We start from the raw sequence: 72,089 nt of genomic DNA on the forward strand, positions 1-72,089 counted from the left end.
TGCGCAACTCCATATCCCGATGATCGTCTGATCTGTCCACCGAAGATCTGACGGCCCCAATTCACCCCACTCCCACCTCGGCCTGTAGCCTCCGTTGAGCCATCTCCGCCGTCCGTTTCCTTGATCCAACGGTCATCCTTCCTTCTCATCCCAATTGACTGTTTTCCCATGCATTCCACGTCCTTGACCACTCTGTTGCATGAGGAAGGAGATAACGAGTTTGCCAGTACTAGTCACAGTCAGTTCACAACTACCATATTAAACAGAAGGCATGGCCAAGGGAGAAAAGGACAGACACGACCCTGTAACTGATTTTATCAGTTATGGACTCCACTGGTACGAGCACTCCAATGGCAAAAACGGACAGCGTAGCACCAAAGTAGTTTGGATTCATCCACTGAAGCAAGCAAGCATGATTAGAGACTCCGTCAGGTAGTTAAATGCGGTTGGTGGTGAATTATGACCCCTCCATACCTAAAATGGCCAAGTGCCCTTGTATTGAAATCTATAAATACCCAGAAACAAGATGTAATCAAGGTTGGCATTTGATGTAAAGTTCAACTTCTAGAGACTGTAGATATTTTGTCATTTGCAACGTCTCATCTTCATGTTTAGCTAATACAAGCTTCTTTTGCTGTTAACTGCTCTCTTTCCATTTTCCTCTATTCTAAGTTGTGCCTGATATGCTATGTTCTTGATCTCTTGATGTTTAGCACTTGATAGTTGTCATCCTATCTTTGTGTTAGAATCTTGTATGCATCATTGAATAGGTGGTCCAGGTTTCTTTCTATCTAATGCAGAAGAGTTGTCATCCTTTCTGTGCATTAGTAGATTAGATTTGCAGACTTCTTTACTAGTTGCAGCTAGCCTTCACATGGTCTTGTGCATCTGCTGGTGTGATTAGCATTCTCCATATTCATGTTATACCTCAACCTATGGGCATTTGGTGGTCTAAAACCTTGTAGTTTGGGGATGTTCACGCATGTCTAGAGTGAAACAAAGTAGAAGTGGTTATCTGGCTTGAACCAAACCATCAGTCCTTCCATTAAACCTACAAGAATAGTTGAATTTATATGTTACCAGGCATCTCCGAGCTACAACCTAGGAGAGTTTCTTGGAATCCTAACAATAACTATGTGGCTCAAGCAATATATAAGTATCATATGTGATTTCATCATAGGAAACCCATGATTGCAACATATCATGATGCATCATTTCAGCAACATAAGCATCATCACCATTGATAAGCATCATTACATACCAAGGACTTCTAAAGCAAACATAATGCCAAGGATGCATTATTAGAAGCATAGAAAATTCTCCCCATGAACCTATGCCAACTGTTCACTGTCAGATCTGATCATTTCATATATTAGTAAGAATCATGTTGTGATAGGGGCCACTGGGGTTAAATTTTGTAAAAGTTTTATTAATATTGTAAAGTCTTAGCATTTTGAGGAGCAGAGTGTGAAGGTCGATAGGAGTCACAGGGGCTTTAGGAAGGTCAAAGCCCCTTAGTTTGTTAAGAGTTAAGTTGTTTTGTGACCCGCCCATCGTTCGCGGACCATGGTATTGTAATGAAATATCATATAAAAAGGAGTCATAGAAGAGTCATAAGAAGATAGCGAAGAGCATAGATAGGAAATTTTTGGGTTTATTTTGTCTATTCTATACTTGGGTGAAGGGGAAGGCTCATATAGCTGTGTGCGTGGAGACCTTGGTATGTCTACAGCTGAGTGCACAGGCCCCTACAGTTGTGTGTGCGGGGTTGAAAGAGTCTGTAATAGAATATCTAGGCATAATAAAGATTGTTTTGAATAATTATCTATGTATCTTTTCTTATTTATGAATTTATTGATCAGTTGAATGCAATTAATCATGAAAATTACTTAATAGATGTGTGATAGAAGTAGATTTGTTTAATTACATAATGTTATGAATGTTTAGCGCAATTGGTGAAGGGTTTAAATATGTTAACTATTAGTAGCTATAGTTTCCTAGTTCTAAGGGTTAGGGTTCACAAAGGTTGAGAAAAATCCTTAAATCTAACATAAACACATCACATAGTCCTTTGGATGCAAAAACCTGGTTCTAGAATCCCCCAATACTGCCTCGGGTGAGGCTACAACCTACGCTACCCAAGTTGTTTCCAAAAGGGTCGGTAGTGTAGGGTTTGTTGGTTAGAGTAGCTAACTTTGAACCTAGGTCCAAGCCCCCTCACGCCAAAAAATCATCAAAGCATCATCATCAACCATTTATACATCAAGTCATCAACAACTTATGAGGGACAAAAGCACTTCTAAATACCATCAACAGACTATGATCATCAACCATCAAAATAGGAAAGACAATTGATAATTGACTGAACCATATCATACCCTTTTCCTAAGTATGTCCCATTGTTTCTTTATCAAACCAAAGTATACGCGACTGTGTAGTTTAGAACTCGCATATACACGCTACTTGTCTTCATAAGATCCATGTATAGAAATTGAAATGCTGAAATTTCATACTTTCAACTCCCCCTGAGTCTGTTTTAAATGTACCTGGTCCTAGAACTTGTGTTGAAACATCAGTTCCAAGAATAACATTACCATGATGGTTCTTCATGAGAGACTCCATTTCACTCTTATCTCTAGTCATGTGATAAGAACATCCACTATCTATGTACCATTCATATTCATCTTTGAATGAGAAGAGAGCAAGACCACACCTTATTTGATCTTCCTTTACTTGCTTATTGGTGGATCCATCTTTTTCAGATTTTCTGATTTCAATGTTCTTATTTGGTCTACAACGATCCATAGACTTGTTCATGAATTCATTTTCTACATGCCCAAACTTGTTACAAGCATAAAATCTTATATGTTTCATATTCCTTCTATAGCAATCAATGGCTTTGTGACTAAACATATTGCAAGAAAAACAATATCCCTTAAAGTACCTAGAAGCTGATGATATTTCTATGAGATGGTTATTAGCTTGAAACATTATACTTCTGCAACTAGCTGCAACATGTCCAAAATTATGACCTATAGAACATTCAACACTATTGATCAAAGGAAAAAATCAATTAACACTTCTATAGTTAGGAGTAAATTATTTCCTTTGAAGACTTTCTTTCCTTGGTTGTTGATGGGGTTGACTTCTTATCTCCTTGTTGAGCATTTTAGATTTTTCATTAGAATTCCTTGCCTCAACTTGTGAGCTAGATTCACCTTTAATAGTTTCATGAAAACCAAGACCAGATTTGATGGCAGGAGACCTTTGACTACTAATAATATTATCCAAAATCTTATTACTATCTTGAAATCACAAAATTTTATCCTTTTCTTCTAATTTACCCTTTAAAATACCTCAACCTGATATTGCTTTTCCTTTTCTAGATGCTTCTTCTTATGATTTCTTCAACCTTTCTTCCTTCCTCCACTTGTTTTTCTAATTTGAGAATCTCATTTTCTTGTTCTTAAAATGTTTGAAGTAGTTCTTCATTCTTCTTATTTGATTTTTCAAGATCTTCTTTTAGAGAGATGACATCAGCTTCAAGACCTTTACAATAACTGGTTCTTTCTTAAGTTTCTTGGTTGTTGTATACTTCCTCATGCAACCTTTACCATTGATCTTCATTTTTCTTGTACTACTTCCTCATTTTCTTTTCTTCCTCCAATTGAGTTTTTAACCTAGAAACCTCTTCTTTGTAGGTACATTCCCTTTTATCAAATAGATATTGTTGGTCTCTAATTTTATCTGCGAGCCTTTTAACTTCTACTTTTATTGTCATTAGATTTCTTTCACTTTTCCCATAAGAGCAAATTCAGTTGTTTCATTGTCATATTCATTATCTTCAATAATGCATGAACAAGGAAAGGTATCAACAGAGGACCAAAAATCAATACCTCATAATTCTTTTGTTTAATCATCTTCATTCTGAGGTGATTATAAATGTGAATATTTGCTTCCATTTAATAGCTAATCGTCTCTAACACCATCACTATCTCTTTGAGATGTCTTCTTCTTTTGAGTTGCTTTCTTCTTTTGCTTCTTTCCCATTGTCTCTATGGATGCCAAAGAACTTGCTCAAATACCAATTGTTGGGAAAAATACTAAGGGAGGGGGGGGGGGGGAAATTAGTATTTTCAAATCAATAATTTTTCATTTCATATTCTGAATCCTATACGTGACTTTACTGAAAGGAACCTATGTGTGTACGAGACTATTCTTAAGACAACTAGCGTACATCTAGTAAACTTATGTTTCAGTTAATTCATCATATGTTTGTCTTCAGCTAGTGCATCGATACTTTATTAAACATTAGATAGACATTAACCATGTGAAGTAAGAACAAAATAAACCATCAAACATAAAAAACACACATGAACACCAAGATTTAAGGTGGAAACCCAATGCGGGAAAAAACCACCTGTTATTGTTGTCTCTGACTTCTTTTTAATATAGAGAAAAAGTTTTTTACAATCTTGGACTAGTGAAAACTCATACTAGTATGTAGACACCTACCTGCAGAAGGCTACAACCTTCACTCATCCTCCAACTCCTACTGGAAGGGAACTCAAACCCCCTAATCTGATTGCCAGCCACTACTGGCAGGAAGCTTCGAATTCCTCACTAAAGGCTCCAACCCTCAGTAACATCCATGGACCATGTTTCATAAATTTTCACACTGGATCCAATATCAACACTTAAGCTCAACAATTAAACTATAACTCATCACTGTAATACAATCATCAATCTCTGACACAACTAAATCAACCAATCACTGAAACCCAATCAACTGACACTTAATCAAAACTCAACCAATCAATTGGAACAATCAGATCATTGTAACTAGTACACAGAACTAAACTCAGAATACTGCATCAACACACAGAATCAACTGCAACCCTAATCATTCAAATGCCAAAATGTATATGCTACTTCACTTAAGGCAACCTGTGTGTATATGCGTTTTTCTGTAGAGAAACCCACATATAGATCTTAATATAATGGAAAATGAAAACTTGTAATTTTGAATCAGACACAGAGTTGACCAAAGATATTCTAAAATATTTTGTTAGCTTACAAAGCCCTCATACAGTCAGCAGTATCAATAATCTTTTCAACCAATCAATATGTAAACAAATTTAACTTCATCATTAAATCATTTTTACTTCAGACATTATCACTCAACCCAGATCAACATGAAGACATCATTGACAAATAACAAAGAAACAACTGCACTGATCAGGTTGATCGGTCATTTATGAATAGAAAACCGCTTACTTTATATATGCGACTTTGAAAAAGAGAACCTCCATGTATATGCGCTTTTCCCGAGACCAACCAACATATAGATCTGGAAATTTTGACCTAAAATTACATAGCTCTTTAGAACTTTAGAAAGACCCAAATCATAATGTTCAGAGATAAAAACATGTGTAAATATTTAGATCTAGTTAACCCATGAGTAGATCATACAATGAAAATTCATTTCAGGTCTCGTTATCCTGATCCATCATTATATTCATCAGTGCATAATTATTTTAGATCTATGTGATAATTATGGCCCTTACAATGCAAATATACTTCAGATTGAAGTATTCATCAAAAACCCTTTCACTTGCACACCTAGCACTTTCATCTTCACCTCTTTATATAGTTTAGCCCTGATCCAATACCACGAGTCAAAACTACACTAGTGTCAATGGTAATCTTTGATGTGATCAATATCCATTGTCACGCTCATTACTATGGCCCAATACCATGGTAAAGACCCCTGGTATTTAGAATACCATGTTACAAAAACCATACGATACTTTTTTTCACTAAACTCGCATGTATAATGTTGGTGTCTGAGTATGAACATACTATTCAATCATGTTTCCTACATTAATTCACCAATCCGGGTGTGTACACTTTTCAAGATAACACGCAAGGTATATGTAGGAGTAAGGTTACAATCTTACATCAACCAAGAGTTCGCGACTAAGAAACTAAAGCATCATTGTAACAATAATAGAGATTAAATTGCAGAACTTAAAAGACATTCACAACAATCTATGGAAACCTGTAACAACAATAAGAAAATAAATACAACGACTAACAACATACATAAAAAGGAAAACACGTAGCACCTGATCAGAAAAGTGGGCCCAACTCCCTGATCAGGGCTGTGGTAGAAAGGATCGAAGGCTAGATAATCAGAATATCAATATTGAATTAATAAAAATTAAATTACAGAAGTTTCATGTTACATTCTCAAAGCAAAACCTTCAATATCTGATTTTCTCCCCTACATCCCCCTTTTTCTTTGATTTGTGTCTTTTAAATATGCAAACAGAAAAGGGGAATTTACAACAAGATTGATTACAAAAGAAAGATGAGATCTAAGAGATCTTTCCATCATGATTCAACTAGAACAAGTTGAATTTATTCATTTCAATTAGGGCAATTTGGAAAACGGCCACAACAGAAAATTTGTGAATATATCCTTTGAAAAACCTTGTTTTTCTCCCAATACAAACCAAAATTTTGAAAACTGCACATCAGGAATTTGATTTGGTCAGTTCTGAACAAAACCCATGTCTTGGATTTTTAATATTCTTCTTCGTTTACCCGAAATGTCCAATGAAAAATTGTCACGTTTTATTGCAGCGAAATTCTGATTTGGAATATTTGATTATGCGTTGAAGATCATATTTGCAATATGCAAGAGAAATTGGAGGCTAAAATCATGAGTGATGTTATAAAAAATTTAGCTATAAACCATTATTAATATCACTCATAATAATCATCAATTTATTAAAAATAAAAGTGAACAATTTTTTATTTTTTATTTTTAGTGTGGTTCATGAACACCCTGGTCAGTGAGTGGTTGCTACGTCCACAAAAAAATCTGGGCTAATCGCCCCTCGCCCTACTAGCAAGACCTAACCCCAAGGGCTTCGGGCAAAATTGACCCTATGACCTCCCGATGGCGAGGCACGGTTTTTGACCGACTAAGCTAACCCTTGGGGCTAAAGGAGAACAAATATTACTTATCCACAAGAGCATAATTAATTATGAAATGGAATTATTTAATAAATTATGGTAAATAATGTGATAAAAGAATAGTAGAAATGGATGAAATGGATGTTAAGAATTAATAATAATAATGACAAATTAGGGACCCAACATCTCCCCCAAACTAAACATGATGCATGTCCTCATGCAACCCAATGCCTTTGTATTAACCAAGAAGGGGAAATAGTGGTTGAAAAATATGAATGAATATGCTCAGTGGTTTGTTTATGGCATTCTCCTAAAATTTTAATAAATTAAAACTTATGTTATTTTACCTCAAGTTTTACCTCCTTAAAAATGTGGAATGGCATGTATGGATTGATATTTGTTGAATTTAATGTATGCTGAGTTGATGTTGAAAGTGATGTGGAAGGTGGAAGCCATGCAAGTTGAAAGAAAGTAATCAGAAAGTGTAGCAAGATTTCCTTCCCCCAAACTCATTAGTTTCCCTGCCATCAAGATTTATATAACACATCTCATGAATATCCTCAATCAATAATTCATCAGGATCAGAATCAGAATTAGGCCTCTTTATCCTACCCCAAAATAATAGTAGTTTTGTTAAGCTCGGATTAAATAGAGATTGATTGGGTAAAACAACTATCTTTGGTTAAAGATATGAAACTTGTAGAATAAAGGAATGATAGATTGGATGATACAAAATGTCAAATATCAAATATCCTAAAGGTTTCATTCCTAACATGTAAAGTAAATATTTATAACTCAATAATAGATATAAACCATAACCACCATTATTTAAGAACTGATTAAATATTACCCCATGAACCATGAGTTCTAACAAACCTTATATATGCAACAATGGCTTTATCAGCAGTTAGTTTTGAGAAAACAAGGTAACCAAGTAGATAATAGTATTGAATTAACTTCTATACCATAGGCATGGCCACTGCTGCCAGCAAGCATCCATAGCCTCGACAGGGATGTCTTTTTAACCCATTGAGATGCTAGTGTCCCATCTATTAGAAATAAGTACATAGTTACAAAAGCATTTCAATTTACTTAGATGTCTACTAAAGATTATTGTTCTGGCTTGGTAACCATATAATAACAATGCCATTCACAGGATCTAACAAAAGTGAACAAGTCAGCTCGTGATGAGACCTCTTGTCCTTCAGTTTTATGACTGAAGGCCATTACCCTGGCTTGGTGACTAGTAGTGGTAATGTCACTCTATTAGGACCTATGATCATGGTAGTTCGGCCCATGATAAGACCTCCTATCCTCCAGTTGATTATTTATGTTTAAAATTCAACTATGGTTATTGTTAATCAACAAAATATTACTTAATAGATGGGGTGGCAGACCAGCTCCTTAAGAGCTAAGGATGGCGTAAAACATTTTGTAGTAACTATTTTCAACTTGGGTAATTTTTCTTCTCAAAAACTAATAACCTTCAAATGACTATTGATAAATATATTTTTCTTTGTTAAGATTGGGGTTGAGGAATAGTTCATTAGATAGTGACGGAAAGATTTAAGTACAATTTTGTGGTCATCATCATAAATTTTACAAGATTAGGGACTCGAAAAATTAGGAAAGTTGAAAGTTGGCATGATGAAATCATCTTTGCATAATTATTCCTTAAATATAAGATTATGTTTATAGATAAACAAAGATAAATTGGCTACCCAATCATTATGTCAAAGAGGACCTAGACACTTAAAAGTATTTCCCATTCACCAAGTTAATGTCGTCATGCATGATTCAAGTTCCAATGTGTGTGGATAAGCGGGGGTTATAGATTGTTATCGATTATAGCAGTAATAATCATGAGATGTACGAGTTGTCACAAGATTTTAATAACAATGATGACATGACATCATTATGATACATTTTCTATTAAATGCAACACATCCCCCTCTCCCCCAAACTGAGGTATGACCGTCCTCGGTCATGGTTCGTCATGTCATAAGTGAAACATGAATCAAATACACGGAGTTGATCGGGAACATACTTGGCGACTTACCTAGGTAGAGTATCAGCATGGGTGGAGTAACAGCACCAGGTGTTTAGAAAAAATTTCACCACAAAGTAGCAGCACTAGACAAGTAACAACATCGGAGCAGTAACAGCACCGAAGGAGTAACAACATCCGACACTTAGAAAATTTTCGGTAGTAACAACAGTGGTGGAGTAACAACACCCAAAGAGTAACAACATCGGCAGAGTAACAACATCCAAGGAGTAACAACGTCCAACACTTAGGAAATTTGCAGGAGTAACAACAGTGACAGAGTAACAGCACCCAAGGAGTAACAACATTGGCGGAGTAACAGCAGCGGCAGAGTAACAACACCCAAGGAGTAATAGCATCCAAGGAGTAACAACATCCAAGGAGTAACAACATCCGATACTTAGAAAATTTTCGAGAGTAACAACATCGGTGGAGTAACAAAATCTGACACTTAGAAAATTTTTGGGAGTAAAAGCAGCAACAGAGTAACAACACACAAGGAGTAACAGCATCGGCAGAGTAATAGCATCCGATACGGTGCCAAAATGTTGGTGTTCGAGTATGAACAAATTATTCAATCCCATTTCCTACATTAATTCATCAATCTGTGTGCGTACACTTTTCAAGGTAACACGCAAGGTATATGCAGGAGCAAGGTTACAATCTTACATCAACCAAGGGTTCGCGACTAAGAAACTAAAGCATCGTTGTAACAATAATAGAGATTAAATTGCAGAACTTAAAAAGACATTCACAACAATCTATGGAAACCTGTAACAACAATAAGAAAATAAATACAATGAATAACAACATACATAAAAAGGAAAACATGCAACACCTGATCAGAAGAGCGGGCCCAACTCCTTGATCAAGGCTATGGTAGAAAGGATCGAAGGCTAGATAATCAGAATATCAATATTTCATTAATAAAAATGAAATTACAGAAGTCTCATGTTACATTCTCAAAGAAAAACCTTCAATATCTAATATGCCCCCCTACATCCCCCTTTCTATCTTATTTGTGTCTTTTAAATATGCAAACAGCAAAGGGGAATTTACAACAAAATTGAATACAAAAGAAAGATGAGATCTGAGAGATATTTCCATCGTGATTCAACTGGAACAAGTCGAATTTGGTCATTACAATTGGGGCAATTTGGAAAACGGCCACAACAGAAAATCTGCGAATATATCCTTCGAAAAACCTTTCTTTCCTCCCAATACAAACCAAATTTCTGAAAAATGCTCAGTAGGAAATTGATTTGTCCCGTTCTGAACAAAACCCATGTCTTTTATTTTTAATATTCTTCTTCATTTTCTCAAAATGTCCAATGAAAAACTGTCATGTTTTATTCTAGAAAAATTCTAAGTTGGAGTATTTGATTATGTGTTGAAGATCAGATTTGCAATCTGCAAGAGAACTTGGAGGCTAAAATCATGAGTGATGTTATAAAATTTTTATCTATAAACCATTATTAGCAATATCACTCATAATAATCATCAATTTATTAAAAATAAAGGAGAACAAATATTACTTATCCACAAGAGCATAATTAATTATGAAATGGAATTATATAATAAATTATGGTAAATAATGTGATAAAAGAACAACAGAAATGGATGAAATGGATGTTAAGAAGTGATAATAATAATGACAAATTAGGGACCCAACATATACGCGACTTGGACTTGACTAACCCGTGTATAGATTTTCAAATATTCACCTGTATCAAACTTTTGATTCTGATATGTAAACATTTGACCCATCATTTTGGTATTTTGTTCCATCATTTTGTCACCTTTGAATTAACCTATGGATTCATCTAGTTACCATATACTTGTTCTATTACAAGTGAGTTTCCTTCAAGGACAACACATGCATCATAATGCCAACATTAACTACATGGCTACTACTAGACGGGACATTTCATTTGTTGTTGGATTCCTCTCCAGGTTTATGCAAAATCATTGTCAAGGTCATTGGTCTGCTGCAAAAAGAGTTCTGGGTACTTGAAGGGAACTCAATACTTGGAATCAAGTATACACAAGTGTGTGACTTCAGCTTGATTAGATACTTTGATTCATATTTTGATGGAGATAAAGAAAATAGAGTATCTACTTCAAGTTTTGTTATGAGTCTTGGATCAGGATCTATCTCTTGGAGGTCACACAAACAATTAGTTCAAGCAGATTCCACGACAGAGGCTGAATATATGGCAGTTTCAAAAGAAACGAAAGAAATTGTGTGGCTCAAGAAAACTCTTAAATATTTGCAAGAGAATCAAGTGCATTCTACTCCTCTTTTAATTGACAATACTTTTGCAATAAAATTGGCCAAGAATCCAAAATTCCATGATCAAACCAAGCATATCAATACAAAGTATCATTTGATTCAACATCATGTTGAGGCTAAGACTAATCACCTACGCAATTGTTGCACGAATGAGAATATTGCAGAAATATTCACCAAAGTGCTTGGAAGAGAAAAGATTGAAATTTTCAGAATGATGCTTGGATTCACTAACATCCCCTCATATTAAGAAGGGGAATGTTAACACCTAATATTTGGGATTGGGAAAATTGTAAATATTGTAAATAAGAAAGTGAGAAGGTGAGTAGACAGTAGAATATGAATTCCAAGAGTCTCCATCTCAATGTATATATCAATAATTTCTCTTAATGGAAACGCATTCATTCGCGGAGTTAGCCAAGCCTGGCCTAACAATTATATAAGTAATTGCATTGCATTTGTGTGTTGCATCTTGTGTGAGCATTCTACTTATTAATTGTTTCATTTTGTTGTGTTTCATCCTGAATTATATTGCATTTAGTTAGGCTTTTATTTTCTGTATGGATTTTTATCATATATTGAAAACAAGGGTGACAATCAACACCCAATGCACATGCTTCCAAAAAAGTTGATTTGAGTGTGCAAGTAATAGGTCTATAATCCCAAATATTACAAGGGTTCTCATGAACTCCATATTTCAACATATGAACCGTGTACTCTATGATGAGCACATGTCCTCAAGTTGGATCCAAATGTCACCACAACATGGGTAAACACTAGTAGAAAACATTATTTCCTATTTTGGACAGCCAAGTAGCTAGCAACCCTAAACATTTTCTTATTAATGATGATATGCCGGTTCCTTCACCACATACACCAATCACACACCTCTCACCATCTAACATTCCTCTTTGATGAAGTTGGGATACCACTCACCATGTAAATTTATTATTTTGAAATTCAATTCTTTTACTTAATGTTTTGGGAATTTATTATGGATAAAGGGGTGATCTGAATGATTGACCAATATTGATTGTAAACTTTTTCTCTCACCATACCAGGGGGGTTAATTTTTAGCCATATTCTAGTGGGACCTCCTCTAAGGTCTCAAGTTTATAGGAGGGACACTACTTGGAAGACCTAGATTGAAATAGTGTGTCCATTCTCCTTTCCTATACTTAAAATTTTCCATGACACATTATCTAATATCATCTCCATCCTTCAAGTTAATTGTCATTGGTTCACTTGGATTTGGCACTCTCTTATCCACATACTTGAGTAAGGATGGAAGATATTTCCTTGGAGGTTGATGCAACAAAAAGAATGGAAAAACATAAGATGGCCACAAATAAAGAAAAACAAAATTCAAAAGTGCAAAAGATGGTTGAGACATAAGATAGTGTGTGGAAAAATCCTAGCATGAGCTCTATCATCCTCATTAGCTATCACCTGGTTCTTGAGTACCTGATGCTCCATCCCATAAAAAGGAACCCTTGCATGTCCCAACCTTGATTAGTGATAAATTCCCTCATATTAAGGGGTAAATTAAATGTTATATCATAAAGAGAAAGCTTTGATCCTTGAGACATGCACCTATATAAAAGGAATTATCATAAATAAGTGAAACCAGAACTATAGGGGTTGAAAAAGAAGGATGAGAAGGGTAAATCATGCATCCAAGATTACCCTCTCCATTACATCTATACAATAGATGTGGACTCCTATTAGTTGGCCACATAATTGTGGCACTTGGCCATGAAGTCTTTCCCCTCTATTGTCACTTATTTACACTAACACTTATTGATTGAATGGTTAACCTTAGAAATGTCAACTCCCCTTGGTTTCTAGAAGCACCTGATAGGGTTGATCACTTAGCCACCCCTAAAAAGGTAGGGAACACTTTTACAAGACTTGGCTTAGTTAGATATTTGAAGGTTATTACGGTTTAAATTATTAATATGCCATTAACAGTTAAGTATGGTCCACTTAAATTCATTTATGATCTTAGTCTCTAATGAATGGTTGTTTTGCTTCAATTTGAGTTGGTTTTCCAGGTTTTCTAAACCAACAGCAGACTTGAGCGCATTATTTAATTTAATAGGGGTCCTAGGAGGGGTTCCAAAGGGACTACTACTAGATCAAGTGGCAACAATGGGACAAGGACCCACTGTCACCTCAGTCAATGTCCCCTGCTCTTTACGGACTTTCACCAATGGGAGGAGTCCCAATATAGGGAAATCACTAGAATGATGAGGTCAATAATGATGCACAATGTGATTTCAAATTCCCATTCACAAGAGAGGATCAGATAATAGGTTGCTTATTTTAGAAGCAAAATAAGGGCTCTCCAAGATAGGATTGAGGGAAGGATGACCTCGAGTTTAGGAATATTAAAAAATTATGAATGCCTAAGATAAAAACTTATAAATCTGTCACTTGTGATTGATGTGTTTATACTAGGGTTCTAAATGAGGCAAGGATGACTCATTCAATGGAAAGATTCAATTGAAGTGTGAGCTTCGTGATAACTTAGGGTGACTTTCCACGAAAAAACCCTTGAAGGAAATACTATAAGAGACCAAGTGTTGAGATATAGATCGTGGTAAAGGTTCATCCAATGATTACCTATAGTTAAAATAAAATGTTTTGAATGATGAACCACAAAAGGAAAACCTTCAAGAAATCCCCAAGTCAAAGCAACTTCAAGGGTTCCCTCTTGGTGTGATAGCTAGGGCATCAATTTATTTGAAATTCCACAATTGGAATTCATTCAAAACTGGAGGATGCCTACAAGAGACATAAATGAAGAAACTTGTATGGACAGAATCCTAAAATTTCACACCAAGCCCTAAATCTCCTTATCCTTAGGGGACGAAGAAAAGAGGTGAAAGAATGATATTTCATTAAGTTAACCAGTGCCTAGTATATTGGGAGAATGGAGTCAAGAATGAGATTGATTTAGGGTTTTTTCTATCAAGAAGCCTAATTGTAGCTTTGCATGCCCTAATGAAGCAACTACCTAGCTACGACAAGGATTTATACTTTGAATTCTCAAATAATGGAGTTTTAGGGTAAGGTTTCCAAATACAACCCCTAGGAACATTCACTTTTTCTTGCCCAATGAATAACGCATGAAATATATCAAGACTAGTAAAGTGATTCAATATTTTCGCATAATTTAAAGCACAAGAAACATGATGACGCAGTATTCCATACATTAAACATATAATGAAAATTTTGCATAAAAAGGAAACTTACATGGTAGAAAAAGTATATCCATCCATCACATTTGCAAGAGAGAAGCTCCAAAATAGAATATCATCAACCGAAAAATAAAAATGCATTAAAGAATCTCCAATTCACCCTTCAATAGCTATAGTGAAATTCCAGAAGAAATAATGAACCAAATCCAAGTGATTATGAGTTACAAATTATGCCTCACTTGTATTTATATGAACCTCTAATAGTTCAATGGGTCTAATTAGCCTAAAAACCACTAAAAGTGTCTCTAATGTGCAAAATAACACCCCAATTGGTGACAAGCCCACCAAATAGATCCATAAAATGAAAAATAAGCCTCTCAAGAGGGTTTAAATTATAATACAATAGTTAGGAGGGTGGTTGGAAGGCCTAGCGAAGTCCAACATGTGTCTGCAAAATGGATGGAAGAGCTTCAAAAATAGTGATGAAGGGGGTGGCCAATTGATCTCCAAGAAAATGACATGTGGTGCTCCCAAGTGGTTGTGGGGACACAAAATCATCCTCATGGGTCTCCAAGTGGATCTAACAAGACTGTATCCCATTTGTGAGGGTTGGAATAATGATGCAAGCCTTCCTTTTGTCTCCCATGGTGAGACACATCCTCATCTCAGCCTTGGAGAGACTGTCAAGTGTGTGGCGCAAGTGTGTAGGCAGTTGGGCAAGGTGGTCTAGGTACATCATCATCGTCAAACAAATGGAACAAGAGTGAGCATTAAGTGGAGATGAAGGATCCCATTATGTGGCTATCTGCTCTCTGCTATAGTGGAGGCCCATGGCTCTCAATGCTCACCCTACAAATGCCAATATGACCCACTAGAGGGCTTGGACCCCATATAGGGAGACTAAACCCCAAGATGAAGACCCTTCTACAATCCTATATAAGATCCAGTGTGTCTCCTCACCTTCTAGTGCAAAAAATCATCCGTGCAATTGAGAAAATGAGCTTATAAATCATGGAACCAAGTGGACACTTCACAGTGGCATGCCCTTCCATAACGAAATTTAAAATTTACAATTGTATCCAAGTTCAAGAAAGAGGTTAATAAAGGACCTTATAAAGTGGTTTCAACCTCTAAGGGGAGTGACATGTCCATGGTACATCCACCAAATGGTAGGTGGCCTGTGATATAATGATGGAACAGAGTGGGGCATCAAGGGAAGGCTCAAATCCACATACCATAATACAAGTGTAGCCATGGTCAAGGAACCCCACACTTTAGTGTATGAATGTAGGAAAGAGAAATAATGGTACATGAGTTACCCCAGCCTTTGTTTTTACACCCTTCTTCATATGCATTTTACCTTTTTATTGATTTTTCTTTTCATAACTGCTTGAGGCTCTAGGGGATTGTTGGGTTGTGTTATATTCTTTCCATGACTAACCCACGTAGTTAACCAGGGGGTTAGAAGGGGGGTGGAGCCCCCCCCTTTGTTGCATAGTGGTGGGAGTCATAGGGGGTTTGAGGGGTGTAGGTAACCCCACTCTATGGGGTCCGGGGAAGCGCCCCAGAAAATTTTGGTTTGGACCCTATATTAGGTTGGGCAAACCTACCTATGGTTTTATGCATGTTTTTTGCACATGGTTTTGGATGTGACGGTTTTCGGTCCATGGTTTTGGACGCGATGGTTTTCGTTCCATGGTATTGGATGCTTCGGCATGTATAAATATGTATTGTAACATTGAAAGGAACATAGTGAAAAATCAAGTTGGTAGTCTCGATTTTGGGATCCAGGGGAAAATCTCTGTGTATATGTGTTTTATGTGTTATGCTCTCGCATTGTTTATTTTCTATGTTTTAGAATTCATATGCAGGTAATTTCTGTACGGGGTTTAAACCTACATTTGGTATCAAAGCTGTTTTGGCTTCAAGGGGACACCTTTGCTGCTGAGGGGTTTCACTCAGGCCTGTCGTAGACCTTGTTCAGTGGGAGATCTGCGAAATCAATTCTGGTGGTGAAAGAAGATGGTGAGTAGTGTAAAGATAGAGATCGAGAAATTTAATGGTCAAAGTTTTGAGTTATGAAAAATCAAGATGGAGGATCTTTTGGTGGATAAATATTAGTGGATCGCGGTAGATCTAGGTAATAAACCAACGAGAGTGTCCGATGAAGAATGGAAGAAGATGGATTGGAAGGCAAAGAGCACAATATGATTGTGTGTCTCAGATTCAGTATTGCTAAATGTATCAGGGGAATCTATGGCAAAGGTTTTGTGGGACAAGTTAAGGACTTTATACCAATCTAAGTCTCTGGTGAATAAACTATTCCTATGGAAAAAATTGTATAACCTGAGGATGAAAGATGGAGACTCAGTGATAGAGCATCTGAACGCATTTAATACTGTGGTAAGTCAGTTATCATCTGTTGATATTAAAATTTCATATGAAGATAAGTGCATCAGTTTGTTGTGTTCTCTACCAGATTCGTGGGATAGTTTGGTTATTGCAACAGGTAGCAATGCAATTGCCTTGCAGTTTGATGAAATAGTCTCATCCTTGCCGACGGAGGAAATGAGACAGAAAAATATGGAGAGCCAGAATGGTGATGCCTTGTTTGTACGAGGATGGTCCCAGAACAGAAACAAAAATAAGTCATCGAGTGGGAGATCTAAATCTAGAGGGAGATATAAATCTCTAGGAAAACCTGTAAAGGTGGTGTTCTGGAAATGTGGAAAGGAAGGGCACTACAAAAGGGACTGTAAATCTAAAGCTCCTGACAAAGGAAAGGGATCTGATGATGCTCCTTCTACAGACGCGAAAATCACCTCAGATGAAGGTGGGGATGTGTACTTGGCTTCTTCAAGTACACATGTAGATCATGAGGCATGGTTGATTGACTCAGGTGCATCTTTTCACTTCACTCCCCATAGAGAGTGGTTCTGTGAGTATGAGAAATATGATGGTAGTGATGTCTTCTTGGGGGATGACAAGAAGGCTAGAATTCTTGGTTGCGGAAAAGTAAAGTTGAAGTTACAAGGTGGAAGGGTTAGAACACTTCCAGGTTTTCTACATATTCCTGCATTAGCTAGAAATCTGATTTCTGTAAGCAAGCTGGATGATGCAGGTGTAAAAACAGTGTTCGAGAAGGATACCTACAAGATGGTTCAGGGGGCACTGGTATTGATGTGGGGAGTTCGAATTGGAACTCTGTACAAGCTGCAAGATAGCATTGTTGTTGATGGGTGCAATAGTTTTGTGGTTCCTGAAAGTGGAGCATAAAATCTAGTGGTCTCTGGAGAGAAGACCATGTTGTGGCATCAAAGGCTTGGACATATTGGAGAGAAGGGCCTTTGAATACTTCATGGTAAAGGTATGGTAGAAGGTATGAGTAATAGCTCTCTGGATTTTGATTTATGTGAAAATTGTGTATATGGGAAGAAATATCGGGTGAGTTTCCCCTCTGGCGGTAAGAGGGGGAAACAGATATTAGAGCTTGTGCACAGTGATGTGTTTGGACCTGTGAAGGTTCCATCACTGGGGAAGTCTGTGTACTATGTATAATTTATAGATGACTTCTCAATAAATACATGGATGTATTTCCTTAAGAAGAAATATGAAGTCTTTGACAGGTTTAAAAAAATTTAAGGCTCTGGTGCAAAACCAAAGAAAGAAGAAGATAAAGGTGCTGAGGACAAATAACGGTGGAGAGTTTTGCAGTAAGGAATTTGAAGAATTCTGTAAGAAGTGTGGTATAGCACGGCTGAAGACTACTCCATATACACCTCAACAGAATGGAGTTTCAAAAAGAATGAACAAGACATTGATGGAAAGAGAAAGAAGCATGCTCAATGGTGCCGGGATAGGACAAGAATTCTGGGCAAAGGTGGTGGATACGACATGTTACCTAGTCAACAGATCACCTTCATCAGCGTTGGAGTAAGACTCCATAAGAGGTATGGACTGGTAAGAAACCCTCTCTTTCACATTTGAGGGTATTTGGATGTGATGCATATGTACATGTTCCAAGGTAGAAACAAACCAAGTTGGATAGTAAATCTGAAAAGTGCATCCTTATTGGGTATAAGGATGGTTTAAAGGGTTATAAGCTTTGGAACCCAGTAACAAGGAAGGTTGTGTACAGCCGAGATGTGGTGTTTAGAGAGATAAAATATGTTATTAAACATGAAGTCCAACTAAAGGAACCTAAGAAGATAGAGTTTGAGCTAAAGGAGGAAGAATCAAACTCTACAACAGAGGAAGAATCAGAAGATGAAGAGCCACAAACTTCAGGTGTGAGAAGATCAGTTCGAGAAAGAAGGCAGCCAGAAAGGTATAGTCCATCTGCTTTCTATTCAAATTTTTCTTTATCTATTACTGATGATGATCCCAGAACTGTGAAGGACACAATAGATTCAGAGGATGGAAAACTCTAGAAAGAGGCCATGGTTGATGAAATGGCATCTTTGCACAAAAATAAGGCTTGGGATCTGGTGGAGTTGCCAGCTGGAAGGAAACCCATTGGCAACAAATAGGTGCTCAAGAAGAAGACAAATGCAGAAGGAAAGGTGGAGAAATACAAATCTCGGTTGGTATCAAAAGGTTATTCCCAAGTGCCGGGAATTGATTTTGGTGATATTTTTTCTCCTGTTGCCAAGGTAACTTCTATTAGATTACTTTTATCTGTTGCTACTGCTTTTGATTTTGAGGTAGAACAAATGGATTTGAAGACATCATTTCTTCATAGGGATCTAGAAGAGGAGATATACATGAAGCAACCTCAAGGCTTTGTGGTGAAGGGTAAGAAAGAACTGGTATGCAAGTTAAAGAAGTCTCAGTATGGGTTAAAACAGTGACCAAGGATGTGGTATCAGAAATTTGATACGTTTATAGGGGGACTTGGCTTCACTAGAAGCAAAGCAGATCACTGTGTGTATTTCAAATTAATTGGTGACTTTGTTATTTATCTGGTCTTGTATGTGGATGATATGTTGCTGGTTGGAAATGACAAAGAAACTATCCGAGATTTGAAGACTCATTTTTCCTCCAAATTCGACATGAAAGATCTTGGTGCTACAAACTATATTTTGGGCATGGAAATTAAAAGAGATCAGACAAAGAGGAAGATCTGGTTAAACCAAAGGATGTATGTCGAGACAATATTACAGAGGTTTAATATGCAGGATAGTAAACCGGTGAACATTCCTATTCATGTCCTCTTCCTTTTCTTGTGTCTTGTGACACTGTTCAGCAGATAACCTCACACCTATAGGAATAGGAACCTTAATCAGTTTACTATCCTGCATATTAAACCTCTACAGTATTGTCTCGACATACTTCCTCTGGTTTAACTAGAGCTTCCTCTTTACTTGATCTCTTTTAATTTTCATGCCCAAAATATAGTTTGTAGCACCAAGATATTTCATGTCGAATTTTGAGGACAATTGGGTCTTCAAATCCTGGATAATTTCTTTGTCATTTCCAACCAGCAACATATCATCCACATACAAGACCAGATAAATAACACAGTCACCAATTAATTTAAAATACACACAATGATATGCTTTGCTTCTGGTGAAGCCAAGTCCCCGTATAAATGTATCAAATTTCTGATACCACATCCTTGGTGACTGTTTTAAACCATACAAAGACTTCCTTAACTTGCATACCAATTCTTTCTTACCCTTCACCACAAAGCCTTCAGGTTGCTTCATGTAGATCTCCTCTTCTATATCTCCGTGAAGAAATGTTGTCTTCACATCCATATGTTCTACCTCAAAATTAAAAGCAACAGCAACAGATAAAAGTAATCTAATAGAAGTTACCTTGGCAACAGGAGAAAAAATATCACCAAAATCAACTCCCGGCACCTGGGAATAACCTTTTTCTACCAACCAAGCTTTGTATTTCTCCACTTTTCCTTCTGCATTTGTCTTCTTTTTGAACACCCATTTGTTGCCAATGGATTTTCTTCCAGCCGTCAACTCCACTAGATCTCAAGCCTCATTTTTGTGCAAATATGCAATTTCATCAACCATGGCCTCTTTCCAGAGTTTTCCATCCTCTGAGTCTACTGCTTCCTTCACAGTTTTGGGATCATCGTTAGTAATAGATAAAGCAAAATTTGAAGAGAAAGTAAATGGACTATACCTTTCTGGCTACCTTCTTTCTCGAACTAATCTTCTCACACCCGGAGTTTGTGGCTCTTCATCTTCTGATTCCTCCTCTTCTGTAGAGTCTGATTCCTCCTCCTTAAGCTCAAACTCTATCTTCTCAAGTTCCTTTGGCTGGACTTCATGTTTAATAACATCTTTTACCTCTCTAAACACCACATCTCCACTATACACAACCTTCCTTGTTACTGGGTTCCAAAGCTTATAACCCTTTAAACCATCCTTATACCAATAAAGATGCACCTTTTCAGATTTACTATCCAACTTGGCTCGTTTCTCCTTTGGAACATTTACATATGCATCACATCCAAATACCTTCAGATGTGAAAGAGAGGGTTTCTTACCAGTCCATACCACTTGTGGAGTCTTATCCTCCAACGCTGATGAAGGTGACTTGTTGACTAGGTAACATGCAATATCCACCACCTCTGCCCAGAATTTCTGTCCTAACCCGGCACCACTGAGCATGTTTCTTGCCCTTTCCATCAACATCTTGTTCATTCTTTCTGCAACTCCATTTTGCTGAGGTGTATATGGAGTAGCCTTCTATCGTGTTATGCCGCACTTCTTACAGAATTATTCAAATTCCTTACTACAAAACTCTCCACCGTTATCTGTCCTCAGCACCTTTATCTTCTTCTTTGTCTGGTTTTTCCACAAGAATCTTAAATTATTTAAACCTGTCAAAGACTTCAGATTTCTTCTTAAGGAAATCTATCCAGGTATTCCTTGAGAAGTCATCTATAAATGATACATAGTACACAGACTTACCTAGTGATGGAACTTTCACAGATCCAAACACATCACTGTGTACAAGCTCTAATCTCTGTTTCGCCCTCTTACCACAAGAGGGGAAACTCACTCGATTCTACTTTCCATATACACAATTTTCATAGAAATCAAAGTCCAGAGAGCTATTACTCATACCTTCTACCATACCTTTACCATGAAGTATTCGAAGGCCCTTCTCTCCAATATGTCCAAGCCTTTGATACCACAACATGGTCTTCTCTCTAGAGACCACTAGATTTTCTGCTCCACTTTCAGGAACCACAAAACTATTGCACCCATCAATAACAATGCTACCTTGCAGCTTGTATAGAGTTCCAATTCAAACTCCCCGCATCAATACCAATTGATGAGCCCTAGAAATGGGTAATTATATGGGCTCATTTTGCCTCTTAATTCGACTTAATCCACCATTCTCATTAGTTTATTGCATGTTATTTATTATATTTATGCTAATAGAGTGAATTTGGTTAGTCATTATGCCAAAAAGTCTAATGTGTGCTTTATGCAGATTTTCGATCAATTTTGAGACAAAATCAAAGGTTTAATGAGCATTTGGCAGCCAAATTCGAGGAAGAACAAGGGAGAGGATTTGTAGGAGGGTGTCCCCTTCATTTATGAGCCCTTACCTCAAGTTCTCCATCAGAAACTCGAAGTACAAAGGCCCACATTGATGATTCCAAGGGGCAGCCGAGCAAGTCAAGTAGGACTGCTGTTATCTTCAGTTCTAGGAAGCCGAGTTCCTTAATTTTAGGAGGATTGTTGGGAGTCTCCATTTGTATAAATAAGAAGGCTTAGGGCCTCAATTTTTTTAGTTGGATGTTAGCTAGTTCTTAGTATATTTTCACACTTTTGTGCAGCCTTGTACTCAGCTCATTTTCAAGCTCTTTTTGAAGACAGTTCATGTGATGTAACTGCTATTTTTTTGATAAATGAAGATGGGACAGTTTTTGAGCCAACACTGATCTTTTCCAGAGGGCTGAAGCTCTTGGGTTAGGGCCTAACCCAAGTTTCCCAACACCTCCTTTGTGTATTTATATGTTTTTTCTTTCATTCATGAGTTAATTTCTGTTGCATAGATTCATTTTACTTCATTAGATTACGTTGCTTTTGATGATTAGAATAGTTTTTTTTGCTTCAAGTTGCTTAAGTAGTTTTCTACAGTGATAGAAAAAGATCCAAAAAGGCTACCAACAAGTCTTGATCTCCTTTCTCCCTCCTTGGGACCATGATTTGAGGTCAAGGCACTATTGCTGCCACCAAAAACACTTTTTTTGCCCTTCATGCAATTGCTGGTGTGATATTTTGAGTTGGAGAAGTTGATATTAGTTTGGATTCACATGCTTAGATCATTTCATGTTCATTTACCATGGTTTTCTCGGATAATCTTTTGTTCAACATTTCTCTGGTTTTAGGTCAGAATTTAGGTTAAAATAGATAAAACTCTGTTTTTCAATTCTTGCTTTAGTTAGTTTTGAGAAGTGTGCAGCTCTCTTGTAGAACATTCTAGCTTATCATTCCTCCATAACACAGCCTGTACCAGTTCATCTCTCAAGATTTCCCCACTCAGTCGCCACATTTCGCCAATCTGCCCTAATTTCTGCATTTTTCCACAAAGTTGCTTTCTTGCCCTTTGAACAAATCCAACCATCTCCTTCATTCCTGATCTTCATTGACAAAGTTCTAGACCCTTAAATATCTTCATCCAACCTTCATTTCCCTTTTCCTATCATTTTTCCACCTTCAAACCTCCAAAAACCACTTTCGGCCTCCTCTTGTAGAACCTCATGTAGATCCCCTGTAGCCTCCTGTAGAATTTCCTGTGAGTGATTTTTCGAAGTTTGATCGCAATGGAAGTCTTCAGAATGGTACTATGGGCCTCTTAGGACCTCTCCACACCTTCCTCACTATCTTCAAAAGCTAAGTCCATCTTCTTTTTCCACCAACCCTTTGCACAGTCACAAGCATAATAATTTCACATAAAAATACTAAAAAGTACAAAAAGATGATTTCTTCTCATTTCTCTTTAGAAGTAGAAATGAAATTTGCCTTTTCAGTAGTCAATGGCACCCATTTCAGTAGTTTCCATCTCTTTTCTTGCAAAATTAGGGTTTACTAGGGTTTGCTAGGGTTTGCATTTCATTTCAGTTTTCCTTCGCTTTCTGCAAGTAGAATAGCCCCTGTAGAGTTAGTTTCCTTTCATCACAGTTAAAGCTTCTTCTGAGAACTCATAGAAGTTGGCTTAAGCTCCTAGCGAACTTGCGCCAGCTGATCAAGTGACAGCCTGCAGTAAGAGCTAGTACTTGTGCATACAGCACCGTCGCTTCCAAGTTTGTTACGAACTACCGGGTTGATAAAAGTAAAGAAGGAAGCCCCAGGAGTTGCAGCATTATTGCTACAATACTGGAGCTCACCACTCTTTTTGGCGTCGTTGCCGGGGAAGCATCAGAGTATTTTGTGATTACTGTTTTTCTTCTATTTTCTACTACAACATTCTGCTAAGTAGTTTATTTCAGCAAAAGTAGAGTAGTTGTTTCATTTCAATTTTGCAAAAGTAGATTAGACATTTCCTGCTTTTATTTCCATTCTGCAATTTCATTTCAACAAGCGTAGATTAGGCATTTCCTGCTTTCATTTCCATTTTGCAATTTCATTTCAGCAAGCGTAGATTATGCATTTCCTGCTTTCATTTCAATTCTACAATTTCCATTCCAGAAAAGTAGATTAGTAATTTCCTTGCTTTCATTTCAATTCTCCAATTTCATTTCAGCCAGTTGAAATTTGTTTTTCAATCAATTTCAGTTTTGCAGTTACAAGTAGAAAAAATAAAAATAAATCAACCAAAAATATTTCCTTTCATGCCTCATAGGAATAGAGATAATTCAGGAAATTTTTTTCCCAACATCCCCACTGCTTCACACAGCCAACCTTCTCTCTTCTTCGATGGCTGTGATCGAGAAGAACCCTTAGGTGGACAACAAGACATATTTGAAGAACATATAGGGGAGAAGAAGAAGAAAACATTCCTCTGGAGCCCATGGCTGAAAACTGAAATGTTGGGAGGAGTACCTTTTCTTCCAACTCATCCCTTAGAGGTGAATTTGAAAATATGCTGGAAGATTTCAAGAGCGAGATGAGGCAGATGCTTGCCATGCATATCAAAAGAAAACACGAGGAAGCAGAGAGGGCTTTGGCCATCTTTTGTCCCAGGTGCACTAGAAAGCATCCTAGGAACGAATGTCCATTGCACTCTATAGAGGTGTGTTTAGTCTGTGAAGAAGACCATCCTACGAATCAGTGCCCTTCCTTGCTTGGAGTTAAATCTGCATATCAGGCGGTCGAAGGCGCCACTGAACCACTCTATTTCATGAACCAAAGGAAGCCACATGGACCCAGACCATACCAGCAGGGGATGCAAGGGACATCTCAGGCATACTGCAACCCCAACCAAGTCATATTCATACCTTCTTGGGGTCTCCTTGCTCATCCTTCCTATTCCACACCCCCTCCTTAGTCATACCCTCCTCAATATCATGCTCAACCAGCTACTCATTCATTTCACTCCTATGCTCAGCCACAGCCTCAGTGGAATACACCTCATCAGGGGTGAAGGACCCAGTACAACACTCCTCTTGCTCTTTTGCCTCCACCACCTACTCAACTGAAACCATCACCTCCTGCTCCACTAAGGCAGCCCCAAATGCCTGCTCAACCGAACCCGAATCCAAATAACAAACAGGCTCAGCAAGGATATAGGGGGGAACCACCATTTCCAAACCCACACATTGGAGTAGCTCAATCCAATTACAATGTTGAGGTACAACACTTCCAAACAACTCCTCTTGAGCTCAATGATATTCACCATAGCTCAGGAAGAGTATTGCAAGAAAGAGATTATATTGATATCATTGAAGGACCACATCCAGCAGAAGAAGATGCAAAAGAGAAGATCAAAGAACCATTGGCTGCACTTGATGAAGAGAGGACATCAAAATCAGAGATCGAGAGAGCTCCCTCGTGGTTACCATCAAATCCTCCATGTATTCAAGAGAAAAATCAACAAAAAGAGGAAGATATGAAGGTCATGGTAGAAAAAGACATGAAGAATGATCCAGATCAGCAAAAAGGCCAAGGACATCACAGCTATATTGAGATATGGTTCCAGACGGTCACTAAGTTGCAGCAGTACTCTCTTCCTCAACTATGCTTAATCCCTTCAAAGTCAAATCATTTGGTCTCTGAAATCCGGATACCTGTCAAAGCATGCATTTCAAGCCTCCACATCATTTTGCCTATCATCTCGATGTGCACATGGCTCCATTGGAAGTATTCTTATACTTGAAAATGATTTTGTTTTTCAAGTAGAGTAGGGTAGAGAAAAAAAAGAAAAATGAAAAAAATGAAAAAATGAAAAATAAGAGGAAAAAATAAAAATCTAAGGTGAAAACCTCCTCGGAGGCGCCTCAGATTGGCTCATTGATTGAAAACCTCCATGAGGTGGTCAATGGGTTAGAAAGAAGAGAAAAGAAAAAGGGAATAAGATCCCTGGGTGAAAACCTCCCTTGGAGGTGCCCAGGGCAGACAATTAGGGTGAAAACCTCCTTAAGGTGCCCTAGTTGTTTTCAAAAAAAAAAAAAGAGAAATGAATTTCCAGTTGTATTGCAGGTCTGTAGGAGAACTTCAGGAAACAGTAGCAGGTGCCAAAAAAGCTCTAAAACTAATAACAACACTTATCTTACCTTCCCTCACCCTTCTCCAACATTCTTGACATTCTTTCCACCTCACTGTGCTTCTTCTCTGAAAACTGTGTTTTCTACAGGAGGCTCCTGTAGAAATTACAAAGAGCTAGAAATGGATTTTAAAATCAGTTTGGGGAACAGGGAAGCTTCATAAAGGTTTTATAAATCCCCCTGCAATCTTCAAACCTCTCTTCCATCATTTCCAAGTCTGCATTATAGCCCAAGCTCATTTTTTCTTACTGTCCAAAAAACTGTAGAATGCTATGATACAAAAATACATAGAGCAGAAATTTGTTTTTTCCCTAACTTGAAAACCATGCATCTATTTAAAAACCTATTTCATGAGGAGATACATATGGGTGATAGTAACATGCCCAAGCGATTTCAGCCAATTCTAGTGCACGGTTTCTAAGAAATCGGCCTCCATCACCTTCATCCATTTTCAATTTTTCTTGAAATTCATGCATCCATTGACCACAATTTTTCTATGGGAGGTGCATAATGATGATAGAAACATGCTCAGAAATTTTCAGGTCAATCCACTCTACCGTTTGGGAGCTATGGACAAAGCAAGTCACTATCCTACAAAAATCTAGCATTAGCAGCATGAGGGTGCAAATCTGAAGGTTGAAGTAGACTCTTGAAGATCGAATCCAGCCAGAAAGGAACCTGCATAAAGCACAACCACATATCAGCAACCAGACAAGCATGCATCCATAGAAACTAAGGCATGCAGTAGAAGGAAAGGCCACAACATCTCATGGCAAATGCATTCGACTTCCAAGTAAGTGTCTAAACCCATTCCTCTATTGCATCATATGATTTGAAAATTGCATGGACAAATGAGATTGTTACGATTAAGAAAAAGTGGCGACCAGCCAATTCAAACAGCAGTTTAGATACGCGGTCAGCACGTGTGGCCCATAAACTCGTGAAGAAAAAAGCTCAAAAGCGGTAGTGGTGGTGGCGTATAATAGAATAATGGAAGTGATGGCGGTTAGGCAACATGAAATACCATAATGGCATTGGAGTAGGACCAATGGTCCGGATGGGGATAACGTACCCATCTTTCCACCTCACCTCGTCACCACAGATCACGCCATCAGCTTAAGTACAGTGCGGTCTAAGCCTCCACCACCTTTTGCTTTCATTTGCATTGACGGGTTCTTGACTACAACACTCACCTACCACCTTCAGAACAACGAACCAGTCGTTCTCTGCCAGTTTTCAAAACTCTCTTGCTTATCGGGCTCTACAGGAGAATTATTGCATTCTACAGGAGCAGGAACACCATCTGCAGGAGGCTTTCTATAGGAAGACCAGAGAGCAGCTCTGCAGAGGGAAAAAATTCAGAATTTTTGTCAAATTTGAGCTTGAAAAGAGGTAGGTTCAGAAACCCACTCTGCATGTGATATATCTATACAAGGTGGTGGAATTAGAAGCAAAGTATTGGGTTGAAAAAGGCAAGGAATGTGAGCACAAAAATTCTGCCTGTGTTTTTCTGAATTCTATACAGTCTCTCCATTTTCTTCTCTGCACTCAAAATCTGTCCTTTTTCTTCCTCATATTCTTCTGTAAAAAAAGAGATGCAACCATAGAAAATCAAGCCTGGAAAAATGAATTTTCAAGTCTATTTACTGTGTGAGAAAAAAAAACATTGTTTTATGTATTCTCTGTTCTGTCAAAATATTGAGTTCCTCCAAAAGCCGAGAAGTAAATTCAGGTTGAAAACAGTTTGAAGGGAGGGAAAAATTGCAAATTGATGTTGTGAAAAAAGAAGAACATGAGAAATTCCCTCTCTGGTTTCAGAAAGACAAACATCAGCTACTCCTCTGTTTCCGGTTTTGAAAGTTGTTGCCTTTTTCCTCACCTGAGCATTTTTAGAAGTCACTAAACACCATGCTAGGAGGTTTTATGAGGAAGGAGCCTCTGAATTCAAATAAACTGCATGAACACCCTGAAGTGGTAGCCCTCTTTATCAGGGCAAATTGGATGTCTTTCTTTGAAAAATTTCATGGGTATGATGAGGAAGTCACAGTGGAATTTTTATTGTCTTTAAAACCTCATTCAAAAACACATGCCACAGTTAGTTTTAGGGGCCTAACCATAGAACTTACACCAAAGTTTATCAACAGGATTACAAGCCTCCCACTTGGACTCCCCTGGAGCAAAGAAGAAAAACCACTGGGTCAAGTTGCCAAGAACACCTTCATAGCCTGGGAGATTTTTAGAAATATAGCAGGGGAAGATGAGGAGGAAACAGAAAAAGAGGAAAAGACCAAAATAGAGAAAGAAGAACTTGAAACAGAGGAGGAAATCAAAACAGAAGATGAGAAGGAAGAACCTGAAACAGAGAAGAAAAAGACCAAAGCAGAAAGGAGGAAACCTATAACAGAAAAGAAAAAAAGACTAAACCAGAGAAGAAAAAGACTAAAGCAGAGAAGGTAGAAACTAAACAAGATGAGAAGAAAACCAAAACAGAGCTTGAGGAAGCAAAGCTAACAGAGGCAGAGAAGACAAAAGAAGAGGAAAAAGAGGAAGAAGAAAGACAACAATGGGAGGAGGTGGATAGAAAGGAAGGATTCCATGATAAAGAGGAGGATATCACATCAGAAGCATGGGTTGTCAGGAAATCCATCATAACCATCAAGGATGAAGAGATAGATTAGTTGTTCAGATGATGAGCAACACCTTCAGTAGGGGGGTGATGATGAGCCCTAGAAATGGGTAATTATATGGGCTCATTTTTCCTCTTAATTTGACTTAATCCACCATTCTCATTAGTTTATTGCATGTTTTTTATTATATTTATGCTAATAGAGTGAATTGGGTTAGTCATTATGCCAAAAAGTCTAATGTGTGCTTTATGCAAATTTTTGGTCAATTTTGAGACAAAATCAAAGGTTTAATGAGCAGTTGGCAGCCAAATTCAAGGAAGAACAAGGGAGAGGATTTGTAGGAGGGTGTCCCCTTCATTTATGAGCCCTTAACTCGAGTTCTCCATCAGAAACTCAGAGTACAAAGGCCCACATTGATGATTCCAAGGGGCAGCCGAGCAAGTCAAGTAGGATTGTTGTTATCTTCAGTTCTAGGAAGCCAAGTTCCTTAATTTTAGGAGGAATTTTGGGAGTCTCCATTTATATAAATAAGAAGGCTTAGGGCCTTAGTTTTTTTAGTTTGATGTTAGCCAGTTCTTAGTATATTTTCGCACTTTTGTGCAGCCTTGTAATCAGCTCATTTTTGAGTTCTTTTTTAAGACAGTGTAAGTGATGTAATTGTTATTTTTTTGATAAATGAAGATGGGACAGTTTTGAGCCAGCACTGATCTTTTCCAAAGGGCTAATGCTCTTGGGTTAGGGCCCAACCCAAGTTTCCCAACACCTCCTTTGTGCATTTATATGTTTTTTCTTTCATTCATGAGTTAATTTCTACTGCATAGATTTATTTTACTTCATTAGATTAGGTTGCTTTTGATGATTAGAATAGTTGTTTTTGGTTCAAGTTGCTTAAGTAGTTTGCTGCAGTGACAAAAAAAGATCCAAAAAGGCTACCAGTAGGTCTTGATCTCCTTTCTCCCTCCTTGGGACCATGATTTGAGGTCAAGGCACTATTGCTGCCACCAAAAACACTGTTTTTGCCCTTCATGCAATTGCTAGTGTGATATTTCGAGTTGGAGAAATTGATATTAGTTTGTATTCACATGCTTAGATAATTTCATGTTCATTTACCATGGTTTTCTCACATAATATTATGTTCATAAAGTTATGTTCAGCATTTCTCTGGTTGTAGGTCAGAATTTAGGTTAAAATAAATAAAACTCTGTTTTTCGGTTCTTGCTTTGGTCAATTTTGAGAAGTAAATGTGCAACTCTCTTGTAGAAAATTCTAGCTTATCATTCCTCCATAACACAGCCTATACCATTTCATCTCTCAATATTTCCCCACTCAGTCGCCACATTTCACCAATCTACCCTAATTTCTGCATTTTTCCACAAAGTTTCTTTCTTGCCCTTTGAACAAATCCAACCACATCCTTCGTTCCTGATCTTCATTGATAAAGTTATATACCTCTCAATACCTTCATCCAGCCTTCATTTCCATTTTCCCATCATTTTTCCACCTTCAAACTTCCAAAAACCACTTTTAGCCTCCTCCTGTAGAACCTCCTGTAGATCCCCTGTAGCCTCCTATAGAATTTCCTATGAGTGATTTTTCGAAGTCTGATTGCAATGGAAGTCTTCAGAAGGGTACTAGGGGCTTCTTGGGACCTCTCCACACCTTCTTCACCATCTGCAAAAGCCAACTCCATCTTCTTTTGCCACCAACCCTCTGCACAGTCACAACCAGTCAAATCACAAGCATAATAATTTCACATAAAAATACTCAAAAGTACAAAAAAGATGATTTCTTCTCATTTCTCTTTAGAAGTAGCTTGAATAAATGCAATTTTACTTTTCAGTAGTCAATAGCACCCATTTCAGTAGTTTCCATCTCTTTTATTGCAAAATTAGGGTTTACTAGAGTTTGCTAGGGTTTGCATTTCATTTCAGTTTTCTTTCGCTTTCTGCAAGTAGAATAGCCCCTGTAGGGTTAGTTTCCTTTCATCATAGTTAAAGCTTCTTCTGAGAACTCATAGAAGTTTGCTTAAACTCCTAGCGAACTTGCACCAGCTGATCAAGTGACAACCTACAGTAAGAGCTAGTACTTGTGCATACAGCACCATCGCTTCCAAGTTTGTTACGAACTACCGGGTTGATAAAAGTAAAGAAGGAAGCCCCAGGAGTTGCAGCATTATTGCTGCAATACTCGAGCTCACCACCAGTGCTCCCCGAACCATTTTGTAGGTATACTTCTCGAACACTATTTTTACACCTGCATCATCTAACTTGCTTACAGAAATTAGATTTATGGCCAATGCAGGAATATGCAGAACACCTAGAAGTGTTCTAACCCTTCCACCTTGCAACTTCAACTTTACTTTTCCATGACCAATGATTCTAGACTTCCTATCATCCCCTAAGAAGACATCACCACCATCGTATTTCTCATACTCGCAAAACCACTCTCTATGGGGAGTGAAGTGAAAGGATGCACCCGAATCAATCAACCATGCCTCATGATCTACATGTGTACTTGAAGAAGCCAAGTACACATCCCCACCTTCATTTGAGGTGGTTTTCGCCTCTACAAAAGGAGCATCATCAAATCCCTTTCCTTTATCAGGAGCTTTAGATTTACAATCCCTTTTGTAGTTCCCTTCCTTTCTGCATTTCCAGCACACCACCTTTACAGGTTTTCCTGGAGATTTAGATCTCCCTCTAGATTTAGATCTCCCACTCGATGACTTATTTTTGTTTCTGTTCTGGGACCGTCCTCATATAGACAAGGCATCACCATTCTGGCTCTCCATATTTTTCCGTCTCATCTCCTCTGTCAGCAAGGATGAGACTATTTCATCAAACTGCAAGGCAGTTGCATTTCTACCTATTGCAATAACCAGACTATACCACGAATCTGGTAGAGAACACAACAAACTGATGCACTTATCTTCATCTGAAATTTTAATATCAACAGATGCTAACTGACTTACCACAATATTAAATGCATTCAGATGATCTGTCACTGAGTCTCCATCTTTCATCCTCAGGTTATATAGCTTTTTCCGCAGGAACAGTTTATTCACCAGAGACTTAGATTGGTACAAAGTCCCTAACTTGTCCCACAAAGCCTTTGCCGTAGCTTCCCCTGATACATTCAACAATACTGATCTAAGACACACAATCCTATTGTGCTCTTTGCCTTCTGATCCAACTTCTTCCATTCTTCATCGGACACTCTCGTTGGTTTAGTACCTGGATCTACCGCAATCCACTGATCTTTATCCACCAACAAATCCTCTATCTTGAGTTTCCACAACTCAAAACTCTGACCATTAAATTTCTCGATCTCTATCTTTCCACTACTCGCCATGTTCTTTCACCACTAGAATCGATCTCACAAATCTCCCACTGAATAGGGTCTACCATAGGCCCGAGTGAAACCCCTCAGCAACAAAGGCGTCCCCTTGAAGCCAAAACTGCTCTGTACCAAATGTAGGTTTTAACCCCGTACAGAAATTACCTACATACAAATTTTAAAACATGGAAAATAAACAATGCGAGAGCATAACACATAAAACACATATACACAAAGATTTTCCCCTAGATCCCAAAACTAGGATTACCAGCTTGATTTTTCATTATGTTCCTTTCAATGTTATAATACATATTTATACATGCTGAAGCATCCAATACCATGGACCGAAACCATCACGTCCAATACCATGGACCGAAAACCATCGCGTCCAAAAACATGTGCGAAAATCATGCACAAAACCATAGTGGGGTTACAAGCACGCCTCAAATCCCTTGTGACCCCCCCCCCCACTACACAATCGGCACAATCAAGGGGGGCTCCGCCCCCCTTCTAACCCCTCGGTTAACTATGTGGGCTAGTCGTGGAAAGAATATAACACAACCCAATAATGTAGGTGTAAAGTTATCTGTTGAACAATGTCCCAAGACACAAGAAGAGGAAAAGGACATGTCCCGTGTTCCATATGCAAGTGTAGTTGGTAGCCTGATGTATGCGATGGTTTGTACTAGACCAGACATTGCACATGCAATGGGAGTATTGAGCAGGTTTATGTCAAAACTAGGGAAGGAGCACTGGACAACAGTGAAGCAGATTTTCAAGTATTTGCATGGCACTAGTGATTATGGTTTGTTCTACCAAGGAAGACCAGGATTGGACAGAGTGTTGGATATTCATGGCTTTGTTGATGCAAACTGGGCTGGAGATCTGGATCAGAGAAGATCTACAAGTGGGTATGTGTTTAACCTATTTGGAGGTGCAGTCAATTGGATGAGCAAGAAACAATCTGTAGTGGCACTATCAACTACAGAGGCAGAATACATGGCAACCACTCATGCAAGTTGTTGGGTGCTGGAATTACACTTAAGAAAATTCCTCAACACTTAATTTGTCAACCCAGGGGATCCGTAAACTTAGAGATGAAGCACAGGCAATGCCAGAGATGGTATGAATCTTTCTAATATAAATCCCTACTTTCTCTAAATCAAATATTGCAGAATCAAACTAAAAAGAGAAAAAGGCAACTTGAACCATCAAAATAATCTAAGACTAGAACAAGGAAGAATGCATTTGCAAGAGGGGATTAAGAATAAAGGGCAATCAATCTAGCTAATTATTGTTTAACTACTGAGTGTGTGTTTTTCTTTAACATAGACACTTAGCAGTCCCATCAGATGGGCCCTTAAACCTGCTCCTTTAGAGATTTCCTTCTTGCACTAATCTGTCCTGTACTATCGCAGTTTGCTTGCACTAGTACAGGAACATAGATTTATGCAGAAGGTATAAATGTTGTCTTTCCTAAAGGCATTTCACTTCCTACAAGGGCTTAACACTTTCCAGTTTCAAAGCACTCAGATCTCATGGCAAGAAACTAGTTCTTGCACCAGATCAAAGCTTCTTGCACTTAGCATTTAGTTCTTAAAATGAGTGCTTAGTTATTGCAAGTACTATTACACTGTTAAATCAAATTGCACACATAAAAATGAATGTTTCTGATCTTGACAGAGTGCAAGAATGAAGAAACAATCCATATACATTTATCTTGTCATAAAGCATTTAATGAAAGAAAGAAGATTGCGGGAAGTAGACTAGGAAAGCTTGTTGCATCACACCAACGTGCACTGGTGCAGGTTCATTTCTCCTGCTTCAACCAGGTGGGAAACCAACCAAACAGAATTGCGGAAAAGGAAATATCACACCAACATGCACTGGTGCAGTTTTATTTCTCCTGCTTGGACCAGGCAGGGAAAACCAATCTGAAATCAAGTGCAGGAAAGGAAACTTAGCTACTTCACACAACGGATCCACTTTCACTCAGACAGGAATGCATGTGCTTGAAGTTAAATCACACTTGAAAATATAAACACAAATTACAGGAAACAGGAAATAAGGTAAATGTGCTGGGTTGGCTAGGCCCTAGCCAACCAGCGTGTTTCCCTTTTAAATAAAAATGCTACTCAGTACTTTAATCAATTCATTAGCTCAAATACAGAAATTCAATTTATAAAACATGAGGCAGAGCTCCCTTTTATTAATTCACTGAGGCAAGTACATGTGTTAATACATTGTCCAGCCCAGATTCGGGCGATAACAAAATACAACATGTTACCGCCTCTCTGGCTGTGGCTCTGTTCTATCCAAAAAACTCCTCTAGTCCTATTTACATTCTACATTATATAGATATTTGGCCGAGGGCCAAAATAGATCATTCAATTGATTACATAACCAACCACAGAATTTAGCTTCTCGGCCTTTAAACTTAGACAGTTAACAAAACTGGTCGTAGCCAATCTCCAGCTTTTGTTCTTCACAGTTTTGATCTCAGTTGCCTTTGGATCGATCTTGTTGTCGTGGTTGAAGCTGCTCAAAACGAGGTGGTGATCAAGGAGGTTTGGATCTGTTGCAAATATTTGTTGTACCAGCAATGGTGCAAGATCTGATCCTGCACTAGGATCAGCAGTCATGGTAAGTACTATAACTACTAAATAAACATTGGAGATATCGATAAGTTACAAAGAGTGATTAAAAGTAAGAAATCATGTAATAAATAATTAATTAATGCTAAGTTAAGTTAAAAATATGAAAAATAAAGTTTATACAAAATATGTCACCGTTCTTGGACTGGTGCAAGATGAGGGTGTATAAAATAGGTAAAACAACGGTAAATGGTTATGATTTAGGAAGGGGAAAATGGAAAAAAGAGAGTAAATTAGGGGCTAACATCCTCCCATCCCTAAACTGTTGTGTGTCCTCACACAACTCTTTACCTTTGCAAAAAAAACCTTCAAAATTTTGTGCATTCTAGCTCAATCCTGCTGTGGCATACTGACATCAGCCTGCAATGTTTCATACTTCTTCTTTCTAATGTTCTTTAGTTTCTTTGTCACCTTTTTAAGTTGCTTGAAACATTGCACAGCTCGATACTTCCAGACTTTGACTTCTCTTTTCTTTTTCTGGATCTCCATAGTTAATTCTCCTTTACTTTGTTCTTTATCCTACTGCACTTTAGCTATGAGCTGTTCTAAGTTTTGCACTTGAAGCTCTAGTTCAGTTACCCAAGCAGCAGGAGTTACCAAATCTTTTTATTTTTTTGTCTTAACAGGGGCTGTGTCTTCCTTAGGGACCTCAGTGTCCCTCATGGTTACATCAGGGAATTCTTCTTCTTCTGCTTCTTCTTCTTCTGCTGCTTCTTCTTCTTCTGCTTCTTCTTCTTGTACTTCTTCTTCATCTGGTTCTTATTCTTGCGGTTCTTCTTCTTCTGCTTCTTCTTCTTCTTCTTGCACTGGTTCTTCTTCTTGTACTGGTGCAAGAGGGGATTCAACATCCTATGGGGACTGTGGTTCTTTGCCTGCATCAGATTCTTTATTCTTTTTCCGAGGCTTTTTAATGAAATCTGCCAACAGAGTGTCATCTTCGACCTCTGCAAATTTTGTTGCGTCCGCAAGGACTGACAGGTTGTCTTCTTTGGGGGTTTGTGCCTGTACTGGTGGCGTAGAAGGAGTCTCTTCAATAGGTGCACTAGCTGTCTTCTTATTTGGAGATGGGGCCCTTTCTTCTTTTGATTTTTCAGATCATTTCCTTTTTGCACTGGTGCAAGAAGGACTCCCCTTTTCATTCTTACTTGGGCCCTTGCTTGTGTTGGCGGGGTCCTCTGTCTCCTTTCCAGTAGCTATCTTTTTATGTAGCTGTTTTAACAATGCCTCCTAGGTCATGCCTTTAACTTCTAGTTGTTTCTGGACCAAAATCTTTATCAGGCCATGGTGATATAACTTCTTGTCGGCCTGGTCTGCCCGTCCGTCCCACACACCTTTGGCCATTTTTTCCAAGCTCTTAAGAAAAAAATAGGGGAAATTCATCCTCCACTGGATGTGTCGGGCGGCTTCAAAATGCTACAACATCCTAAAATGATATACAAAAGTGCAGGAGTACCTTCCTTCACAGGTTACAATTTATGTAGGATGAAAAGGAGGTCTTGCCACTGTCCCAGCAGGGTACTATGTGGAACTCCTTCCTTCCAATCTACCTTCATCTTCTTGTCGATGAAAAAACTCTGCCATCGCTTGATTTTTAGTTTCTGATTTTTAAACCACTGCTCACAAATATTTTCTAAGCCTGTCGCTGCTGCTACAAACTCTTCTGTAACTTCAAATTTTAGAGGCCCAATTTTTACTCGGCCATTTTTTAAACTTTTGGCAAATTGTAAGGCCACTTCTCTGTCATGCTCGTCAAACTTCTGCAAGAACTGAAGAAAGCCCGAGTCTCGCAATAGTGCAAGACTATTGCGATACTCAGCAGTCTATTCTACCCTACTAAGAGACGAGCATTCGCTTCGAACAGGCGGCATCGCTGCTTAACAGCTATGAAAAGTCGAGAATTTACATGCAACACCAGGAAAATTGGTTCTTATAAATAGAGATCCAACTTTCCACCATCCTTTCCATCTTATCACCCATTCATTCCACTGAAATAGTCGTGGATGCATGGAATCTTTGAGATCAAGCCGGATTGGTACTTGCGGCAGCGTTTTAACGGCTAGGTGAGGTAATAATTATGAGTGAAGGACATCTAGGATTATGGCAGAAAGGGGAAATTATGTCCAAGCAACGGTTAAACACTTTTGCATTCCTTCATAATTCAAAAAAAGAACTTAGCATTCATTAAAAAATGATCATGATTCTTAACTTAAAAACACCTTGTACTTTAAATAATTTTCTCCTAGTTAATATGATAACACAAGTACTCATCAACTAAGTGAAAGGACTTCTTATAAATTTTCATGATGACCATTTTCCTATGACATATATTATGAAAAGAACAAATTGTACTATGTTTTTGATAGGGTGCATGCTTGCACTGGTCTACTTGCAACGCTTAAATTATGCTATTTTGTTGGTACCATTCTGCTTGCATTATCATATAGGACAACATGCTTGCACTAGTGCAAGCATAATATCTAAAAAAGAACAGGGAATTTAAATAAAATATAGGCTGGACTTCCAACATGGCTTCCTCAACTTATACTGGAAATTTGCTTCACCCTTTCTTGATGCTTCAGAGCATATCCTTTTTCTCTTTGTGCGCGAGATCCTACAATGAATTCATGAGGGAACAAAGAAGTGGGAAAAGGGAAATTTTAGAATGGGAAGGAATTTTGTTACAGGGATTCCAGGAATGGTACCACAAGAGGGGATAAACAGAAGTGGGATAGGGAAAAAATTCAAGGGTAAAGTGGGGTTTTTCGAAACGGACAGGGTAATTTTAGAAGAATATGGGAAGGTTAATCATTATGGGATTGAAGAAGAAAACTGAGGGAATATTACAAAAGTGGAATATGAAGAAAGGCAGAAATTTTCTAGAAGGTCTGCCTGCACTGGTGCAAGAAAAAATAACTATAACGAAAATTAAGCGTTACTTGAATAAAAATATTCATGCTAATTACCCCAATTATATAAAGGTTGGTTCTGCTGAACCTTCTTTTACCTGGTGGTCGCTAGCATATCTAAAGATCACGCAACATTTTATTTTTATTAGAAATTTTTGATCTTCTTTCCAAGAAAGCTGGTTTTCATGTTGATCCTTCTGCAATCATGTCAGCGAACTGATTTTCATAATTACAGGAATTTTTTTTTATTTTTTTTTTTTTTTTTTTGAGAAGAAGAAGAAGTCATATTTTCAAAAGGTTGGTATTTCCATTCACCACTACCTTCCTGAATTGATGTTGGACTTGCTGTGTAAAATCTTTCCTGGTAAGTGGCAGAAAATACTTCTTTAATCTGTGTCCATTTACCAAGAATACTGACTTTTGTCCATCAATACTTTTAACTTCTACTGCTCCATTCTCAAATACTCGGATCACTTCATAAGGTCCCATCCAACATGTGTGGAATTTCCCTTAAAAAAATTTAAATCTAGAATAAAAAAGGAGCACCCAATCACCTGGTTGGAATTTCTTTTTCTGAATAGACTTGTCATGCCATCTTTTGTGTTGTTGCTGAATTAGTATGTTCTGTTGAACATCATCCCTACAAAATTCATCTAACTCATTTAATTACAGAAGACGCTGTTGTTGTGCCTCAGAGAGATCTAGTCCTAGCTGAACTGTAGTTCTGAAAGTTTTGATCTGGAATTCAATTGGTAACAAGACTTGTTTTCCATATTCCAGTTCATATGGTGTATGTCCCGTGCTATTTCTCCAGGTGGTTTTGTATGCCCAAAAATCCTCTGGTAATCTTTCAGCCCAGTATTTTCGATGCATATTTACTGTCTTGGTAAGAATGGACTCAATCACTTTGTTTGTGGATTCCACCTGGCCATTTGCTTGCAGATGATACGGCGTGGATTTCCTGTGCCGGATCTTGTATTGCTCCATCACACCCTATACTAGATTAGAAATAAACTGTGGACCATTGTCAGAAACAATTTCTCTAGGCACACCAAATCTAGTAAAGGTTTCAGTAAAAAGAAAATCAACAACAACTTTTTATGTAGCAAAGGAAACGACTTTAGCTTCTACCCATTTCGTAACAAAATCTATACAAACCAAGATATGCTTTTTACTTAATAACGTTGGATTTATTGGCCCTATAAAATCAATAGCCATTTTTCAAATGGCTCAATCATAACTTGGGGATATAAATGCATTTCATTGATTTGATTAGGCTGGCCCATTCGCTGACAACTATCACATCACCTAACATACTGTTTGGCATCCTTAAACAAGAAAGGCCAAAAGTAACCGGCACACAATACTTTATATGCAGTCTGCTTATCAGCGAAGTGGCCTCCAAAAGGTTCATCATGAGCAGATTTCAATATGTCAAACACTTCCTCCTCTCTTACACACCTATGGATAATTAGATTTGGACCAATGTAAAAGAGATCTCCTTGAATCTAGGAGTATGCAGCACTTTTCTGAATAATATTCTGCTTTTCACGAGCACACAAGTGGGGTGGTGTTTTCCCAGTAACCAAGTAATTAGCAATGTCAGCAAACCACAGAGAATCTGTTGACATAGAAAAAATATGTTCATCCAGAAAATCATCATTAACAGGAGTTGCTTCACCAGCATTATCTAATCTAGAGAGAAAATCTGCTACAACATTAGATTTTCTTGGTCTATCAATAATAGTAATATTAAATTCCTACAACAATAGTAACCACCTAGTCACTCTACCGCTAGTCAATGACTTGTTCATCAAATATTTAATCGCGGAATGATTAGTATGTACAAATACTTCATATCCTGTAATATAATGCCTGAACTTATTAATTGCAAAAATTACAGCTAAAAACTCTTTCTCTATAACTGTATAATTTAATTTAGCAGAAGACAAATTCTTCCTAATATAATAAATAGCATAGGATTGTTTATTTTCCTCTTGTCCTAAATTTGCGCCAATAGCCAAATCTGAAGCATCAGAGGAAATGTGAAAAGGCAGGGACCAGTTAGGATCTCTCAAAATTGGTCCATGTACTAACTTTTCCTTCAATGTTTCAAAGGATTGTAGGCAAGCTGTGGTCCAAGAAAATTCACTATCCTTAGCTAGAAGTCGGAAAAGAGGGGCAGCTATCTTAGAAAAATTTTCAATGAATCTCCTATAGTAACTAGCCTGTCCTAAAAAACCTCTTACTTCCCATTGAGTTTTGGGTGCAGGAATATGAAGAATGATTTCAATCTTTGCTAGATCAACCTGGATGCCTTTACTAGAAATCAAATGGCCAAATGCCTGTCAGGCGGAAAGAGTCGATTGTGCGGACACAACCAACCTCCCTAGGAGCCTAAGACTCTCTAGTGAAAAACAAGACAAACAAGAGCAATCCTTCTCTAAACATGCATTTACTATATAAGAAATCAAGTGTTTAGATCCTACCTGTAATCCAACGCTGTTGTAGCAGTCCAGCTCCGCTGATCCGGATGAGCTCCTCCTTCACTTTGAAACCTGCATACACTAACAATCAAACGATTAAATAGCACTTGATAATCTCATAGAATAAAACATATTTAACACATAGACCAAGGAGTACATGAAACAACTCATAAATAACAAGTTATTGAGAAGAATGGACTCATTTGCATTAATAGGTAACAAAAGGAACAAATACAACCTGAGCCTTGGTGTTGTGCAAGTCCCTCCCAGGGTCCATCAAGAGTTCTCCTTTACTTTGACAAAGCTCACCCACTTCCAAATAGAACAAGCAAAGATGGCAATCTCTCCTCACAAGCTTCTAAATGGGAGTCCTAATTTCAGCAGCATCTACCCTTAGAAATGTATAGCTTCCAACCTCCCCTCCTTCTGGCCCAATGCCTGTATTTATAGTGCTCAAGAGGAAGTTATTCAGGTCCACCATCAATGGGATAATCCCCTCTTTGGATGGGATAGCTCCCTTATTGATGGGATAAGTTCCTCTTTGGTAGGGGTACATGAACCATCTGGAGGCGCTCAATACACATCGAACAACCTTCTAGAATGCTCTAGAAATGACCACAAGTAACTTTTTAAAGATGAAACTTGCGCATTTTGACCTTTTTAGGGGGACGCACCTGCCCCTTTACATACAGAGCGTCCAAAGACGCAGCTTTTGTGAACATTGGGTGCGTACCCACAGGTAAGGTTGAGAGAACCTGCGTACCCAGAGATAAATACATTTATAAAGACTTTCTCTCTTTTTGGAGTTTGACATGGAGAGCAGAGGCATAAGACTTGCCTAAGAGGATAGCATGACTGTTGATAGAGCCATACTAACTGTAAATAGTCATGGTGACATTTTTTAGTGTAACAGATTGCCCCCTAAAGTGCGAAGCCTGTAATAGATTAGGGTTTTGTATTATCTAGGAAGGGTGAAGCGCTTTATCATTTCAAGGATTATCTCGTGGAGAGCCTGGTCAGAACCTGGAATTTTCAACACAAAATACATGTATAAGATTATATCATCACTGAGGTAGGCATTCCCATACTCAGATCAAAACTTTAACTAACAGACTAACTACTCTGATACAGGAATGATCTTGCAGTACATCATAATCATAGACTTTTGTAGACACAGTATGGGCGCAGCCATCTGTTTATGATTAGTCTACTTAGATAATGAATACAAAACTCCTCGCAGCCTGGATGGTGGAAACTAGATCCAGGGTCTTCATTTCTACTTCCCGAATTGGTACGATTCTAACCATGCGAATAAATGAGTTGATGTCGAACATGGTAGAAACCACTTGATTACCAGTCGATGATGTAAACTGTTAACAAGTGTGAGAGAGACCACCAGTAATGTCAATGGTTCTCAAAGTACCCAGTACAATCCATGAGATGTGAATGAATGAGTTGATGTCGAACATTTCACGGAATCCTTCGATCGAAAGTCAATGATGTAAACTGACGTCAAAGGCGAGAAACCTGCCATTGATGCATGCAGACTTCAAGGTACTGACGATTTCTAAGTCATCTCTCTAGATAATGTGCTGATGTCGATAGAAAGCGACCCGTTGCAGGCAAGCCCGCAACACGAAATCATTGTTCAAGTTGAAGAAATGTTGTTGTAAGGACTGACTCAGGATGGTCAAATGGATGACAAGTATTTTGCAGATGAAAGTTTTTCTTGCAGACCTCTTGAACACATAACGACACGACAGATGGCTTGGTGATGAATAACTCAAAGTTAATCCCCGAAACCCGGCTGAAGACTTTCAAAGTGGTTTGATCAACTGTGAGGTAAAGAATTTCCCAACCCAGGTGAATGAAAAGTGTCGTGTCCAAGAGTGGTAATAAAGTTTCTTCTGAGACAAAAGATAACAAATAGGCTCATTCTTCTCTCTTTTCCCCCACCATTTCTGGCAAGTACCTCTTTATTTTTAACAAGCTTGAGGAGGATAACATATGCTTGATTATAAGCTCATCCTTCGGATGAGTCCAACCTAGTTTTGATTCGAACCCTAGGAAGGAGTGGTTCGTTCCTGTTTGTAATTGAACAGGTCCTTTACTGTGAAATGTTTAACGAGCCCAGTATAGGAGAAACTCGGCGTTTTTCAATTTTAGAGAGTCTGAAAAACTTAAGAAGACTCCAAGTTGAACTTTTTCGTAGATTTGTGTCCCCAAGCCCGAAAAAGTATAAAATAATACCTGGGGGAACCGCTTGATCTTGCGACCAAGGAGTACTTTCATAATTAGTGTCACTGACCTGAAAAGTAAAAAGCGATCAAGGACACGTCGTTTTATTTCCATATCGAGTTTGAAACGACAAAAACCCGGCAATCTTTTCCTGATTTTACGGTCAGAAAAGAGCTATAAGGGGACCGTCTTTTAATTCCGTTTTAACGAGTGTAAAAGAAACGCTCGGCAATCTTTTCATATTTTAGGAGTCAGAAAAGGGCTTAAAAGATGACTCTGATATTTTGGTTCGTGAAAAATGAAAATTTTCCCTCTAAATCCCTTTGTCCTGCACAAAAACGACACATTACTCATACCTGTTTAAGATAGGAAAAAATGCATTGAAAAATATCCTTCCATGGTGAAAAATAAACAAACCTAGCATTCATTCATCCAAAAAACCTATAAAAAGACTTTTTACCATGTCATTTTTACCATTTTACTGTTGAGGTTGAAAAAAGGGCTTTTGGCAAGAAACTTCCCGTGGTCGCTGTGGAGAATCCGACCGTCAGAATCGAACGCCGTCTCTTCCAGGTATTTCACAACATCCTCCTTTTCAATTTCATCCGATTAAAAGTTTGTTTTAGGTTTTCGTTTTGATTTTTTGGGGGGTTTTAGGTTTCAAAAAATCGCTCTGCGGGGTACGCAGGTGCCCTAAGGGTGACCTGCGTCCCCCGAATTTTTCCCACACAGGAAAAAGGTCGGGGGACGCAGCCCACCTTCAGGCCAGCTGCGTCCCGACGCTCTGTGTTCTAAACGCGGGGTGCGTCCCCCGCGAAAGGCGGAAATTGAAACCCCAAACCCCAAAAATAACCATCTAAATTTTCCCAAACTAATTCTAATCTTTGTTTCTTGGTGTGTAGGGCACTCACCATGTTGGATTGGAGAGAAAGAGAGCACGAGGACGTTGATTTAGCCGCAATTAATCATCAACCTTCCATTGATGCCCTAAAAGCATGCGGACTATATAAATACTGGGCCATACCTGGCATGAGGGCTCAGGTGAGATTCTTGGAGTGGCTGGTTGAGAGATGGAACATTCATGAGCAATGCTTTTACATCGGAGGGCACCAGCTCGAGATAGAGCCCTCTGACATATACTTTCTCACTGGCTTGCCAAATAGGGGCGAGCAACTCAATCTAGCCGGGACTAGGCCGGGTGGCCAATCCCTTGCTAGTCTCCGGGCAGATTGGTGCACACCCAATGCACACCATGCGAAAGGCGTAGAAATCAAACACATCTCTCTGCGTGAACTCAAGGTTATAGCTTTCATGGTTACTAGAATTTGCGGTGCAGCCGCTTTACATATTGCCACCGGGTCCCAAATGCGGATGGCGATTGACTGTTTCCAAGGCACCATTTTCAACTGGTGTGATGCTGTGTCGGCTAATATGAAGAGCCAACTGACTAGGGCAAAGAACGGACAACTGAAGACCTTTGGATATGGGCCTCTAGTTGTGAGCTTTTCCTTAGAGAGAGTTCCGATGCTGATCCCTCAGCAACTCACTGTTGAAATCTTGGGTCCTCGGGAGCCAAAGCTAATACGATGGGTTACGGTGATGGCCCGGCATCCTGACGAGGGCGCGGCGATTGTTCGATTCCCTGGTAGTTATTTTCACTGGTTAGAGGACCAGGTTTTTTCGATCCAGGACTTTCCGTATGCCGGAGTAGATTTTCGAGGTGATCCGGACATGGTTCTTCCACAGGGAGAACAATGGGACGACAGAGGTACTTCATTTTTCACAAGTTTTCAAATTATATATATTTTTTGTTTTTTATATATATCGTCTCAAAACTGACAGTAAAAATTTTCAAAATGCAGATGTTGGTCCACAGCGCCCAGCCAACCTCCGGCCTTTTGAGAGGAGACATCCAGTTGCACCGGTACCGGCCCCACAGGACGCGGCTGCAGAGTCACTAGCTGAGTTGGAGCAGGATCTAGAGCGTCTGACGATGGATATACCCGAGACTACCATAGATGATATTCCTATCAGACTTCAGCGCTATGTAGTCGCAGTCCCTGGACCGTTTAGGAGGTTTTTGTGTAAGGTAGCCCGTGCAGTGGTGTCGTATAGGGAGCACCACCAGTGATTGGCTAGTCACTTTTGTAGACACATATGACATTTTTGGATTTTTGTACTTATCATTTTTGCCGATCATAAGGTGTTTTTCAACCTATGATCGAAGACGATGTATATTTTTTGACACACTCCTATCTATATATATATATCATTATTACCAGCTTATCTTGTTTAACATATGTGATGAAATGTTTTTAAATTTACTTGCATGATTATCGTAAATGTCTGTCCAACATTCGAGAAGCAATTGCATCTGCTAATGTATTTAAAGACCTCAGAATATGTTGATATTCAATGTAATCAAATTCACGTTCCAAGAGACGCACTCTCAAAAACAATCTTAATAACACAGGATTTATAATGGCATATACTCTATTAAGCTGTAATACAACAAGTTCAGAATCTAACCTCACTATCAAAAGTCGAATTCCAAATGTAATAGATTCAGATAATAATTCAACCACTGCACTGTATTCTGCAATGTTGTTCGTTGTTTGACCGAGGCTTACCCCATGCATAGAAACTAACTCGTCAGAGGGCGAATAGATAACCCAAGCTGCGGAAGAGATATTCCGTGTACTACGACAAGCACCATCAGCAAATCCAATGTATGTTTGGAGAGGCGTCGACATCTGCAATATCAAGAGTAAAACCAAGATAAGCCAGAATAACGACGAAAAACACACTCTCTAAGCTAAGCACACTGACTACACTAACAAACATACTAGCTAGAAAGAAAACCTAACCTAACTAAAGTCCACCATTTAAGCATAATACCTCCTTAGGTAAAGTCCATTTCTGGGTTTACCCAAAGAGTCCCCATCAAAATCTACCAGCTCATAGGCCCCTTTTGCTAGCTTTCGCTTTACAATGTAGGGTCCATGCCACATAGGAACGAATTTTCCAGCACCTAGCTTATCGTTAGCTTGATCATATAATAGCACTAGGTCTCCCTCTGAAAAACTTCGAGGGGTCACATTTCTATCATACTGAGCTTTCATTCGCTTCGCGTGAGTCTCGATTGCCAATGCAGCGTCACGTCGAGTCTCATCTAATTTAGCTAAGTATAATAAACATTTCTCCTCTTCGGAAGTAGCTGGAAGTAATTCGACAGCCATTTGAAGTGATGGGATTTCGCATTCAATGGGTAACACAGCTTCCAAGCCATAAACTAGCTGGAAAGGAGTGAACCCTGTTGAAGTTTTTACTGAGGTTCGGTATGCCCATAGCGCTGAAAATAACATGTTGTGCCAATTCGACCGATGAATACCAATGGTTCGTCGGATCATGATAACCAGAACTTTGTTGATAGACTCAACCAAACCGTTGGCTTGCGGATAATAAGGAGTAGAGCTATCGTGGCGCAAACCAAGCTGGCTTGTAAGCTCAGTCATCATGATGTTTCGAAAATGGCTCCCATGGTCAGTAATGATTGCTTGTGGGACACCAAACCTAGTTATAATATGATTGAATACGAAAACTGTAGCTGTTTTGCCGCTTGCGTCGAATGTAGGCATCGCCTCGGCCCATTTAGTAAAATAATCAACCGCGAGGATGATATACGCATGCCCCCCGGCCGAGTGAGGGTTACAAGTAATAAAATCGATACCCCATTTGGCGAATGGACCAACGGCAATTATAGGGTGGAGAGGAGCAGGTGGTGCGCGCATCTTGCGATCAAACACTTGACAGTTGTGGCACTTCTGGACTGCAATGATACAATCTTTAAACATGGATGGCCAGAAGTAGCCAGCGCGCAACACCTTCTGAGCTGTGGCATACCCAGACATATGACCGCCACATGCTCCAGAGTGACAATCATTCAAAACCCTCTCAGCCTCTTCGTGAGTTAAACAACGTCGAAAAACTAAGTCTGCCCCCCGGCGATAAAGTGTATCTCCAATAATTTTGTATTGCTGGGATTGAAACCAAATTTTTCGACGTTCCGACTTTGAAGCTTCAGGCCGAAAGGTTTGGGTTTGGAGATAGATGATTATATCCCCGTACCACGGATCTAAAGTACTGATAAGAAACAAAGATTCGTCCGCAATGGACTCCTCTGCCACAGTCTCTGTGTCAGCACGCGGGAAATCACACATCAATTCCGCAAAAACTAAGGATTTCTTAGACTTGGACTTCTCAAACTCCAAGTCGAACTCTTGCAGGATAACGATCCATTTAGAGTACTTGCCCCCTAGCAGTTGTTTTGTCAAAATATAAATCATAGGGTTGCAATCCAAAATAACTGTAGTTTTACGGAGAAGAATGTAGTGACGAAAACGCTGGACAGCTTGAACGGCTGCCAGGGCCAATTTCTCCACATGCGAATATTTTAACTCAGTGGGATTTAAGGTCCTACTAAGATAATATATCACATGTTCCGCTCCGAATTCATCTTCTTGAACTAACACCATTCCAATAGTGGAATGCGAAGCTGCGAGGTATAAGAAGTAGTCCTGGTTGTAGTTGGGAGGATGCAACAACGGTGCATGGGTCAACGCGTGTTTTAGTGCATCAAAAGATTGTTGGGCAATCTCGTCCCAAAAGAATTGAGCGTTCTGTTTCAACAACCGTGTAAAACCTTTAGTGACCTCGGCGTAGTTTGGAATGAATCGGCGTAAAAAGTTCGCTTTCCCTTGCAAACTTTGGAGTTGGCGCAAACTCGAAGGAGGAGGCAATTTGATGATAGCTTCGACCTTCGAGGGATCGACGCGAATGCCGGCTTTTGAAACAACAAATCCCAGCAATCGACCCGTCTCTATACAGAAAACACATTTGTGGGGATTCAACCGAATTCGATAATGCCTACACCTCATAAAGATTGCTCGTAAGTGGACAAGGTGATCAGCTCGATGTAAAGAATGAGCAGGCAAATCATCGAGGTACGGTTGCACAATGTGCTTGATGTCATGAAATGCATAAGACATCGCCCGTTGAAAAGTGGCCTCGGCATTCTTAAGTCCAAAAGGTAATTTGCAATAAGCAAATGTCCCCCATGGACAAATGAATGCCGTTTTTGGCTGGTTGGCAGGTAGAATATTGATTTGATTATAGCCCAAAAAACCATCCATAAAGGAAAACATTTCACTTCCGGCACAATCATCAATAATTTGATCGATATAAGGCGTAGGATAGTTGTCTTTTGGACAAGCTCGATTTATATCCCTATAATCGATACAGATTCTTATTGTTCCTTGTTTCTTGTTGACCGGAACAATATTCGATACCCAATCCGTTAACGGGATCGGATAAATGAAACCTGCTTTCAACAGCTTTTCGACTTCTGCTTTAATTGCAGCCGCTTTCCGAGGGTGAATCTGACGCAACCGTTGCCGGACGGGTTTAGCATCCGGGTAGGTTTTTATTTCATGAACAACAATGGCCGGATCGATTCCTGGCATTTCCTCGTAAGACCAGGCAAACACATCGCGAAATTCTTGGAATAGGGCCTTGTAAGTTTGGATTTCATCTTCTGTACATGAGGCACCTATATGAATGTTTTCCTCAATTCCGGGCTTCACTGAAATATCAATGGGAATAGTGCGAGAAATATTCCCTAAATTCAACTCTGAATCAGAATGTTTCGTTGGATTCTGAGCGTCTTTGACATATTCAGCGGTAAATATAAATGAAAAATCATTTTCAAAGGCATCATCCTTAGGTAAAAACGAAGATCTGTGATGGAGATCTTCCCATGGTAGATCGTCTACACTTAGGATTTCGCGAAGTTGTTCGTCAGATGACACGACTTCGGGAAACACTATCCGTTCTAAGGTTGAGGTGAAAAGTGATTCTTCACTGACCACATTCATTTGGTCGAGCTGGGTTGAACGCGAGTCGGTAAAAGACATGACAGCTTCATAAGCAATTTCATATGGACTCAAAGGCATAGCATCACCGAATGAGTCTATCTCAGATTCAGATGGGACAATCCAAGGATCATCATAAATAATGTTGTCTGATGTAATCATATGAATTGATGCAAATGAAGGGTCTGCGTTGATTGGAGGGAAAGGAAAAGTTCCCAGTAAACCGGAATCTTTAACTAAACCTACGCCAACGTCCCTATAAGGGATTGTCGTCTTACCGACATGCTGGATACTCTCTGAAGAGGCTGGGTCGGATGAAAAGTATGTCAGCTGATCAATAGTCACGATCTTACCGTTATATGGAAACTTAATTACTCTGAAGACCAATGAAACGACCGCTGTCATAGCATATGACCAACTTCGACCCAAAAGAAGGTTGTAGTCTAGAGGGGCATCAACCACTTCCACATCCAGACTAACGGTTTTACCTTCTACCCCTATAGGCAATTCCTGTAGAATACCAAACGGAAGGAACCCACGGCCATCAAAGGCCTTAAGGATGGTCGGGGATTGGTTCAATGAAGGAGAACCAAGCGATCTCCAACATTGAATCGACATAATACACGTAGAAGCTCCCTCATCAATTACAGTCCGATGAATAGGCCTGTTTTTGACTATCACTGGAATTTGGAAAGCCATTTGATGGGGGAGACGCGGTGTACTATTTTCTAGATCAAAGATTATTAGATTCGGGTCCTGAACATCAACAGCTCCGATAGCCGACAAAAGTAATTTTCGTTGTGCTGGGCATGATTGCAGCACTTCTAAAGCCGACATTGCTGAGGGTGAAACAGCTAAGTCCTCAACAATGTTGTAATTCTGGGCCGCTCTCGCATGTGGATTGAAAGCAGACCTTCGAAGTACACCCTTGGCGGGCGGTTTAATTACTAGGTCCGGGTTAGGTTTCTCGATCTGTAGTGGATCAGAACCAAGAGCTGAGGTTGATGGGTTAGAGTGAGAAGATTCTGCTTCCTTACCATCAACAGGATTCTTACTACCATAATCTTGCGATCGAGTCGCAATCCTCACATGAGACATCATCAAAATGGGTTCTTCACTGGCATTCGAGGAAGAACCTATCATCTTATTCTCCTGCTCTGGAAATGGATTTTTTAACACAGCAGGAGTGGGAGAACCTTTGACTATTTTCACAACCTCGGCCCGATGAGGGCAATCTCTTGTAAAATGATCCTCTTCACAAATAAGACAAGGATATCGAGGTTTGCGCTTTTCGTCATTGGTTTCCGACTTTTCCGTTTTCTCCTTCGGAGCCTTGTCTGCTTTAGCCTTCTTCTTTCCTTTCTTCTTTCCACTGTTTTTTGATTTGGCCGTAGATGACTCTACAGCGTGAATATCGGCGGTAAGTTCAGGAGAAGACTCTCCTGTCGGGGAATCGGGCAAAGTGATTATAGGAGTAGTTGAAGCCTTGGAAGACTTCTTCTTGCTCTTTGTATTCACGATACCAATCATACCATCAGCGGCATGAGATCCCGAAGGAGCAGCAGCGATTTGATTCGATTTTGGAAGATCCAGAATCTTCTCGTGTAACGTACCCGACTGAGTATAAACTAAGTCAAGGTATTGCGCCTGAGCAATGACTTGCTCCTCAGTAACTACTCCGGCCTTAGCTACATCTTCAGTAATCTTTGGTAATAATGATTTAACAAACCATTCAGCTAAGATTTGGTCCGGGATAAAAACTTTCACTAACCTTCTTCGACGTCTCCACTCATGAATGTGATCAGAAATATACGTGGACGTCGATTGTTTTAGTGAAGTTAATAACTCCGTGCCGTTATCGTATCTGACCGGCAACTGAAAGTGAGTTAGGAACGAGGTAGCTAACTGGCTAAAATTGTAAAAAGAGGCCCGTGGTAACTCAATGTACCACTTGGCCGCGAGACCAATGAGTGTACGCTGGAAAAGACGTAAGCGGATCGAATCATCCGAGATAGAATTTGAAGCACACCAGAGGTGGTAAGTCATCACATGATTGGACGGATCCTCTCCAGACTTACCTTCGAACTTGGGTATATCACTGGGAAACTTATTTGGCATTGGCGGCCAGAACTGAAGATATTGAATTGGATCGTTCGTTAGGCGCGTCAAGTCTGGTAAATCCAAAGTTGCGATAAACGGTAACTGCCGGTTAGGATCTCTAAAACTCTGGGTCACAAGACTAGTCCCAGGAGGAGGATATCCAGGATAACTAGGAACAGGAGTCGCATTTGGGATATTATATCCTCCTGGAAAACCAGGATTAACCGGACCGTACTGGGGTTGTTGAGGTTGTTGATAAGTGTACCCAGGATATGGTTGATACTGGTAAACCGGTTGTTGGACAGCTTGCCCGGGTTGGTACTGTCCCTAGTACGGTTGTTGAACAAATTGAGGTTGAGTAGTGACAACCGTACTTATACCAGGCTGACCTATAGGCATCTGGACCGTGGTTTGAATCGTAGATCCAGACAACGGTAAAGATGTCTGAGGCGTGGTCACAGAGACAGTAGAAACCGGAGCTGTCGATACTCCAGAAGTAAGTGCGGCAGATGTAGCGGTAGTTGCAGCAGCTGTTTGAGATGGAGTACTAGGTGCGATTGGCGGCTGAGTAACTACCGAAGTTACAGAAGTTTGAACATTTGACTGGACAGGCTGCAGTTGCTGGGGTGGAACAGAAACTACGGGTTGTCCAGCTTGAGGTACCAACTGTAAACTTGGCTGCAACACCTTTTGACCCTGTGATGGATCCCACACTAACATTCCGGGGTATTGACCCGTAACAGGTTGAGGATACTGAGATCCGTAACCAGATTGAGGATAGGATTGATAATTGTAAGGTGCAGTTCCCATACCTGGAACATATGACTGACCTTGAGGTGGTTGATAACCTTGAGGTTGATACCCTTGGGGTTGATACCCTTGAGGTTGCCATCCTTGAGGTTGCCATCCTTGAGGTTGATATTGATACTGAGGTTGACCCTGGGGTACATATTGAGGCTGGGGTTGACCTTGAGGCATGTATTGCACCATAGGAGCATACTGACCTTGAGGTTGCCCCCCAGACACGATTTGTGTACCTTGAGGTTGCCCCCCAGGCGTTAACTGAGGTTGCCCCCCAGGCGGTAATTGGCCACCTTGAGGTTGGGAAATGGGAACTGAACCTGACATCATGTAAATGTCTCCTACACCCAATGGTATATTACCATTGTTTCCAGCTAATAACCCATGATCAACGGGTTGAGGAGATGCTCCCGCAAAGGTACCAAAAAGTGATTGATACCCGGTGGGAACAGAAGGACCGCCGTGTAAGAAAGATTCAGGACTTTGAGTAAACACGGACGACTGACCAGACATATTTACAGGAGTATAAATACCTCTAGGTGGAAAAGGAGTACGAGGTGTAGAAAAACCTACCCCTGAGTTGTCTAAATAATTGGTTAACGAAAGGTACCAAGTAGTACTTCTAGGAGGACTGTAAAAGATAGATTCACGCTCCCTTAGATCAATAGTAAGTTGATCTTCAAGGTTAGAGACGCCTATTTCTTCCTCTGGGGCAAGTTCTTCAATAGCAATCAAACCAGTAGGAAGATTTTCGGTGATAACTCGTTCTATTCTTGGTGAATCTGGAACACTAGAAGTCGGAGTAACAGGTTCAGATATTTCAGGTTCTTCGCCTGTATCACTAGCAGACGAAAAACTACCAACAAGCTCGGAAACTGTAACAGCTTCGGGATTATAACCTGTCTCTAAGCCTTGGTAATCTGAATGGACTACCAAGGAAGATTCTCCTTCTTCAGGTGAACCTACTCTACCGCCACTAGGAGGAGTTACAAGTACCTTTAAACCTTCTAGATTACCGGGGTCGTCTCAAGGAGGTGATCCCCTAAGTCTACAGGATCTTCTCAACAATTCGGCCATAGAAACAACTTCAGGAGACTGGCCCCGAAGTCTACGGGACTGTCTCGGTAATTCCGCCACAGCTAAAAACTTTTAACTACTACACACGAAAACAAAGTAAAATCTCAAATCAAACCACCTAAAGTCTCTAAAGAACCAAACAAATTTGAATCACACGCCTAAAGAATCTAGGGCGTCAAACCAAGCACAAACAGTAGCCTTCCAGACCGAAAGCGCTAGTTGGTGATGAAACCCAACATCGCCGGATTCAGTACAGAAGTGGCAGGTGGAACAGTTACCTCGGCAACCTGCTTAATGAATAGACCGGCACAAGTTCCTCCACTTTAACCGTCTCGAGTGAAGTGAACCCCCCGGAAAATCCAAGTGAGTCTAGTTGACGTCTGCTCCAGGTACAGTGGGATCTTCCCTCCACCGTCACCTCGGTAGAATCCTAAAGATAATGGTCTCTAAGGTTACCAACCGCAACAAATGCACCTGGGGGAACAGTCTACACTCCGACAGCACGCAAGGGCAGAGTATCAAGCTCAATCCCCTTGTCGGTTCCTTGACAATAATCCAAGGTTTACTGACAAGTGACCCCTGGCTCCTCGACAATGGTTAATCCGAGGTTTACCGTTTGTAATACGTGCGTGTCTGGCGTCGTTCCCAACGAGGGAGGATTGATCCCCTCACTGGTTCGGACACGAGCTCGTGCTTCTCCTTTAAGAGGAGCTTTCCCAGAGTACAAATGAGACAATTGGATTTATTCTATCACAAGATAAGCTACTTGTTTGGTTTTGTTGTCTTGGAGAGTTAATTACTCACCTACTCCAAGACACTAGCCTGATCTAAATTAGTGTTTCAGAGCCCTAGTAAATAAAAGTTACTACGTCGATTTTACTTTAAGCGTTAATTTTATGGTTTTCTTAAAGACAAAAGGTAGCGGAAGTGAAACCAATGGTGTGTAGACTCGACTCAAACCACTACAAAGATGCACCTAAGATGATTTACGCTACTTTTCTTTTTCAATGAAATTCTTAACTAAGAGAGTTGAGAGATGCAAATTTTATAGAAAACAACTTTCTTAGTAAAGACAATCAAAGAAACAATTCTCTTTATCTTTTCAAGCATACAAACATGACCACTCCTTACGTGCACGAAAAACTCTTTTTCTTTCAAAACTTCTCAAAGCTACTTGAAACAAAACTTTTCAAAGGAGATGTTTTTGTATTTTCTTTATTTAATAAAGCATATAAATCTATTTTAACAAAAATCAATCTCAAAAGCTATAAAATCTATGAAAACTTCACTCACAAGCAAATCAAAAAGGAAATTACTCTAAGCAAACCTAACGAGGCAAAAGCCTACAAAGATGATTCTAGGTTGTTTTACTTGACCAAAATCAAGTCAAGGACCAGCTAATGCAGAATCAAAAGACTAGTCAAAACAAAACTCAAATCTTTTTGTTCTTTTTGTAAAATGGAATTCAATACTCAATCAATCAAGCACTTCGAAATTTGCCAAAGAGACAACTCAATGGTAAGTTTCTCTCACAGGTAGACTTTATGACAGGTCTGACTTCTAAGAATGCTGACAAAACCAGAGAGATCTAAGGCTTGACAACTTCTACCGCCAAAGTCACTACAAGACCTACTCAAAAATCAAACCCTAGGGCTTAAACTTCTATGAAATCCACTAAAACACTCAATGCTATCGAAACAAGTTCAGGTGAAGATCTTTGACAAGAGACTAATGGATCTGGGCAGTAAAAACTGAGAAAAAGAAAAATCTAAGAGAAAAAATGCAAAAAATGGAATTGTCTCAAATTTTAGCAGGGGACGCAGGCAACCCGTTAAAACAGGTGCGGGCCCGCTCTGTGCACACAGCGACAGTGCGTCCAGGGATGCACTGTGCAATACTCAGAGGGTGCATCCTACTGGAAAATTCAAGAAAAACTAAAATGAGACTAACCCTAAGCTAACCCACCCAAAAACAAAGTCACAGAGCCAAAAACCAGAAAAATAAACCAATTTTCTTAGAGCAAAGTTCATACAAAGGAAAAGACTTTCACATCAATGGAGTCCCCATCGGAGTCGCCAATTTGTCAGGCGGAAAGAGTCGATTGTGCGGACACAACCAACCTCCCTAGGAGCCTAAGACTCTCTAGTGACAAACAAGACAAACAAGAGCAATCCTTCTCTAAACATGCATTTACTATATAAGAAATCAAGTGTTTAGATCCTACCTGTAATCCAACGCTATTGTAGCAGTCCAGCTCCGCTGATCCGGATGAGCTCCTCCTTCACTTTGAAACCTGCATACACTAACAATCAAACGATTAAATAGCACTTGATAATCTCATAGAATAAAACATATTTAACACATAGACTAAGGAGTACATGAAACAACTCATAAATAACAAGTTATTGAGAAGAATGGACTCATTTGCATTAATAGGTAACAAAAGGAACAAATACAACCTGAGCCTTGGTGTTGTGCAAGTCCCTCCCAGGGTCCATCAAGAGTTCTCCTTTACTTTGACAAAGCTCACCCACTTCCAAATAGAACAAGCAAAGATGGCAATCTCTCCTCACAAGCTTCTAAATGGGAGTCCTAATTTCAGCAGCATCTACCCTTAGAAATGTATAGGTTCCAACCTCCCCTCCTTCTGGCCCAATACCTGTATTTATAGTGCTCAAGAGGAAGTTATTCAGGTCCACCATCAATGGGATAATCCCCTCTTTGGATGGGATAGCTCCCTTATTGATGGGATAAGTTCCTCTTTGGTAGGGGTACATGAACCATCTGGAGGCGCTCAATACACGTCGAACAACCTTCTAGAATGCTCTAGAAATGACCACAAGTAACTTTTTAAAGATGAAACTTGCGCATTTTGACCTTTACAGGGGGACGCACCTGCCCCTTTACATACAGAGCATCCAAAGACGCAGCTTTTGTGAACATTGGGTGCGTACCCACAGGTAAGGTTGAGAGAAACTGCGTACCCAGAGATAAATACATTTATAAAGACTTTCTCTCTTTTTGGAGTTTGACATGGAGAGCAGAGGCATAAGACTTGCCTAAGAGGATAGCATGACTGTTGATAGAGCCATACTAACTGTAAATAGTCATGGTGACATTTTTTAGTGTAACAGTGCCAATCCCGCTTTGCACATTAATCTACATTTCTTGTTACTCAAGGCGAGGTGGGCTTCCTGACAACGAAGAAGTACTTTCTCCAGATTTTTGAGAGCTTCTTGAAAATAATCACCAAACACAGAAAAGTCATCCATATAAATTTCTACAAATTCTAGGTCAGCAAAAATGGCCAAGACCGCCCTTTGAAAGGTAGTCGGGGCATTACATAAACCAAAGGGAAGCACTCTATAAGAAAATGTACCCCATGGACATGTAAAAGTAGTTTTATCATGATCTTCGGGTGCAATCTGTATCTGGTTATAACCACTGAAGCCATCCAAAAAGGAAAAATATTTCTTTCTTGCAAGGGTATCAAGCACCTGGTCAATGAAAGGGAGAGGGAAATAATCTTTGAGAGTGACTTTGTTTAATTCTCAATAATAAATACAAATACGTCATCTTCCATCTTTCTTAGGTATTAGCACTAATGGAGAGACCCACTGACTATCAGAAATAGGATAGATAAAACCGGCATCCAAGAGTTTATGTACTTCTTCTTTCACAATATCTCTCAGAGCTGGATTCATTCGCCTTTAGGGTTGTCAGACAGGTCGGGTTCCTTCCTGAATATAGATATGATGTGTACAAGCTTTAGGAGGAATACCCTTCATATCTTCATAGCCCCATGCAAAGGCACTAAGATGGTTTTGCAACAAAATCACAAGATGCTCCTGTTGAGATGAGTCCAAATTTGAACTAATATGCAAGGATTTACCGGGGCTAATCTCAAAAAGAGTAGTATCAGGCTCAGGAGTACTCAAGGGGGTGGTCAAATGCAACGGTACAGAAGAATGAGAATCATGATTATCTTGAAAATCTAGGCTGAAAATCTGGCTCAATAGCTCAAAATTAGGCATAGTGTCTAGATTATTCAGGAAATCTTGAATCTCATCTTCTTGTGAAGACCCAGTATAATGATGGATAAGGGAAATGGGTTGAGTCTCCTCATCACTGCTTTGATCCAACCATAAATTATCTCGAAGGTCCTGAATGGATCTGGCAAGGGGGTATAAGGTAACTTTCTTCCTAGAATCTCCATGCGAAATATACATATCACCGGAACGACATCCAATATATGCATCGGCTATAGCAAGCCATGGTCGACCCAAGATCAAGGGATGTCCTCCTGCTGGGTTCTTTGGCTGAAGCACAATGAAATCAGCAGGATATTCCTAAGAATCTAATGAGATGATCACATCATCTAATACTCCTTCTGGATTAATTTTAGATCTATCCGCTAATTCAAGCACAGTGGGAGTAGGACGAAGATGAGATAACCAAAGTTGATCCATGGTTTGCTTAGTCATGACATTAATGGCTACCCCCAGGTCTATAAGAACATTAGAGACAAGGACATTACCAATTTGAACTGAGACAACAGGGTTTCCAGGATCAGTATATTTTTCCATAGACACACATCCCGTCATCAACTCTGCTGCCCTACCAACAAATTGAATGGTTTGGGGTTCCAATCTCTTCCTCCCGGGTTTCTTGAGACAGAGTTCCTTAATAATCTTGGTACAAATGGGGATCTCTTTGATGGCTTGAAGCAAAAGTATCTTAATGAAAAGATTATTAAACTCTGATGCCAAGCTAGTCTCAGAAATAGGCTCATTTCTTTCCATTACTAGCCACTCTGGGAAGGGAGGCTGGTTGGAAGAAGATGGAAAGTATTCAGAGGGCAAGGGCTGCTTAGTGACAATTTTCGAAGAATGGTTAAGAGTTTCCTCTTCTCCTTTCTCTTCAACAATCACTCTAGGTTGCTTCTGATTTTCTGATGTGACAGTCCTTCCCGATCTTAATTGAATATCATGAACCCCAACTGGAATAGACTGGTACTCGAATGGTAAAGGTGGGTTTGTTACATAGATCATTTGCACTGCTTTATTATTGTTAGGATTGGGCATAGGTTGAGCAGGAAACTAAGGAGGTCAAAAAGGTGTAGGTAAAGGCAACGGTGGAGTAGACTGACTTGGAAGTTGAGGCATTGAATAAGGTGTATGTGTAGATGGATATGACTGCATGGGTGGTTGGTCAGAATATGGAGAATATTTGGCCCTCTCCAACCTTGTTGCCATGGTTGAGAAGGTTTCCCATGCTGATATTGATTCCCATACTACCACTGTTGATTAGTGTTAGGATAAGAATATGCATGTGAGTTATAACCAAAATAGTGTGGAGAAAATAGGAGCCATACCTGCACCTACCTGAGGCCAATTCCTTCTTGCTCCCATAGAATACAAGTATTCAGCTTCAGGCTGTCCCCCTGTAAATGCAGCTTTAAGTCCTGGTATAGAGGGACATTTTTTTGTGACATGGTCTTCTGCAAAAATAGCACACTTATTAGTTTCTTTCAAATTAAGAGGACAATCTTTAGGAGGATGCTTGTCTCTACATTTAGGACAGAAAATACATAATGACTCTTGTTCCTTCATGAGTTTTTGCTGAAATTTTAAAGAGTCTAACTGTTTGGTAACAGTACTCATTATATCAATTTTCACATTTTCCATTTTATTTTCTAGTCCAATAATCATAGCATCAATAGATTTGGTTTTTCTATTTCTATTTCGAGTTCCTCTACCGGATCTATACTGATTTCTTGAAAATTTCCTACATAATTCACAAATTTGTTCAAAAGTTTGCTGAGAAATATCACCTTGTCCTAACATATTTAAATTATTTCTAGCATTATCAGTAAGTCCTCTTAAGAACAAGGTTCTAATAGTATTGGAATCAAGCTTAAGTTTCGACCTTTGTAAAATATACAAAAATATTTCTAAGTAGTCTTCAAGAGTTTCATCATCATCCTGTATGATTGTAAAAATCTCATCCTGCATGTCCCGAGTTTTGCAATATTCTTGATATTTATACAAAAAAACTTTCTTCATCTAATCCCAAGAGGTTATAGTGTTTCATCCTAACCCCATAAACCAGCATAGAGCTGAGTCCTTGAGAGCAACAGGAAATAATCTTAACTTCTGAGCGTCGGTTGAATAATCATAACTTTTACACAGAATATCAAACTCGAATAGAAAAGAGTCAGGATCTTCATGAACTTTACCATGGAAATGAGGGAGAGTTGATGTTGGAATATTCTTCATTTGTGCCACAGTATCAGGATCCATAATTGGAAACACAAAAGTGGATTGTTCCCCACTTACCTGGTTTTCACTAGTCCCTTCCACATGATCTTCATGGTCCGCCATTGTTTCCCTTTTGCTCCCAACAGACTGAACCACACCTGAGCTGTTGTCACCAGAATCCAGGTGGACTGTTCCTACGTGATGGGTTTGAATTGGATTGGGCTTCCTGCTCACAAAAGGAGACCAAATATGAGAATTGTTTTCAGAATTCTTTCGGCCCTTAGTGGGCTTTGAACCCTTACCTTTTCTAGGGATTCATTGCAAAAAATAAAGAAAAATAACAAACAACTTCTATAAAAATGCTGTCAGAAATCAATCAAGACCAGTAAAATTCCTTCAAAGAAGCTTTTCCAAACAATGCTGAAAAAATAAAGGAAAAATTACCTCTGTTGTATAATTATAAAATTCTTACCAAATCAAATCGCCTCCCCGGCAATGGCGCCAAAATGTTGGGTGCCAGAATTACACTTAAGAAAATTCCTCAACACTTAATTTGTCAACCCAGGGGATCCATAAACTTAGAGATGAAGCATAGGCAATGCCAAAGATAGTATGAATCTTTCTAACATAAATCCCTACTTTCTTTAAAGGAAAGATTTCAGAATCAAACTAAAAAGAGAAAAGGGCAACTTAAACCATCAAAATAATCTAAGACTGGAACAAGGAAGAATGAATTTGCAAGAGGGGATTAAGAATAAAGGGCAATCACTCTAGCTAATTATTGTTTAACTACTGAGTGTGTGTTTTTCTTTAACATAGACACTTAGCAGTATCATCAAATGGGCCCTTAAACTTGCTCCTTTAGAGATTTCCTTCTTGCACTAATATGTCCTGTACTATCGCAGTTTGCTTGCACTAGTGCAGGAACAGAGATTTATGCAGAAGGTATAAATGGTGTCTTTACTAAAGGCGTTTTACTTCCTGCAATGGCTTGAAATTTTCCAGGTTCAAAGCACTCAGATCCCGTGGCAAGAAACTAGTTTTTGCACCAGATCAGAGCTTCTTACACTTAGCATTTAATTCTTAAAATGAGTGCCTAGTTATTGCAAGTGTTATTATACTGTTAAATCAAATTGCACACATAAAAATGAATGTTTCTGATCTTGACAGAGTGCAAGAATGAAGAAACAATCCATATACATTTATCCTATCAGAAAGCATTTAATGAAAGAAAGAAGATTGCGGGAAGTAGACTAGGAAAGCTTGTTGCATCACACCAACGTGCACTGGTGCAAGTTCATTTCTCTTGCTTGGACCAGGTGGGAAACCAACCAAATAGAACTGCGGAAAAGGAAATATCACACCAACATGCACTAGTGCAAGTTTATTTCTCCTGCTTGGACCAAGCAAGGAAAACCAATCTGAAATCAAGTGCAGGAAAGGAAATTTAGCTACTTCACACAACGGATCCGCTTTCACTCAAACAAGAATGCATGTGCTTGAATTTAAACCACACTTGACAATATAGACACAAATTACAGAAAATAGGAAATAGGGTAAACGTGTTATGTTGGCTAGGCCCTAGCCAACCAACGTGTTTCCCTTTTAAATAAAAACATTGCTCAGTACTTTAATCAATTCATTAGCTCAAATACAGAAATGCGATTTATAAAACATGAGGCGGAGCTCCCTTTTATTAATTCACTGAGGCAAGTACATGCGTTAATACATCGTCCAGCCCAGATTCGGGCGATAACAAAATACAACAACCTGTTACCGCCTCTCTGGCTGTGTCTCTGTTCTATCCAAAAACTCCTCTAGTCCTATTTACATTCTACATTATATAGATCTTTGGCCAAGGGCCAAAATAGATCATTCAACCGATTACATAACCAACCACAGAATTTAGCTTCTTGGCCTTTAAACTTAGACAGTTAACAAAACTGGTCATAGCCAATCTCCAGCTTTCGTTCTTCACAGTTTTGATCTCGGCTGCCTTTGGATCGATCTTGTTGTCGTGGTTGAAGCTACTCAAAATGGGGCGATTCGATCTCGGCTACCTTTGGATCGATCTTGTTGTTGTGGTTGAAGCTGCTCAAAACGAGGTGGTGATCAAGGAGGTTTGGATCTGCTGCAAAGATTTGATGTGTTGGCAATGGTGCAAGATCCAATCCTGCATTAGGATTAGCGGTCATGGTAAGAACTATAGCTACCTAATAAACATTGGAGATATCGATAAGTTACAAAGAGTGATTAAAAGTAAGAAATCATGTAATAAATAATTAATTAATGCTAAGTTAAGTTAAACATATGAAAAATAAAGTTTATATGAAATATATCATCGTTCTTGGACTGCTGCAAGATGAGGGTGTATAAAAGAAGTAAAACAACGGTAAAAGGTTATGATTTAGGAAGGGGAAAATGGAAAAAAGAGAGCAAATTAGGGGGATAACACAAGCAAGGAAGCAGTTTGGTTGCAGAGATTGTGTTCAAGTATGGGGTTAGTACAGGGAGCTATAAGGATAGATTGTGACAGCCAAAGTGCAATTTTCTTGGCAAAGAACCTTGCATATCATTCAAAGACAAAGCACATTGATGTTCAGTATCACTTTGTGAGGGATATGATAGAAGACAAAAAGGTGTTGCTGGTAAAGGTGGACACTTTGAAGAATACTGCAGATGCATTGACAAAATTTGTGAGCTTTGAGAAGTTCTCTTGGTGTAGAGAAACAATGGGCGTTGCAAGGTTGGATAAATGACTAAAGTCTCTTGTGGCCCCCGTGGAAAGAAAACAACAAGTGGGAGAATGTTGGGTTGTGTTATATTCTTTCCACGACTAGCCCACGTAGTTAACCATGGGGTTAGAAGGGGGGTGGAGCCCCCCCTTCATTGTGTCCATTGCGTAGCGAGGGTAGTCACAGGGGGTTTGAGGGGTGCAGGTAACCCCACTCTATGGGGTCCGGGGCAGCGCCCCAGAAAATTTTGGTTCTGGACCTTATATTAGGTTGGGCAGACCTACCTATGGTTTTGCGCATGTTTTTTGCACATGGTTTTGGACGTGATGGTTTTCGGTCCATGGTTTTGGATGTGATGGTTTTCAGTCCATGGCATTGGATGCTTCGGCATGTATAAATATGTATTGTAACATTGAAAGGAACATAATTAAAAATCAAGTTGGTAGTCCCGGTTTTGCGATCCAGGGGAAAATATCTATGTATATGTGTTTTATCTGTTATACTCTCGCATTGTTTATTTTCTGTGTTTTAGAATTTATATGCAGGTAATTTCTGTACAGGGTTAATACCTACAGGGATGAGAGCATGATGTGTAAGATATAGTAGTGAATACCCCCATTTAGGTGGGGCAGATCATCACCCACTAGGGTTTCGGACAATCATGGGTTCCTTAATGATGCAAGGGGCTCATATAGGGGCCCTAGGAACTACGATGATAGCCATAATGATAGATGGTAGAGCTCATGTTGTCTCTTTCCCACATGCTAAATTTGTATGGCTCGGCCATCGTTTGCATCTTATGGTACATTTCCTATTGAGAGTTTCCAAATTATATGTTTTACTTTATTTTTAGCTATGTAAACCTTCAGGGCATCGTTCCAGGCTTGACCTAAAGTGTGGAGAGGGGGAGGCTAACTCCTTGTGGACTTGGATGGTAAATATGGTGAAAGGGGCTATAATGAGTGGAGGGGAGTGATGTATGTGGTTTCGAGAAGCAGGACAACGCAACCAAAATTAGAATTTCCCATGTAGTGTCATTCCTAAAGCTAGTAGCCCATAAAGGACATCCCTCGAGACTAGGATGCAAGATTAATCACCAAGTTGGATAGAGGAAACAAGAGTACAAACCAATCCCATTCTTTTCATCGAATTCCCCCACCAATCCATGCCCAAAACTATCCATGATAAGTAAGTTAGAATACCCAATTACACAATTAAAAGCCATACCTTCTGGATTGGAAGGCCCACCTTCAAACTTATGATCATAACAGATGGGTGAGGGAGAATATGAATAGTTCAAGTGGTGGAGATCGTGGCTCATCGAGCTATATAGTGGTTGCAAGGGGTTTCTACTTTACAACTGAGGACCAACTAGGAGAAAAAAAATTCTCCTATGGATATTACCCACAGTTGGTGGGTAACAAGCACCCTACTCCACGTGACTACTAAGCAATACATTACATTCCAAAGAGCATGATGAAAGAGAAGATGGATTTGTTTCCCACTTTTTGTAGAGTGTTGTTACTTTTAGTGAATTAAGCAGTTGAGAACATCCTAGAGCACCCCTAGGATCAAGAACATTGAGTCTCTCTTACTTAGCATGGAGGATTCTTGATGATGTACCAATGGACCCAACATGCCCCTAGGATATCCTTGACACTACTTGATGGGAAAGTCATCATCTAGGGCCCATATGAGGATGGTCATCCTTAGGAGCACTTGTTGCACTTGATGTATCCCTAACACTAGAGAGAGAAGGCACCACGTTGTTTACAGGGTATGCACAGACATGACATGTGGCACCCATAGTTGGAATTTTGACCCTTGGAGCTACTTTGATGCTTGATGTGGGGATTTTCCTTAGATGGAGGATGACCTTGATGCTTAGATATATTTTCAGTCTTGTATTTGGCTTGATTGAGCATTTGGAGCCCTAAAATGGTATGACATCATCACTCTTTTAGGCTTACGGCTGACACATGTGGTTTGTTTTTCCATATATTGTTGTTAAGCTAATGGGTTGTCTTGTAACCCAATTTTAATTTTTGTCCACTCAAAAATTCAAAATTGTTTAGGGGCTTTTAGTCAAAATTAAAATAGGTATACCTCATATAAATAGAGGATCACACATCTCATTTTTTCATCATCACTTGTGTATAATTTGGCCTCTCTTAGAGAACTCATCCTAGTTTTTGTACTTCATTAGTTTGTGGAGATGTGGTCTTATGCAGATTTTTGGCTATTGGATACCAGTGCTTGTTGTGGAGACATCATTTTGGGATTTAAATAATGCATGTTCCTGGATATATTTTGAGTACTTTTTTTTCATATCAATTATGGTTATTTCATGTAATGAATTCCTATATTGTATATGTTCCTTATCTAAATTCTTATATTTATATGAAACACTTGGCAATTTTTGTATGCTTTAATATTGTATCCTTGAACTCCCTAGAAAACCTACTAGAGAGTGTTTTTATAGTGAATGTCTCCCCTCATAAAGTGATAGCTAGGGTTAGCAAGTGAAAACATATGGTTTTCCCCTTACTCCCTTTAAGGTTTGATATTTCCATGGCCAAAGTCTATAGGAGTGCATCACTGAAGTATATGGAAGGCATTGGAATCCATCTTGGTGATCAAAAAATTTAAAGCTTCATCTTTTTCCCTCATTCCTAAAATTTCAACCCTTAAATAAAAATTGTTAGGGTTAGGGTTTCAGTCCAAATTCAACTAAGGCTTGAGCATCGAGCTAATTTGAGGGCTTTTCACTTTTCTTGGACTTAAAATGTCAAATCTAGAAAAATGTATGGTTGAAATTCCTTTTTTCGGTCTGACGTCATCAACCCTAGGAAATATTCAAGCTAATAAAACCATAATTCTGCATCAAAGATTCAACTTTGGGTCATTTGAAGATTTGTAATTCCATTTGATGATTCTATCTTGCAAACAAAACTTTTCCCTTTGCTTGTATGCCTGGATGAGCCATTTTTTATCTACATCTTGAAACCTTAGGCTACAAGCCTTGGATCATAGCCTTCTTCATAGGTATTATATTCCTTATTTCAAAGAATTGTGCCTTGTTTTGAGTGTGAAGTACCTTGATCTAGCCTCCTAAAGTATCCCCTTAATCCTATCAAGGTACAATATCCTTAGGTGACCTATATTGGAAAGCCTCCTCTGTGATGAAATTCCACTAAAGAGATGGAGGTGGAGTGCTAAGGTGGCAGTGGTATCCACCTCATTTTTTTGTCTTAGTCTCGCTTTTGTCTTGTGAGGAATCTCACAAGACCTACTAGATTTTGAGGCAACAGAGGGGAGGCATACTTCAATCAAGAGAATAGGGTAGTGAGTATTTCATTTAATATTGAGGTTATAAGTTATAAACTTGTTCTAAATCTTTTCAATCTTCATGCATGACTATCTAGATATACTGCAATTTGAAACCTCACATCTATATAAAATAACAAGAATGACAAGAGTTTCAAAGAGGAGTTTCTTTTTATCCCAAATCCAAATATATATGGACTTATAATTCTTTTGAAGCTCGTAGTATCTTTTCAACCTCCATTTATCCTTTTCTCAATGCTATAATTCCAATTAAGTTTATGATGGATGTAAATTCCCAAATATTTATATGAAGCAACTTTGTCCAAGGAGTAATTGTCATAATTCAAAGTCTCATAGGTGATCTTTTTGGATTTAATTATCCTGACTTTAGTTTTGTAAGTATTTATATTCATATCCATTTTGGAGCAGAAATATAAGAGGATTTTGAGTTTCTTTCCAAGATCACAATGGCTCCTTTCCATAAGAACAATATCGTCATCATAAAGGAGAAGATTTATAACCATACCGGTGAGAATGGGGCAAATGCAGCTTGTACCTTGCAAACATTCTTCTACCATATCAATACATGTGCCAAAAAGGCTAGGAGATAAGGGACACCCTTGCTTGACTCCAATATTACATTTAATTTCTTCCAACCAACCCTCAGTGGCCCTGAGCATGAAAATAACATTATCGTACATCCTTTTCACAACAACCCTCAGCTTGAGAAGACCATTATCACTTTTAGTCTCATCCATGGCTTTGTTCTATGAATGGTGTCAAAAGCTTTTCTAAATTCAACAAAACAACAGAAGAGATAAGTTTTATGATTATGGCATTACTCTAAAATTATCCTAACAATAACATGATGCTCCATGGTTGAATGATATCTACTAAACCCAACATGGACTTTGTCTCTTTCAACATGGATTTCAAGCCAAATTCCAATAAACTTTATATAGAGAAAGATAAAGTAATTGAAAAAAAAAAGACTTAAAGGAGATGTGTAATATATTAAATTCTTAACATGGAGTTGATATATGGCATTTAAAAAATATTAGTAAGAAAGAAAGAAAATTCAATATGCATGTTGAGAAAAGTATTCCAATATCAAACAAGAAAAATAATTGAATTTGTATGTGTGTGTAGAGAGAGAGAAAGAGAGAGATTATCCCATGGATATATGCTTTCTACTTCCCAATATGAGAGAATGTGTATTTAAAAATATACTAATAGTAAAAATGCATCTTGATGTGGACAATGTGGATCATAAATAAAATATTTCAATGTTTGAATAAAATATTTCAATTCCAACTATATATATATTATATAAAGCAACTAAAAAATAAATTAATTAATAAATTAAATTAAAATTAAAAAATAAATAAATTAAAAAGAAAAAAAATTAATTAATTAATTTGATATATATAGTGTTATCATATTCTTTTATTTCATGATGTTAAATTATTCCAACTTCCTCTAATAACTATTGATGAGCATGTGATTACAAACTCATAATTACTTGGAAGGGTACATTGGTATTATAATTTCATCTAACATAGCGTAGGCTAGGGTTGGGAGTAGATTAATTACCTTAGTTTTTAATAGTTCCACCATGTTTGTGTTTTAATATATTTTTGTAAATATTTAGTTGTGAACTATTCTATTAAATCTTCAAAATACATTAGGATCTTTAAAAAGGAGAAGATGAATTGATTAAGGATTTTCTACATATTTGTTCTAGATTTCTTTTAATTGATCAAAATTTTCTAATTCAACTTGTTGGACATTTTTTTCATCTCAATTATATTTCTTTGGAACAACGTTAGTTAGTTGATATCATATTTTGATATTTATGATGAATCATGAGAGTTCCCATATTATTTCTCCACATATCGTTCCTACTGATAAACGGGAGAACTCTTATGTAGAAAATTTGAGCTACTTATTTGTTGAGATCCCTTTGGAAGAACTAGATATGGAAAGTAATCCATGTTGATATTGATACATTTCAGTTCCAACCAAGGGTTATGTCAGACCCTCATCATTCACCTTTATATATAGGATTAGAAAAAAATGTATGAGGAATCTCTACCTAAAGAACCAAGAAAGTGTCACCCTTTTGAAGATTTAATAACCGCTTGGGAAAATTTTGAGAAAAAATAATTCTCTTGTAATCAAAATTGCCATTTAAAATAATCTTCTTATATTGTAAATATAGTAAGTAAAGATAAAATTTTAGAAGTTACACTCATGGACCTCTTCAATGACTGTCTCTTCTAGATGTTTCTTAGACCTTCTTATTTTGAAAATTTTGATGATATGCCTTTATGTTTTTCAATTACTTGAGAATAAGAATAATGAAATAGATAGTATTTTGAGTTCCATTGTATTAAAAGAGTGTGAGGTGAACACTATTCAGTTAGCAAAAGAATTTTTTCAGGTATACATGATATTAAACATTTTTTATCTTCTTTAGGAGAAAGTAGAGTTGATTTTGACAAAGTTGAAGATGAACCATAGTTGGGGTTCAAAATGTCTTATCTAACTAAAATTATGTGATGGATCTGGAAAACCATTTGAAACAAGATTACAATCGCAGAAATATGAAATTTAAAAAGTTGAAGATGTTAATATATTTCCTATATCAAAGCTTTTGAATGATGCATTAACAACTAATAATGATTTAGGAAAGGATATTTCTTCTGAGGAGATTTTTGGTAGAGAAACTCATCGTTCCTTGATTTCCAATAGCCATTATTATTTATATCCCAATATGTTTGATGTCTTTCATGTGTAACTAATTAAACATGATATTCTAATGAGTTAATTGTTAATCGTATACAATTTGAAAATGAGAAAGATGACGTGGTGGCTTTGGAATCATTTCAATGGTGTTGTGACAATTCCTTAGTTTATTTTTCAAAAAAAACAAAAAAACAAAACAAAACAAAACAAAAAAACAAAACAAAAAACAAAAACAACAAAAAATAAAAAAACTAAAACAAAAAACTAAAAAAACAAAAAAAACAAAAAACAAAACTTTCTTGATAGTATGAAGTGAGGTATCAAGTTGAAGATAAACTATCATCATGATGATTTCAAGAAAGTTTACTTTACATTTCATCTTTGTTAGTTATTTATCATCTTGCTCATAGTTACATTCGTTAAATATTTATGTTTAAGTCCTATCTTTGACTTCTCATTATCACTTAAGAATTATAAGGACTTAAATATGAAATGTTTAGTACAATTAGTTTATGAAATTGTGAAGGAAGAATCATTATAAGAGAAAAAATTGGAGTAACTATATTGATGAAAATATTAGCATTGATACCATAACTTTATATTTATTGTGGAATTTATCTTTAATATTTATAAAAAAAAATCATCTAGATCCTAGTGTCTCCTTTTCAAATGTGCCCCATTAACTCAAGCTAGACACCATTCAATTTTTCCATGATGTACCACCAACTGGGAGCCTTGTGTATACATTTATCTCCATGTGTTTTGTTCTGAAAGTCTTTACAATCCATCCCTTTCATCTCCTCTGCATACACTTGGTGATCTCCCTCTTGTCAGCCTTAAGGTCTTAATTAATGATCATTCCCATGCCCCTATACCTATTGAGATGTCACTCTCTTCACTCCATTATGTTGTGAATTAAACAAAATGGACATTGGATTACCACTGCTCTCATGGTCATTGTATCTATGGCTCATTTTGTAGGTTGTGCAGTCCTTTGAACAGGCGTCATGGTTAGAGAATGAGGTTGTTCTTGTCGCGGCGGTAGAGTGTGGGTGCCCACCCAATGTTCCTTGGCTGGGAGACCATATGGAACTATTTGATGCTACATCCCTTAGCGCATCTGGAAGAGTGTGGCACCAATGAAGGTGGAAAAACACAGAATGCTCGGCAATGGGAATTGGGTTGTCCAAAATTTATTGGTGCATCATCTCTAAAACTTGGAACTTGTTAGACCTGGAGATGAAGGATGGGTAGCATAATCAAATGCATACATCAGGTGCATCATAACCTCGCTCTGCAACCTCTACTGAACCATTGGCATAGATTTTCCACCTATGCCTGCAACCTCCACATCTTCAAGCTCTCTGGAAATGTCTATAGACTAGAATCCCTCTTATCATCCTGAATATCCTTCTCCCTCCATTATTCTGACTAGAGACGGGTGTGCAAAATGCATGTCAGATAAAGGTCCTCCAAATCAATGATATGTTGTCAAGGAGAGCAGCCAGCAACCACTCTGCACCAACATCGCACAACTCATCGACAATTTACCCTCTCCTCATAGTCCCATCTCTTGTAGATGCCTTATTATGGAGGAAACTCCAGAAGTGGAACCCTTTGGCACTATGAGAAATGATGAAGTAGGCCCTAATCAAGTAAAATCAGCTCCTTTAAGCTCAAAAGGAAAGCACGCAACATAAGCAGGTTCACTATTTTTTTTCACTTGCTTTGGTTTTCCTCTATTCTCACAATGGCATATGCGATTCCAACCACGTTTGTAGTCATTTTGGCATAATATTTTTTGTAACTTGTCTATGTTTTTTTATTTTTTCCTAGACATTGAATTTGTATCATACTTTTCTCTCCTTAACAAACCCTCTAGTTTCCCATTTTTGGGGCAAATGATCCTCATCATGCTCTTATCGTTAGCGCCTTGGCGCCAGGGCTCATAATGAATCTTTGCATTTAACCTATGTACTATATTTTTGCTAATATAAAGTCTCGTATTTGCCTACAAAGAAAAAATACATTGAAAATTTAAAAAGGGCATAAATATTTAAAAATAAATAAAAATAAAAATTGATAAAAAAATGTATTTTAGATTCATTTGTCTTGTTTGATTTTAATAAAAAATCCATGAATATTTTAACATCTTCTGCATTGGTAAAATAACTTTTATCTATCTTGATCTTAGTTTAAAGGAAACAATGTAATTGAAGGATCTAATAGGGACAAGAGTTCAAATGTACAATTCATCGTATTCCTTTTAATCTAGTTCTTCGTTTCTATTTTGATTTAAGATATTAGTTTACACATTTTTTCCTTCATTGGGATGTTTCCATATTTAGGATTTATTTTATTGTTTTGGGTTGCATTTTTATATTTCATGATCGTCCTCTAATTTCTTTTTTCTTTATGTTTCAATAAATATTTTGTTAAATTGCACGTATCATATTATGATTTCTTCGATATATTATTTAATATGATTAAGTATGATTTGGGCCTAAGTCAACTGAAGACAAGTAATATACATTTTCTTTTATTTTTCTTTTGATTTGGTTTCAAATTTTTTATTTTTTTTCAAACTTTTATAGGGGGAAACTTATCAAGGCTACACAAGTAAGATATGTATTTTGTTATTAGGTTTTATTTAGTTAAAACATTAATGTTAAGTTTCAATTCTTTTGCATTGATTAGAGATCATGGACGAACACTAAAGCATATTTAAAATTTTAATGGTGCTCTTTAAGTAAAGGAAAGAGTCTATGACAATATTTTCCTTGAATCCCACCACAATAAAGAAATTGTTTACATTGATAGTATAAGGGAAAATTTTGGGGTCAAATTTTAAAGTATTACATATATTCTATAAAATAAAATCATTTCTTGTACCACCCGACTCTTTTCACCCATTTTCATATTGCATTTTCTACAAAATAAATCTAAGGGTGAAATTTAATATATGGGAAGTACAAGTAAACTCTTTGGGGTTGTGAACACTTGCTGGGAGTGGGGCCATGCTTCTACAGTACCGAGACACCTTCGTCAGGGCAATGGATGCTTGTCGACAATGAAGCAATGTCAAGAAAAAGAGGTAGGTTCTACTCTTAATAGATGTCTACTTATCATAAAATTCCCTCGTTATACCTTTTCTATTCAAAAGTACAAGAAAAGTATAAACTAAATTTCTCTATTTTGGATTCATTGTTTAAAGATAGAGTAGATATCAAGTACTTTAAATTTTTGAATTTGTATTGATAAATTTGTCTTAGGTGGGAACCATGAAACCTTATAAAATGTTTAAGAATTTTATGAGATGTATCATCTAGTTTTTATAAACTTGTGCCTTAATACATTAGTCACAAAGATAACTTCTTCACTCAGTGTGTCATCATTGTTGAGGTCTCAACACCTCCCCTTAGCTTTTGATAAAAATTAAGGGTCACCCATTTCATTTTGAAAAGCACCACTTCCATTTGCATTTGATTTTGTCTTGCTTGAACTAAGAGGATGACTTGATGGTTTCCTTTATTAGATGTTTGGTTTTTTGCACTTCTTATTATTGATTCCTTTGGCTTATTTTCCATGAGATGGCGATTTTAGTGATATTATATTGTTAGAATAAAAATCATTAGTGAAATCCCACTCTTGCATCTAGCTTAATGATTATGTTTTCAGTGATGGGATTGTTGCATTATTTTGGTAAAATAACTCTTGCACTTTTAATAAGTATAATCATTTTTACTAAAGGACCAAAATATAACGACAAAAAATAAGTTATGTTCTTATCTTCATATAAATTAATGGCCATATGTAGAATCCTCGTCACTTATATCGTAGTGTAAGTTTTATTTTCTCCATTGAACGTGTCATCTTCTTCTATGTATTACATTATTTAATCATTTATGGTTTTTTATTGATAAGGGTAAGACCATGCAATAAGAAGAAGTGTTGTAGCAATTAAAGCCATGTGTTATGTCTCCACAAGTTTTCAAATGTTATATTTCCATAAAATTTTACCACAAGATAATACAATTGAGAATTATTCATGAACTTACAAAATTTTATACCTAAATTATTCACCGAAGTATAAATGATTATCCCATCAAAAATAATACATACAAAAATGTAAAGAAAGGGTGTGAACCACAAGCTCGTTTAAAAAATTCCGAGGACTTCATTTTAATTTATCTTTATTTTATTCTAATTTAATATTTATTTTATTTTAATATAATTTTAATTTTAATTTTAATTTTAATTTTAATTTCATTATATTATATTATATTATATTTTAAATTTTAATCTTTATTTTATTTTATTTTTATTTGAAATTGTTTGGATTTATCTAAGAACCCAAGCATCTAGAGGTTTCAAATTTATAAACATTATGGTTCCACCCGAATATCCAAATACATTATGAACATTATTGTTTCATTTCACCCGAATACATTTACCACATGATTGTACCCGAATACATTTTCACTAGGATACGTTTGCCTCAAGGTTTATGATTTGGACATCCGTGGGATTTTCTACCTAGATTTGTTTTCACCTAGATATATGTTTTCACCCATATATGTTTATTTTCAAATTTGTTAATACCATTTTTACCTCGATTTGTTTTCACCTAGATATTGTTTTCACCCATATATGT

Source organism: Pinus tabuliformis, chromosome Q (genome assembly GCF_031772625.1).
Source record: "Pinus tabuliformis cultivar Carrire ecotype Pingquan chromosome Q, CPIR1, whole genome shotgun sequence".
Taxonomy (NCBI): domain Eukaryota; kingdom Viridiplantae; phylum Streptophyta; class Pinopsida; order Pinales; family Pinaceae; genus Pinus; species Pinus tabuliformis.